This window comes from Rhinolophus sinicus, chromosome 4, assembly GCF_057876585.1.
Source record: "Rhinolophus sinicus isolate RSI-liver-muscle chromosome 4, RSI-T2T, whole genome shotgun sequence".
Taxonomy (NCBI): domain Eukaryota; kingdom Metazoa; phylum Chordata; class Mammalia; order Chiroptera; family Rhinolophidae; genus Rhinolophus; species Rhinolophus sinicus.
Window position 1 is genome coordinate 66,699,387 of NC_142504.1, and position 72,089 is coordinate 66,771,475.

The 72,089-nt window shown below is 42.8% G+C and overlaps 1 long non-coding RNA gene across 2 annotated transcripts; it reads left to right on the forward strand.

Annotated features, from left to right (window-relative positions):
- The first annotated feature begins 10,643 nt into the window (after nucleotides 1-10,643).
- On the forward strand, nucleotides 10,644-43,533 carry LOC141573171 (uncharacterized). 2 transcript variants are annotated; one of them, XR_012498800.2, is made up of 5 exons: nucleotides 10,644-11,011; nucleotides 15,094-15,194; nucleotides 36,467-36,545; nucleotides 39,682-39,738; nucleotides 40,438-43,533. It is a non-coding gene; the product is annotated as an uncharacterized LOC141573171 (long non-coding RNA). The 2 variants fall into 2 exon arrangements; XR_016021133.1 differs by lacking the exons at nucleotides 36,467-36,545; nucleotides 39,682-39,738; nucleotides 40,438-43,533 and adding an exon at nucleotides 30,264-34,347.
- Nucleotides 43,534-72,089: the final 28,556 nt, after the last annotated feature.

Below are 72,089 nucleotides of genomic sequence, written 5' to 3' on the forward strand. Positions count from 1 at the left end.
ATTCTGGCCTAAAGAATTGGTTCTTATTGAATTACAGCTCCTGCAAGGCTGCAGCCCATGTCGTTCCCAGAACCCTTCCCCCAGCCCTAAACATCTCCACTTGATGAGAGCTGAATGGAGAGATTAATCCTCTTATCTAGTCCAAAATATTTGTTTTACAGATGAAGAAACTTTGACCTAAAGAGAATAAGTGACTCTTCTAGGAACATCCAGATGAAACCTTAGATTTTCTGATTTTATCTTTGCCCTGCAAAGAGAGCCAAATTTAGTGGTACTCAATTAATTTTCTAAAAGTTCCAAGTTTAAGGGTCTCTGGAATTTACAGGTTAAGTTGAAGGATTTCTGGCCTTAGACTTCTAGAATCCAATAGCGCATGTGTATAGGGTCCTGGGTTTGTTTGTTTGTTTGTCCAGATAAGAAATATATTCAAATTCACCTTAGAAGTCTGCTTTTACAATCCAGTTCTGTGAACATATATTTAGGGTGTAAGAAGTAGGGAAAAAACAGCTAACCTCATGGCATTTGGAGACATCAGACATATGTTTCAACAGTTTTCCCTGAGGCTCCCAACTCACACATTGCTTATTGTTAAATTTTCAGTTAATATGGGCTGCTTGAGACTTAGACCTCAATAATCTGCCCACTAACATACTCTGGAGGCTGTCTCTCTCCTTTGCACACACAAGATTTTTTGTCAACATTATTAAATAACTCTAAACCATTTTAAATTCCCAAATAAAGACATTAGAAATTATGTTTTCACCTAACATGATGCAACTATCTCTCATACACCCAAAGACATGCTAAGTCTCTCCCCACAGTAACATACAAAGTCCCATATTTTACTTCATCTATCTTTGGGGGAGCACATCACACGAAACCATTTGCAAACTAAGACTGAAGTTTTTCCTTCTCAGTAAACTGGTCATAAGGAATCCGCAATGATGCCATAAGTGGAGGTTGAGAGAGTGAGGAGTCACTAGAGCAGAAGTAGGAGCCGTAAGAATCGGAGCCACGTGCCTGTATAGTTTCCATGAGCCTTCATGTTGTGCTCAGGCCCAACGCTGTATGTTTTACTTCCACCTAATGATGGGATGCTGTGCATGCCGAAATTTATGGCTTGGTTGGTCCGAAAACAGCCAGTTAATAATGGGCAGTATAGATTTTTTTTTTATTAGTTTCAGGTGCACAAGACAAAGCAATACTTAGACGTTTATCATTTATATCCCTCACACTGTGTGAACCCCCCCTCCCCCATCCATTATCTCTCTGACATCGCACAGAGCCATTACATTTCCACTGTCTCTATTCCTAATGCTGTACTCCGCTTCTTGTAAGTATATACATATATACACACATACATATATACATATATATATATATATATATATATATATATATATATATATATAAAATTATAGTTGGCATTCACTATTGTTCAGCTTCAGGTGTACAGTGCAGTGATCAGGCATCTACATCATCCCTGAGGTGGTCTCCCTAATGAGAAAAATGTCCATCGGATACCCTACAAAATCTTTACAACATTATTGATTATGTTCCCCAAATTAATTTTCAAAACCCCATGGCCATCTCGTGGTTACTGACTGTTTTCTAATCCCCTCAGTGTTTTCTAATCACCTTCCCCCTTATCCCCCCCCCCGCCCATCTAGCAACCCTCAGTTTTTCCTCTATGTCGCCAAAGCTGTTTCTGATTAGTTCATTCACTTATTCTTTTCTTTAGATTCCGCATATAAGTGAGATCATATGGTCTTTGTCTTTCTCTGTCTGACTTATCGTAGCCTATGGTCAAGTCTTCAGCCTCTACTCTGTGTAGATATAGAGACTCAGTCGATACGGCCCTGTAAGAAGCCAGAAGCTATTTCTCAAAAGAATGATTACCTACAGAATAGCATAGCAATGCTCCCAAACCCTAAATATCTGCTCTCTGATTCATTTATAAGGGGCCACCAAAGTCTCAATATGGCTCCTGTGTGTCAGAGACACATCGAATGTCATGGAATACACTTGATCACAAGGCCAGTGTGGCAGCACAGCTTGCACCGCCGTCTACTGCACAGCCTTCTTTTGTTATGAGACACTCAAAAACAGCAGTCTTTTGGGTCACTCAACAAATGGGTCAGAGTGACATGACCAAATGAAGTACATGAAGCCTTCAAAATCCGAAAAAAGTCCATTAGACTGTCTTTTCCTTCTTAGTGGAGGAAACACTGCATGCAGAAACTTAGCTTTCAACATATTTTATAGCACTGGACCCCTCATAAATTTTGTGGGATGTATTTCCGCCCTCTGTTACACATATGTCTTATCAAATTGTGTGGGTCAGCTTCTCTCCAACTCATTTCCTGCTCACTAGGTCCAATCAGCATGATATCATCAATGATCATCAATGCAGTAGGACAGTATGATGTTCTGTGGAATGGAGAGACGAGCAAGAGCCCAGCGGATCAGAGTATGACAGACTAGAGAATTGATATAACCCTGAGTTAGTTCAGTAAAGGTATATCGCTAGCCCTGCCAGCTGAAGGCAAACTGTTTTTGGTGATCTTTACTAATAGGTATAGAGGGAAAAAAGCATCTGCAAGCTTGGTAGCTGCATACCAGATGCTAGAGGATGTGAAAAGAATACAGACATGCCTTGGCAATATTGAGGGTTTTGTTCCAGACCACCAAAGTACCGCAATTACACATTAAAGCAAGTCACAGAATATTTTAGTTTCCCGGTGCATATAAAGTTTATAGTTACACCACAACATAGTCTATTAAGTGTACAATAGCATTATATCTAAAAAAACAACGTATATACCTTAATTTAAAAAATCTTTATTGCTGAAAAATGCTAACCATCATCTGAGCCTTCAGCGAACAGTAATTTTTTTGCTGGTGGAGGGTTTTGCCTGGATGTTGATGAACACGCACTATCTGCAAAGTGTAATGAAATGTGCTGTGCCTGCACACATCTAGAATTGCAACTACATTTGGAGTCACTACCTGATTAAATTCACAATAATCCACTGTTGATTCCTAAATTTGTCTGTCTTCTGCACAGGCCAAACAGGCAAGTTACATGGAAATATGGCAGGATTCACTAACCCTGACTTTTGAGTCCTTGATAGTGGAACTAATCTCTGAAGTCCCTCCAAGAATGTCATAATGCTTTTGAAGCAGTTCTAGAATCTTCCACTTGACCTTTCCCATCATAATAGACCTTGGGTCACTTCATGCATCAGGGAAGCAGTGTGGGGAGTCTGCCAGTTGCTGATATATTCCAGTCTATGCCAATTGTATATTCCAGAACTGGGGATAACATAGCATGGTTTCAGAGACACACTTGGTGTACTGTGAAATGAACGTGAATCAAAGCCTGGTTAATCAACTAAACCTAACAATCTCCTCCTCTGACTGATGAACCATAGCAGCATTTCAAGTCCCTAGAAAGTAGTGTCATTCCACAATCAATATGAAATAATCCCCTTAAAGTCTCATTATTTCCCCTTCCCCAACACACAGTCACCTGAAAAACTAGCCACACATCCCTTTGGAGAAAGGCAAGAAGGAGATTTACAGTATATGTTCGTGGCCATGCTGTAGGGTTAGCCTGGCTACAGATGAGCAGTGATAGCTGTGCCTGCATTTGCTCTGAGAGACCAAATGGTAGTCACACTCCTCACACTGCAGGACCCTTCTCGAAACATCTCCACCTACCCACTGAGGGCATCCAGGCAGCCATGCAACCTTACAACCCCTAAAGTCTCTACAGCTAGCCAGAGAGAAAAGGTTGCCTAGACTCTGCTCCCTCTTGTGAGAATATGAGCTCCTGTGGAGATTCTTTAAATATAAATCTGTACGTACCTTAGGGGAAAAGGCCATATAAGTCAGGTATTATAAATGCCCTGTGAATTCATTTCCTGGGGCTGCTAGAACAAATTACCACAAATTGAGTGGCTTAAAACAAGAGTAATTTATTCTCTCACAGTCCTGGAAGCTAGAGCTGAGAAACCAAAGTGTCAGTAGGGCTATGCTCCCTCTGAAGGCTCTAGGGGAGACTCTCCCTTTGCCTCTTCTAGCCTATGGTGTCCCCAGGTATTCCTTGGCTTGTGGCAGCATCACTCCAATGTCTGCCAACATCTGTACATGGCCTTCTCTCCATGTACATCTCTGCATGTCCTCCTCTTCTCATAAGGACACTGGCCCTTGGACATAGAGCCCACCCTACTCCAGTATGAACTCAGTTACATCTGCAAAGACCCTGATTCCACATGAGGTCATATCCTCATGTTCTGGGTGAACATGAGTTCTGAGGGGACACTCTTAAATCTCCTGAGCCCTTTAACAGTATTTCTCAATCCTGATAACCTTGTAAGAATTCGGTAGCTCCCATTAGACCCATGCTGCCTGGGTCCCACTCTCCTCTCCTGATATACTGCCTCAGTCTTTCTGAGATTGAGTCCAGGCCTCAGTGCTTTTTCAAGCTCCCCAGGTGATTTTTTACTGGCTGTGGACCAGTGGTCCCCTTGGCGTATGACATTTCACCCAGCCTAGACCCAGGGAGCATCCCGGTCTCTGCTCTCCTAATCTCCAGCTCCCAGTCATTGCTAACAGTGACCTGTCTAGTCCACAGGGAGTTTGCAAGATCTAAAGTCACTATCCAAACTTTTTGCCTTAAAAAATGCAGGACATAGCATCCACATGGCCAGAATTAGGTCCTACATACAATAAGTACTGCTCAGCCTGGATCCACTCCATTCTGGCACTATTTTTACTTTGGGCATCTATTCTATATTGTCCCTATAATACGCCAGGCAGTGTATTTCTGTACTGCACTTCTCGGTCGGCTGACATCTCTCAGCCTTAGTCATCTCACCTCCCCACAACCCAAGGGACACAGTAATCTCAGAAAGCATAGGCACTCTGTTTCCTAATGCTCCCTCAGCAGAGTATTTCTTATAGGTGTGGGTGTACTCTGGAGGGTGGACACGCCCATCTGCATTCTTTCCCATCCCCAGACCCCAGCCTTCAGACCTTCCTTCCTTCTCCCAACTGCACACATGTACCTGTTTCCTTTGGCGTAGCCCTACCCACTGGCCCCATTGTCCTGCTTTTCCTAGTGTTTACACATCATCCCCTAACACAACTTTATGAATTTAAACATGAATGCACACACAAAAATATGCTGCGAGTCTACTGCTGTGGGTCTAACAGCTTTCATTTAGGATAAACTCACCTACTGGTTTAAGTTTTCATTTAGGATAAAATTAAAGACTGGCTTCCCAAAACTGAAACATTGGTAGTCTTTCTTATTTACTAACATTGAAAAAGGACATCTCCTTCGCTCCACAAGAGTTATAGTCTCCAGTTGTGGGAGAAAATCTGTGCTTTTCACTTTGTAAGTAAGCTTCCAAGATGAATTAAATCTACATTTATTTCAACCCTGAATGCTCACAGAACCCGGGATCTCCCATTGTGGAGTCGCCCCAAAATTGTCTTCCTAAAATAGTGCCTTGTTCTCTGAAGGACCGTTCAGAGCCTGGACTGCTGTGTTATTGAGATGCATTATTTGTCTTCTCTCCATGTCACTGTGCTGAATTACAGAAGGAGGTAGGGCCAACTTGCCCTGTGATTGGCAAATAAGTGCCAATTGTTTCCAACACTTCTCCTAGAATTATCTGCTAATTCTGTTATGTTTAATATCAGGTAATACTATATAAAATTATAATATTATATACTACATATAATATTATAACAATAAGCTATGTTTCATATCACCTGGTAGGCCATACAAAATTTCTGTGAGCATACTATGCTTATAAAACAGATCGTTTGAATTGCACAGCCAAGTGCCCCTAGCTGCTTAGCTCCCTTTGTACTTTACTTCTTGGCAGTGAAATTCTCTCTCTCCATCTCACACACACACACACACACCCCACTCCCTCCTCATTTGGTAGTGGTTGTTTTCCTTCAAGTGCTTTGCTTGGGGTATAAATATCTTTGTGGTGAGAAGCACATCTGCCGGTTCCTGGAAAACTACATATACAGCAAAGGAAGCTAATCAAATGCACTGAAAAGGACACAAAGAAACCTTGCCCAAGCATTTTTCCCCAAGGCTATTGAAAACTTTACTGCTGCTTCCTCCAGTGCCACATGGAAGAGAGGCTGACAGGGTGCCAGGACAGTTTTCTGCCCTCTCATGGAAATAGTGCATACAGATACCACCACTCACTCTTTCAGGTTTGCTTTCAGACGATGGCTACACACAAACCCTCAGCTCACTGAGGCCCTCAGGCCTCGCTGACATCACTGGCAGGAGCTTCTTTGCACCAGTAGAACTAAAGTCCCAGAGGAAGCCTGGAGGGGAAGAGAGGAGTCAGCTGCCCTGGTCACTCAGCCAGCTCTGCTGGCCAGCTATATTTTGAGGATATTATTCCCCTTCCCTGGGCCTCAAATGCTCCATATTTAACAGTAAAGGATTTGGATTTAGTGATCTCTCAGTACCTTTCAAGAGCTAATGATGTGAAATGCTGAGGCAATGTGGACTGCTGACAAAGATTAGCAATACCTAGCTTCTGTTTGAGCCATTTAACTCAAACTGGTAACATGTTTAGTAAAAACAGTCTCCATGATTTGCATACAGGTCCAAAAGATTTGCACAAATAGGGAGTTTGTGCCTATCCACAAATGTTTTACTCAGTGCCCTCTCCGGGGGTTCACCACGGCAAGAGACGATCTAGTTCCACTTCTTCCTCCTTAACCTGTCTCAGCTTTTATTATTTCTGGAGTATATTCCTGGTCAGTATGCACCATATTAGAAATAAGGTTTCCCTCTAAGAGCTAAACTATGACATAAACATTTAACGAACCCACCAGAAAGACACACAGGAATAACAGAAACAATGCTGTGTGCTCCCCACACCTCCTCCTTTTCCAGGAACGAAGGAAGACACCTTTATCAGCCTCCTTTAAAGTTGGCTTTGAACCACTCACATGAGTTCTCTTCACAAGCATGTGAACAGAAGAAATGCCATGCTGAGGCTAAGGCAGGTGGGGCAGGTGTGTGTTCTCCACGCTGCTCCCATCTGTGCAGCGGGAAGCAGAGCAGTCTCAGGTGGCAGAGTTGATGCTGGAATCATTGTGAGTCTCTGAGTCTCATTTGAAGAAGGCCCACTGAGATACCTGATCACCTCAGACTGTGGTATGAGCAAGAAATAAGCTTATCTGTGTTAAGCCACTAAGATGTCAGGGTTTGTTAGCACAGCAGAGCCTACCCTGTCCTGATACTTCAACAGGCCAGTCACAAAGGCACAGAGAATGAGTGTCCTGAAGACTCCAGCAGCCCCTGCTCCTCCAAACCTTTTCCTGGAAGAAGGGGCCTTAGCCCTGGGGCTTTTTCTGGCTCCCACTGGCAAAGTCTTCCTTGAGCTAGAAACTGATACGGTTATTCGGCAAACTTATTTAATTGATGGAAACTACTAAGTTACCAGTTCACCTAATGTCCCTTCTTCTTATTCATAGCTCACCAAAAAAACTCCTAATTATGATTGGGCATCCAATGTAGTTTTGTTGACAGGGAGAGGATGTCAGATCAGAAGAAATTTGAGTTAAAATATTCCTGTGACAGTGTTTAACTAGACACAGTAAATTACGGCTCTGGCACACTTGCAGCCCCATTTAGGGAAAATGTTCCTGCACACAGACCAGGCTGAGGGGCCGACTTAGAAGGCTATTTTGAGCCATTAGATTCCTACCACAGTCTAGTTGATGATTCATTCATTCACTTATTCATTCAACAAATATTTATTGAGCATCTACTACTGTAGTGGGACAAACTGCAGAATCACATGACAAAGGGTGGATACACAGAGGGTGAAAACTTCAGAATCATAATGCAATGTACCACGTGACCCATCAGGAACTGAGTCAGGGCCCTCGGGTAAGGCTTCACAGACGTGAGCATGCATAAGAATCACTTCCAGAGCACATCAAATACAGATTCCTGGGCCCACCCCCAGAGACTCAGATTCAGTAGGTCTGAGGCGGGACCTGAACATTTACATTTCTAACAAGCTCCTGGGTGAGACCGACACTGCTGGTCTCGGGGCACATACACGTAGTGATGACCCACCCACCCCCTCCTAGGGACTGAGCATCAGATCCATGGGAAAGTAGGCAGAAACATTTTAACTCTCCAGATAATAGCTAATATCTCATAATGCAAATGGTAGGACTCTCTTTAGCTCTGAGTGGGGGTTTCTATTTGGACACATCTGTAGTGCGGGAGACCCTGCTCGCTGTGCCATTTGTCGTGCAGGGCGGCATGCGGGGTGTGGGGACAGAACCCCAAAAAGCAGTTTCGAGGCTCTCGGCCTCACATAGACAGGTGCCTGGCTCAGGTAGTAAATGGCCAACTGTGATTGCATGGCCATCAGCTGTGGCTAGTTGGCCGTCAGCTGTAACCAGTGAGCCATTGGCCACTAATATAACTGCTGTGGCTATGCTAGGAGAAGGAGGAGAGAGAGAGAAAGAATGGGGGCTAGCAAGAAGATGGCGGCTGGGCTGGCAAGCATGGATGGCGGTTTGCGGACTGTGTGGATCCAGCCTCCAGTGAGAGTATAGTGCCGCCAGAGAGAATATAGTGGTATGACTCCCCTACCTATGGCTCCGTGGGTGTTCCTTTTTGGCCTCACCATATCCTGCGTTCTTATATGGGGAGCGGGAGCAGAGACCCCGCAGGCCGCCCCGCGCGACACGGGGTCTCTGCTCCCGTTCCTCACATAAGAACGCAGGATGTGGCTAGGCCAAAAAGGAACACCCACGGAACCATAGGTAGGGGAGTCATACCACTATAGTCTCCCTGGCTGCTGGGTTGGAGACAGGAAGCAGGAGCCACACGATCCACAACCCACCATCCTAACTGCAATCCACGCTTACCAGCCACCATCTTCTTGTTAGCCCCCATTTTCTGCTAGCGTAGCCACGGCAGTTACATTAGTGGCCAATGGCTCACTGGTTACAGCTGACGGCCAACTAGCCACAGCTGATGGACATCCAATCACAGTTGATGGCCATTTTCTACCTGCGCCAGCACCTTTCCACGTGAGGTCGAGAGCCTGGAAATTGCACTCCTGGCTCTGTCCCCATACATCTGACAGAGTTAGGGGGAACCAACACCTTGTTGTTCTCTGACCTTGTATAACTGAGCACACAACTTGATCCAAACTCCTCAACTTTTTTCCCTGTCAAATAAGGATTATAACTTCTAAAAAGCATTCTATAATCCCACCCCCAACATATATACGTTGAGTTACCCCTGCCTTCCATTAAGCTGTTATTTAATCTCTATTCAAATATTTAGAGGAGGGTGTTCAAAATATCTGTTTCCAACTCTGCTTTCCTTGAGAGCTGGTAACACCATGAGAGCTGCCTCTGCATCTTCCTCATGGATCCCCCTAATGTCTGACACTTATTATGGTCTAACTTATGTTTGCTGAGTGAATAAATAAGTTGAGGGAGTAAGATTTCCATCTGCTGGGGGAAACAGAACTCAGGTGAAACCATTTGAGAACACTGTGAATCAAAGGATCTGGTCTCCCACTCTTGCATCAGGACTCGGCCCAGCTCTGGCCTCCAGCTTTTCCTAATTTCACATAATTAGAGCAGTGATTTTCTTTATGGCTATATATGAAAACACCAGGAGAGATTTTTAAAATTCTGATGCTCAAGCCACCGTCCAAACCATTTAATCAGAAGCCTTGGAGCGGGACCAGCCATGAGAAATTCTTTAAGCTCCTAGTGATTCCCACATGCAGCCAGGACTGAGAACAGCTGAGTGTCAGAGGATGGCCAGCTCTGCAGGCAGCAGCAACGCCTGCAAGACAGACACAGGGGTACCGATGAGTCATGGCTAGAGCGTAACTATCACCGCCATGAGCACTGCAGCCATTTAGAATCAACAAACAATCTGAAGAAACAAGAAACATATTCTTCCAACCTTGGTATGAAAACAAGGGATTAGCTATGATTGCATAAAAACTGGATGCCTCACTAATCCTTACAGAACCTGTTTCATTATGAGTTACAAAGAAGCAATTGGTATGGGTCCTCGGAAGGACCTTTTGGCTAATGGATGACCTGTCCACAGGCTAGAAGAGGGCAGCTGGCGTGGGGTTGGTCTAACGGCCCCTTGAGAATGGGAGCCATGTAGTACAGGCCCTGCTTGTCCCAGAGGGTGGTATATCACAATTGTGCCGGGAGAAAGGGGTAGAGCACACAGAAATCATGTCCCAGGGAGGCTAGAGAAAGTGCAGAAAAGAAGAGAAAAATCAAGACACAGAAGAGAAGGGAAGAGAGAGGAAAGGCAGGGAGAAGAGAGGTCTAAAGGTGAGGCTGGCCCCTTAGAGATGAATTTGGCCAGGACCTTCCCACATCGCCTTGGCCCCAGGGCCCTCTCAAGCAGCCAGTCAGGCAGAGAACACTGAGCTCTCTCCTTTCTCACTGTCCCCAAATGCCCTGTGTACTCTTGATTCCCCCAGGGACAGAAGGTCATGTTCCCAGATCCGGGAACATGTGGAAACCCAAATGTTGTCCAAAGTCCCATGTGATAAATACCCAGTGGTTTAGGTAGAGGGAAGAACAATGCTGGTGGCTCTGGGCCACCCCTACCAAGATGGTCTGTTGGTTTCTGATTACCCAGAGGAATAAGCTGTGGGGCCAGAGCCCCGGAGAGTAGTTTGCAGGTTCTCGGCCTCACGTGGGGGGGTGCTGGCTCTGGTGGTGGATGGCCGTTGGCTGTGGCCAGTTGGCCGGTTGGCCGCTGATGTAACTGCTGCGGCTAAGGAGGAGAGCCGAGGAGAGCCGAGGATTGCCGAGGAGAGCGGAGGAGAGTCGAGGAGAGTGGAGGAGAGTCGAGGAGAGTGGAGGAGAGTCGTCGGTCGGTTGGCAGAAAAACGGACAGCAGGTCGCACGTCTAGTGAACCTAGCCTCCAGTGAGACCGTGGAGGTATGACTCCCCTACCTGTGGCTCCATGGGTGTTCCTTTTTGGCCTCACCATGTCCTACATTCTTGTGTGGGGAGTGGGAGCAGAGACCCCGCAGGCCGCCCCGCCCGACAAATGGCACAGCGAGCAGGGTCTCCCACAGGACATAAGCATTGACTTTGTAGGGTAATAAAAACCCTGCGCCAAATTAGCATTAGTAGGCAGGAGAGCATCTTGTCTTTATCTGAGGCCTCCCTAGCTGAACACAGTGGAGGTTCCACATGTTCAGTAACCAGAAGCAGGAGACCCATGTAACCACCTGGACATCAGTTTCAGAACCAGGCCTTTGGAGACCCCTAGTCTGGCTAATTAGTTCCATGTTCCGTGTCTCAGAGGTGGTGACGGAGGTGGGTGGACACAGACTTCTGGCCTGTATCATACCATTGAGAAAACACTACATGACCATTCCCAGCTGTTTCTTTTATGGCAGGTCCCACTGGCTGTCCTGGCTAATCACATCATGTAGTGGGACTAAACACAGCACTCACCTTCACTAGCCTGGAGAAAGGGAATAAGGAGATTGAAGAGCTGAGATTTCTGTTTTGTCCAGAGTAAAGTGGACATGCTGATTCAGCTTCTGATAATATTTTATCCTCTCAGGAATCTGATGGCAAACTAAGTTCAAAGTGAATCATGAGCTCTGCGACTACCGCTTAGCCATCGGCTGCATTAGGACGATGGAGGGATTTTTCTTAGGGTTTCCACCATACAGCTTGACGGTGCATGTGGCCCTGTAGTAGCTTCTAACACTGTCTTGTGTTTCATCCCAGATAAATCAAGAGCTACATGCCTCAGGCAGTCGTAAAGCCCTGCCTTCCAAACCAGCACCTGTGCAGTCACATTGTCCATTCAGGGACCAGAAGGGTCCGAATCAGGCAAACACCAGGCTCAGCTCTGTTTGGACTCAAACTGCAGCAACAAGCACAGCCAGAGAAAGGGGGATAATAACTACCTGCTCTCTGGGGTTACAGTGATAATCCAATGAGGTAAAATGTGAGAAGCACTTGTGACCCCACCAGGCACATGGTAGGTACCCAATGATTGTGAGAGAATCCATATCTGCTCAAGACCAGTCTATGGTCTGGTCACGCATTCCTAGCGGCTGTGAGTCCCAGAACCAAATTCTCTTTTAAGAAACAGCCTAAGAAGAAAGCTGACTCTTGGCAGAATGTTCAGCTCTAGGACAGAGGCTAGATCAGGACTTTCCTCCCCTCACCCATCACCCTGTAGGTTCTGGGGGAGCCTTAGGGGCCTGGGAAAGAGGCCAACAGCCTCCACAACTCCAGGCCCCTCTCCTACCCTGCCTTCCCCAGCTGCAGGTAACTTTGTCCATTCTGATTTGGGAGTGGGTGTAGGGAGTGTGGCAAAGGGGTGTCATGCTATTGGCTGCTTGTTTGTTGATTTTGATTGTTTTTGGAGAAAAAGAAAAAAAAATTCATGATGTGTTAATTTTTGTTTTCAGAGCTAAAAACATTCAGAAGCACTTTCCGTAGCCTGTGCCACACTCACCCACATTTGCCCCCTCTCAACCACCTCCCTGTGTTCTCGTTTTTTCTTCTACCCCTCTTCTTCTTTGTTGCCTCTTTCCTTTTCTCTCTTCCCTTTTCCCCTCCTCCACCTCCAACTCCTTCATCCTGCCATACACCCCAGCCTGGGGATGACTATGGGTGGGGAGCAGGGGGTGATGGTCAGCAGTGGGGGTCAGGGTGGGAAAAACAGACGCATTCCAGTTCCTTTTTCTCCACCTCAGATTTGTGTTCAGACACATGTGCAATAGGGCGAACAATTCCATTTCATTATATTGTACATCTTTGGACGAGAAGCCCCCTAAACTGAACTTGTGAATGTATTTTTAAAATTACAAAGTGAAATGTGTCTTGAGTGACTGAAGAAAACATATCAGGCAATCTGCTGATTTTCTGCATATCTGCTCCAAGAAGAAAACTAAAATCCACTAGAATGGCATGGGGTGAAATATGACTGTCCTCCTACTGGATGAAATATATCAGATTGGTTAATATTTACTAAGACCCTATTACCAACAAAGTAGAGGTGGTCTTCAGAGTTTCTGCCTCAGGCTTGCTTGGATTTAGATGTCCCTGAAGAACTCCTCAGGAGAGTAGCTCTAGATAGAAAGGAAAAAATGCTTACTCTGGGGCCACACCCCTCCCCCACCCACTGAGGACATTGGCCCCCCTGCCTGACACTCCACCATCCCAGGCTCACTTCAGTCAGAACGCCTTCCACACCGTGGGAGGAGCAGCCACAGCCCAATCTGGGCCCCAATGTGGGCCCACAGACTCTGGCACCAAGAGAGTGGTGCTGGCTTGAATCCATGGAATAAGTCTGAGCCAGCAGCCTCCCCCACTTCACGACACTCCCCCCGTTCCAGGTAGCATCCCACCAGGGCCCTGGACCCTCACTCTCTCTCCCAGAGAGCCTTTGGAGCCGTTGCCCTCACCCTCTGTTCTCTCCCCTTCTATCCCTCTTCCCTCTCTCAGCATTTTGCAAACCAGCTCATCCTGTGATTATTGCACAAGCTGGGACATCAGTGTGCCTACACTCACAGGCAAAAATTGCTCCTGCCTCAAGCAGATGGGCCTTTGAGAATGTGAGTGATTTTTACTGGACCTTGTCTGCAAATACAGTCACCAAAAAATTCTATGCTCCAGGATGCTGACCTGAAGTCTTCAATTCACAGCTCTCCCTGTGAAATGTCAAACTTTTTCCAGAACACCTCTAAAATGAGACAAGTTCAGTACTACACAGTAGATGTTTATGAATTCAGCTATTTTGAAATGGTAATTCAATGAGAATGAGCCTTTGAGAAATATATCTTGGTAGAAATTTCCATGCAGGATCCTAGTTGAGTTTGGTTTTTAAATCTTTTAAGAGATTTTAAAATAACAAAACCCATTCTTTCTACCATGGGGACAGGCTGTGAAAAAATCATTTCTTTGACTTTGAGGTGGAGAAACTCTTTCCTACCTACACGAGGATTTATTTATGTGCATCTCTACCTACTGATTTCTGCAGACTCCTGTTGGTACACAACCCAGTGTATACCAAAGCCTTGTCTGGCTGGGAAGGAGACAAAGGCATGACTATAATACATGTCACAGTGTCCTCTGTGGCTAGTCAACAAGTGACAAAATCATTGCTTTCATGAGATGTTTTGAGGATGGTTTCAGTTTCAACTCATCGATCTCTTTCCTTCCACAGCATAGTTAGAGATAGATAAGTGCAAATCTAATGTTTAACTATTTTAATGGACACATCAATAAAAATAACATTCACATAACACTTTGTGGATTATATGGCATTTAGACAAAAATCATGTTGCTTAATCATCCAAAAGCCAACAACATAGGAATCTCTATTTCCCCAATATTTTGACCCCTCATGGCACAGTAGAGAGATTAAGCAAATTGTCAAGGTCAAACTGCTTGCAAAGGTACTGGGGTTGGGGCTTAAACTGGGGTCTTCTGCCTTGTTCATCACCGTTCTTTGACCACAACCATCTCCCATCAAGAGCCGCTGAGAAGTTGTTCCATTCTTCTGCCTTACAGCAATGCTACACTTGCAGAAAGGCCTGCCTATTTCCAAAATTTTCCATAGCAGACACCCCCCCACAAAAGTCTCTCAATTACAACAGTTGGAGGTCTAACACCCATCCCAGCTGTTTCTTACTTCACCTCTATCCCAGAGCTACACTCTTGCCTTTGGTGTATTCACCTCCGGAACAGAGTAGTGTGGGCTGCCTTCTTCCCCCCAGTCCTTCTCTTCTCAGAAGCAACTAACTAATATATGTTTCAGCCAGGGTGAAGCGGAGGAGCAGACCACATTACGTGATGTGGAAATGGGTTTCTTACAGGGAACAGCCCTTGTGGGAGGTAGATGATGCGTCTGTGTGGCTCAGCCACCTCTGAGCCTGTTGCTCAGCTGGCAGTCAGCAGGACCAGCTCCCAGGAAGGCAAGAGGGATATGAAGTGGGGGAGACCAGTGACAGATGAGAATGACAGCTGTCTCTGACTGTCTCCTGCAGCCGTGATGATGTGGGTGACCAGCAGACAAAACTGAAACCAAGCAGAAGATGCCTGGGAAGCTGGCGCTGCTGCAGGCCTGACCGCCATCCCACCCAACAAGGTCAGATAGCGAGTGGGGGACTTGGGGCTGGATCTGCAATAGCCTGCCCTACTCCTGCCCAGTGAGCATAAAATGGCCACTGCTTCACTCCATCCTTCCAAGTTGCACATAGATTTCTCCTTTGGTGAACTATATATACATACTTTTTTTTTTTTCACTTCATGCATGATTTGCCTTGACTTTGAAGTCTTGCTAGTTTCTCTACTGTTCACATCGCATAGATAGAGCATAAAAGGAAAACCTGATTGCAGTAGGACTGACACCAAATTTGGGTTAAGGTCCAACTATGTATGCCAAAGCCTACTTTGAAAATACTTCTTTAACATTTTCTGCCACGTCCTATTTCACACCAACCTTTATGCAACATTTTAGAGACATGTGAACATGAAAAAAATATCCTCGTCTCTTGCCCAGTCAGTAAATCTTGCCCCAAAGCACGCTTATAACATTGACAAACTGAGATTCACATCTTGTCACTGATCCAGCAAACTGTAGCAAAGCTTTCAAAGCAAATGACCTTTTACTATTCTAAAGTGTGGCTTTAAATTACTGACCCCTCCATAACTCTCAGTGAGTTCATCCCACTCTGCACTAACAACGCAAGACCATCTCATGTCCAGATCAAAGGCAGTGCACACCAGGGCTTTTCCTAAAAAGAAAACAAGACATTTCACATGCTCCTTAAAGGCTCTGGTTAATGGAACTTGGCAAATCTTTCTTCTGTGCATGCATGTGACACACAAATACTGAAATCTGTCCAGATGGGTAAAAACTGTCTGATCTCTGTTATGAATAACAAAGGAACCCAGAAATCAATAGATTGCCTGAGAGTGTGGTGGTTATTATTTCCATTAGTCGATTGACGTGTCCAAGCAGTCATGATTAATGGAGCTGAAGCTTCACTGTGAGAGGAGGGGAATATGTCACATTACCTCAGGGAATACCTGCAAAATTCCATGTCCAGTTAATTAGGCTTTCTTTTAAGTTTAATATTCATCAGAACAATCTTAGTGTCATCATTGAAAATTTCAATGAAATATCCTCGTCAATTTTCCTGCTTTACTCTATAGCACAGGCCTTATACATGTTAAGTAAAAAATGGTATTGAATTAACTAGTTAATTAAATTTTCATTGTTGATTCAAGATCTTGAAGGGCTTCAAATTCACATTCTGTACACAATAATTTCTTTTCAATACCCTAAAAACAGAAGCTAGGTAAAAATTATTGGCTGGATCTCTAGCAACCTTAGAATATACTTCATAAGATTATTTTCAATAAAGCCCTACTATAAATTTCTCTTTTACCATTTGCTTTTTTGACAAAGGAATTCCTGCTGCAGGACATTCTGTATATTGAATAAATCTATTGACTTATTGATTCAATAAATTTTTAAAACTTTTTTTATTGTAGGTTCTGTGCTAGGCCTTGAGAAAAAAAATTATAAAATCCAGCCTTTACCCTAAAAATAGTATAGTCTAATAGATGATGTAGTGAAGTAAACCAGAAATTACAAGGCAGTGAGATAAGTTGCTACGACAAATGTTCTGAGTAGATAAGGAGCTACAGTGGGAGTAAAGTTCTTAGCACAAGAAAAAAATTGTAACTACTTGTGGTAATGGATGTTAGCTAGGTTTGTTGTGGTGGTCATTTTGCAATCTATACATATATTGAATCATTATGTTGTACAGCTGAAAGTGATATGTTATACCTCAATTATACCTCTATAAAATTAAATTGCCATGGTCCAAAAAAAGCATTTAACAATTTTTTTTAAATAAATCGACACTAATGGGGAGTGTTAAGTGAGCAGTGCTATCTGGTTGTGTGTTAGACACCTCACTCTGGCTAGACCTGGAGATTCGATGAAAAGCGAGGGGAGCAGGACAAGGAGGCCAGGCTCAGTCAGGCCTGGGCAGGTAGGAAGAGGACAGCTGGGAACTCGTCTAGTAAAGAGACACTGTGCGGTTCAGTATCTGATATACCTGGTCATGAAGGAGAGCGAGGACTCTAGTCTGGCCCTGGTTCCTGGCGCAAATGATAACGCATAATTCACAGGGAGAGGAAAGCCAAGAAAAGCATCATGACTGTGGGGACAGAGCCCCAGAAAGTAGTTTACAGGCTCTCGGCCTCACCTGGAAAGGTGCTGGCTCGAGTAGTGGATGGCCGTCAGCTGTGGCTGATTGGCCGTGGGCTGTGGCCAGTTAGCCGATTGGCCGCTGGTATAACTGCTGCGGCTACGGAGGAGAGCCGAGGACTGCCGAGGATTGCCCAGGAGAGCTGAGGAGAGCGGAAGAGAGGAGAGGAACAGAGTCAAGAGAGTGGAGGAGAGTCGTAGGTCGGTCGGTTGGCGGAAAGGCCGGATGGCAGGTCGCGCGTCCGGTGAGCCCAGCCTCCAGTGAGACCATAGTGGTATGACTCCCCTACCTATGGCTCCGTGGGTGTTCCTTTTTGGCCTCACCATATCCTGTGTTCTTGTGTGGGGAGCGGGAGCAGAGACCCCGCAGGCCGCCCCGCCCGAAAAATGGCGCAGCGAGCAGGGTCTCCCGCATGACAGTGACTCAGAGGGAAGAGGATGGGATGAACTGAGAACAGGTTGCATTTGAAATGTCAAAGGATGTTCTTCTGGAATTGTCATGGAGAGGGGCTCAGGCAACTGTTAGAGACTATACACATTTGAACAAACAGGGCATGGAGGAATCAGTCAGCAAGAATATATAGTGTGACAAGAGAACAAGACAAAAGACAGAACTCTGGGAAGTACCAACATTGAGGATCGGCTGCAGAGGCAACCAGCACTCAGGAAAGACGGGAAAACAAAACGTCAGTGAGAACAAGGAGAGGCTTGGGCTCAGAAGCCAAGGAAGGAGATCATTTCCAGGAGCAATGGGCCACAACAGTGCCATCCAATCTAATTAAAATGCAAGCCACAGGTGTTCTGGTGGCTACCTTGAAAAGAAAATCAAAACAGGTAAAATCAATTTTAATAATATATTTTGTTTAATCCCGTATAGCCAAACTATTGATTTTTAAATGTAATCAATATAAAAAATATTGATGGATTTTACATTCTTTTTTCCTAAGGAGATCTCAGAAACCTGATATGTATTTTACACTTAAAGCTCATCTCAATTCAGATGCTAAATTTTCCTTAGAAATGCTTGCTCTATATTTATATTTCATAAAATCTAGTTGAAAACCTAGATTCACAGACCCAAGTTGTTCCAATCATACTAAAGAGTTTTTCAATAACTTGCACATGCTAAGTAAAAAATCGTAATGAATTAACTAATTAACCAAGTATCTATTTTTAAATTTAAAATAATTAAAATTAAATGAACAATTCAGTTGCTTGGTATTCAGTAATCCTCCTCCTAGTTGGCTACAACTCTGGACAATAAATACTGTGGACATCACAGAGTCACAGAATCAAATGACACAGAGCAGCCAGTAGAGATGAAGGGCCAGAGGCCACTGGACATAGCAGTGAAGCGATTATTTCAGTGGCTATTGGCTGCACGTAGCCTGACAGTAGAGGGTCAAATGTTGAAACCAAGGTGAGGAAAAGTCAGCAAAGTTAATTCCTCGGATACTGACTTTGTAAAGGAGGAGAGACTGTGGTAGCCACAGTGGAAGCAGAAACATGGGAGCTTAGAACTCTTCCTTTTTTTAAATTTCTTTCTTTTCTTTTTTTTTTTAGTAAGACAGGAGAGTGGTAAGAAAATTGACAGGTTCAGGGAAAGAAAGTACCGAGAGGGAGAGAGATTGCCCTTTAGGAGAAAAATTGGTGCAACCTTTGAGGCTTTATTCTCTGAAACCCCTGTTTAAAGCAATATGTGATAACAATACTCATAACAATAAAGTTTATTGAGTGCTTGGTTATATTTACTTTGTGTATTATCACATTTAACCAACATGTATTTACAAAATCATAGATTACTTTATAACTGTACACAATTTAAATTAAAAATACTCTTTTGCATATCACTTATTCTTTTTACTTATGTTTTTCCAGTTTTATTGAGAAATAATTGACATATATCACTGTATAAGTTTAAGGCATACAGCAAGATGGTTTGATTTACATATATTGTGAAATGATTCCCACAATAGGTTCAGCTTACATCTATCTTCTCATATAGAAAAAATGAAAAGAAAGAAGAAAAGAATAAAGAGAAAAATGTTTTTCTCCTTATGATGAAAACTCTTAGGATTTACTCTTATCAACGTTCTTATATCATACAGCAATGTTAGCTATAGTCATCGTGTTGTACATTACATCCCTAGTACTTATTTATCTTATAATTGGAAGTTTGTCCTTTTTGACCACCTTCTTCAAATCCTCCACCCCTTAACTCCCATCTCTGGTAACCGCAAGTCTGATCTCTTTTTCTATGAGTTTGGGGTTATTTTTTTTAAAGTTGTTTTCTTTTCTTTTTTTTTAGATTCCACATGTAAGTGAGATTATACACCACTGTCTCTGTCCAACCTATTTCACTTAGCATAATGCCTTCAAGGTCCATCCATGTCACAAATGGTCATTTTTTTTTTTTTGACTGAATAATATTCCACTGTGTGTGTGTGTGTGTGTGTGTGTGTGTGTGTGTGTGTATCACAATTCCTTTATCCATTCATCCATTGATGGACATTTACATTGTTTCCATGTCTTGGCTATTGTAAATAATTCTGCTATGAACATGGGGGTGCAGATATCTTTTTGAGTTAGTGTTTTTGTTACCTTTGGATACATTCCCAGAAGTGGAATTGCTGGATAATATGGAAGTTCTATTTTTCATTTTTTTGAGGAAACTCCATACTGTTTTCCATAGTGACTGCACCAATTTACATCCCCACCAATAGTGCACAGGGCTCCCCTTTCTCCTCATCCTTGCCAGCGTTTATTACCTCTTGTCTTTTTGATGATGCCCATTCTAATAGGAGTGAGGTGATATTTCATTGTGGTTTTAATTTACATTTCCCTAGTGACCAGTGACATGTTGAGCATCTTTTCGCATAATTGTTAGCTATTTGTATGTCTTCTTTGGAGAACTGTCTATTCAGGTTCTTTGACCATTTTTCAATTGGATTTTTTGTTTATTTCGCTAGAGTTCCATCAGTTCTTTATATGGTTTAAATTTTAACCCCTTATCAGATATGTAATTTGCAAATATGTTTTTCCATTCTGTAGGTTGTCTTTTCACTTTATTAATGATTTATTTTGCTATGGAGAGCTTCTTAGTTTGATATAATCCTGCCTATTTATTTTTATTTTGTTGCTTGTGCTTTTTGTGTCATATCCAAAAAATCATTACCAAGACCCATGCCAAGGAGCTTTGTTTCTATGTTTTCTTCTAGGACTTTCATGGTTTCAAGTCTTATATTTAAGTCTTTAATCTATGTTGATTTAATTTTTGTGAGTGTTGTAAGATAAAAGTCCAGTTTCATTCTTTCACATGTGAATAACCAATCATCATAGCACCATTTATTGAAGAGACTGCCTCTTCTCCATTGAGTATTCTTGGGTCCCATGTCAAATATTAGTTGACATATATGCTTAGGTTTGTTTCTGTGCCTCAGTTCTGTTCCATTGGTCTATTTTTCTGTTTTTATGCCAGCACCATGCTGTGTTGATGCCTATAGCTTTATCTTATAGCTTGAGATCAGGAAGTGTGATGATGCTTCCTTCTTTGTTCTATTTTTTAGGGGTGGGGAGCTATTCAGGGTCTTTTGTGGTTTCATATAAATTTTAGGAGCATTTTTTCCTACTTCTGTAAAAATCTTGATAAGGATTGCATTAAATTTATAGATGGCTTTCAGTAGTATTAACATTTTAACAATGTTAGTTCTTCCAATCCATGAATCTGCAATACCTTTTCATTTATTTGTGTCTTCTTTGATTTCTTTCATCAATGTCTTGTAGTTTTCAGGGTAGAGATCTTTCACTTCTTGAGTTAAATTTATTCCTAAGTACTTCACTGTTTTTGATACTAGTGTAAATGGGATCAATTTCTTCCTTTTTCAGAATTTTGTTGTTACAGAGTCACAGATTTTGCTTTGAGAAGAAAAGCAGAGACTGGAGCAATCATTGTTAAATCACAATTGGAACTAATAAGTAATCACGATGAAAACAAAATCTCAGAGGAATATGCTAGAACTTGGAGTTGACAGGAAAGGCTTCCCAGTTATGTTTCCATGATCTTTTGCACCGTGGGCTTGGCATTCTCCTATGTAGAACTGATACGAAGTAATTTCTGACACAAAAGCAATGTAGGAACAAACAGGAAGAGAGCAGATTGTGAGCTTGCCTTCCCAGTGCAACTGCACCCTCCAGGGTTACAAAGTCTTGACAAAAACGCAGCTTCCAAGTAACCACTACTCTCAGTGAGGCTGAGGGTCCGCCTCTGAAATCCCCTTATTTGTACACCATGACCAAATCATATGCAAAGTCCTGGGCGAGACTCCTCTATCGATAACTAGAAATCATAAGGAAAAATGATTTATCTCAACCAGCCCTGCAGAGAGGCAAACAGCTGCTCCCACATGCAGAAAACATGTCTAGCCCACTTCAAAGACACTGTGCATGTCTTAAGCACCAAAGGAAAGAATTCCAAAAAGAAAGCCATAAATAAGTTATCAGCGGGAGAAGACATATTCAGCATTTTTGATTGTTCTGTTGAAAAGCAGAGTTCCCCACCCCCCACCCCTGCTTTTTTTCTTTTGCGACCTTGAGCCAATAAAGCTATTCACATATTTTTTTTTATACTGAGTACTAAAAAGTCTATATCAAAAAAAAAAAAAAGGTTTATCCATCTGGAATAGCAATCCTGGTGCATGAGAAAGAAGGCAGTAACCTCACCTGGTTTTGAGAATTTACTGCTAGCCAGTTCCAAAAGTTCTGTGTGATTGAGCGAGACTCTGCTGCCACCGCAGCAGATACCAGAGGGAGGACTTTAGGTGAGAAGTTTAATCCCAGGGTTTATCTAATCATGGTCTTGCTGGTTTGTTTGAATAAAGATTAGCTCAGGGGATCAGCAGTGTCAGTCAGTACAAGACCCTGTTAAGACTCCACAATCACAGCTAACACTTATATAATATACTTGCCTATATCTCTGAGACTATTTTTGCTTAGTTTACTCATTTATTCTGTTCTTTAGATTCCACATATAAGTGAGATCATATGGTATTTGTCTTTCTCCATCTGACTTATTTTGTTTAGCATAATATTCTCTTGGTCCATCCATATTGTTGCAAATGGTAAGATTTTGCTCTTCTTTATGGCTGAGTAATACTTCATTGTATAAATGTACCAGTTTCTTAACCTAGTCATCTAACAATGGGCATTTCGGTTGTTTCCATGTCTTGGCTATTGTAAATAGTGCTGCAATAATGCTCACTAATCATTAGAGAAATGCAAATAAAATAGTGCTCAACCTCACTAATCATTAGAGAAATGCAAATAAAAACCACAATGAGATACCACCTCACTCTGGTCAGAATGGCTATCATCAATAAATGAACGAACAAGTGCTTGCGAGGATGTGGAGAAAAGGGAACCTTTGTGCAGTGTTGGCAGGATTGCAGATTGGTGCAGCCAGTATGGAAATCGGTATGGAGGTATCTCAAAAAATTGAAAATGGAACTACCTTATGACCCAGAAATTCCACTCTTAGGTATCTATCCAGAGAAATCAAAAAAGCTAGTTCAAAATATATATGCACCCCTATGTTTATTGCAGTTCTATTCACAATAGCCAAGACATGGAAACAATTGAAATGCCCATTGAAGGTTGCTAGATGGGAGGGTGATGGGGATGGTGGAGAAGGTAAAGAGATTAGAAAGTACAAATTAGTAGCCACAGTATTGCCATGGGGATAGGAAAGACAGTTTGGGGAATATAGTCAATAATGTTGTAAAGATTTTGCAGGGAGTCAGATGGGCACTTGTCTTATTAGGGAGACCACTTCATGGACTGTATAGGTGCCTGACCACTGCACTGTACACCTGAAGCTGAAGCTGAAAAATATTGAATGTCAACTGTAATTTAATATATATATATAGTCACAGGATGTGGAGTACAGCATAGGGAATAGAGTCAATGGAATTGTAACAGTTATATATGATTTCAGAGAGGTAGTAGATTGGGAGAGGGGGGTTATCACTTTGTGAGGGGTGTAAATGTCTATTACATTGTTTTTTACACCTGAAACTAATTATATAACTATATATATATATACATACATATATATGTATAATTTGCTTGTGCCAAGCAAAATTCTGAATGCTTCACATATTTACGTATTTACATTCCTTTGCTCTTCATAACAACCCTTATAGATGAGGAAACTGAGGAATGGAAAGGTTAAGTAACTTGCCCAAAGTCATACAGCTAGTCAGGTACAGAGCCAGAATTCAAACCCGGGCTACTTAGCTCCAAGTCTGCAAAATGTCTGCTAATCTTGAGTGTTTCACTTCAACTCAACTATTCTTTCATTTAAATCCCAGTGTCCCCATTGAGGAGGACTGACACAATTAAGGAGAAGTCCGTCAGGTTTTCCAAGCTAAAATTTCAACATCATTATCCTAACGGATATGTGTCATTTCAAGGATCAAGTTTTACTGAATTAGAGCTTAGATATTTCCCCAATTTACATTTAAATAAATTGCTTCTTGCTACCATTTCCAAAAATGGGCCTACCTACTGTCAGAGGGACAGTTGGTGGAGTTTACTACTCATTAGTCACATCTATCCAAGAGTATGATGTGAGTTTCTGTATTAGTAAGCTTCCTGATAAAGGCTTTAGCTGCTTCCAGAAGGATCTAGGGAAGCAAGTACCTGTTAAAGACTTCATAATGTTGGTGAGCTCAGCAGAGAGGTCCAAAAGTTGTGGAAACAGGAGGCCTGTGAGACTCTTGTGTTCTCTTTCCCGTGCTCGGTTCACCGTCATCCTTAAAGAAATGACTGACCTAATGGCTCCTCAGTGCCAGCTCCCAGGATAGAGAGAGGGTCTCATAGATAAATAAATAAAAGAAGCTGAACTGCAGCTTCAGAAAATCAAAGAGCCCACTAAAAATTGTCTCTCCCTGGAGCTGTCAGCTTGCTTAATTCGAGATGGCAAATCCTGGGGAGTACGCACACCAGAGAGCCCAGAGAGGTCTAGAACTACACCAAATGTTAGCAGAAGTGACCACAATCTCCCAATTTAAGCCCACCACGGCCGTGGAACTCAACCAACTAAACTCCTAGTAACCCAAAAGGAAAGACATGGGCTCCTGGCCCCAGCTGGATGGCAGTACCCTGTACTGTGGTCTCCCCTCACTGCTGGGAGTGCTGGCAGGGGCTCCTGGCCAGCTGTTGGACCGAAAAGGGAAAAGCAAACTTCTGGCAACATTGTGGACTGGCCAGATTCCTTGTAACATAACAAGTCGTGCTCATTTTCTTGTCCCTGGAGTTCTAAACCAAGTCTCAGGCACAAAACGGGCAGAAACCTTGAGAGTGGCTGAGATGCCTCCTTGTACTTCTTTGGGCAACACAGCTTGTGATGGCAGGACTGTTAAAATGACAGAGAAAAGGGAAGTGGTGATTGTCAAGCACACACTATGAGCCAGGTTTTGTCCACACATTATCCCATTTAATCCTTAAAACCTTGTAAAAGCCAGTGTTGTTATTCCTATTTACATAAAGGTACAAAACACAGAAAGGTGGCACGGTTTCAAGTTGTAAACCAGCTCTCTAAATCCAGTTGAGTCCAAAGCCTTATTTCAAAATATATTGGTACTTTAATCAACTGATTTTTCAATAGTAAATCCTAGAACTTGAGAACTGGGAGAGGTATCAGAGATCGTCCTAGTCAAACCCCTTCCACCTGCAATGGAGCAAACAGGGTCCCAAGAACTAAAGGCAGTGGCCAAAGTCTCAGTGACACTTGTTTGCTTCTGTATTGTTGTCTAGTGCTGTTGTATCAAATTACCAGAAGCTCAATGCCCTATATTGACACCCATTTATTATTCAGTTTCCGAGTCAGAAGTTGGGGCAAGGTGCAGGTCAGTTGGTTCTCTGTTTAGGAGCTTACAAGCCAAAATCAAGGTGTCCACCAGGCTATGTCCCCTTCCAGAAGCTCGGGGAAGATTCTTTCAAGCTCTCTGAGTTTGTTGGCAGAATTCAGGTCCTTGTGGTTGTGGAGCTAACGTCCCCATTTCCTCGCAAGTCACATCTGGGGGCCACTGACATTCCTGTCTCATTGTCCCTCCCTCTTTATAGCAGCAAAGGCACATGGACTTCCTCTGGTTTGAATCTCTCCACTCTTTCTTCTGCCTCGTCTCTGACTCCAGCTGGAGAAAGTTTTCTGTTTTTTAGGGATCGTGTGATTCCATTGGGCTCACCCAGACAATTCAGGATAATCTCCCCATTGTAACCTTAATTATATTGTAACCTTAATTACAACTGCAAAGTCCTTTTGCCATGACATGGTCACAGGTTCCAGGAACTAGGACGTGAACATCTTTGGGGACCATGTTGCCTACCACACTGTAGTTCTGACCAAAGCCAGAGGAGACAAAAACCCAGAATACCTGTTTAGCCACCCAAATCAAGCACCATGTGTGTCAGGAGCCTCAAGGCTCTATGCTGGACTGATGTTGGGCTGGTGGCCTATATCAGCAGAGGTGACCACCCCCCATTCCCTGCCACTCGTGGAAAGCAGACGAACCACGGCACACTCTGGTTTTCTTGATCTCTGGGGCCTGTTTTGGTAGTATGCCTTCATCATTTTGGGAGGGCTGCTGCAAATCCTCAGAACATTCAGCAGACAGCTGTGCAAATATAAATACCAAAAACCTATTGCAAAATATTCATTTGTATGTTAACGTATGCATCATTCAATAAACATTTATGGAGAGCTTACTGCAAACGGACAATGTGAAAAAGATTTGTGGGTTTGTAGCAACTTTGAATTATTTATAAGGCAGCTCCCTTGATTAATATAAATAACTGAATTGACCACATTTGGGCCTTTCCATGGGTCAGACTTCACATGGCCTGAGTACACTGAAAAGCCCCAAGAGAAATGAGTCTGGTGGCGAAGGGACCAACCCCACTCCACAGGTGATAGATGTTGGAACAGAAGATGAGTGACCTTTAAAAATGGGATGAGGACGTGTGATTGCTGTCACTGCTGTTTGGGCCCCAGTGCCACATCTTTCTGCCTAGGTGCTCAGCATGAAGGAGCAGGCAGGGGGACAGTTGTCCAGCAGGACACATACTAGGCTCTTCAGCGAGGCCAGTGAGGATGTCGTGCGTGGCAGCACATGTGGTGGACCTCCATTCGTGTCCTACCAGAGCCCACTGCTTCTGTGTTTCAAAGCTGTGCACCCTGATTATCAGCTCATCTTCTAAAGGACTGACATGTGAAAATGAAATTATCAAAGCCAGAACTTATGCAGGAACTACTCACTTTTCAAAAATATCCGGCATTCATTATAAAACATCATTAAACAGCAAGCTTTCTTTAAATGTGGTTCGATTTAGTAAGAGGTTCAGATTTGTAAAGCTGGAAGGAGCCTAGTAAACCAACCTTTATTTTAAAAAATGAAAAATGGGGCCCAGAGAGGAATACTGACTTGCCTGAGAGCCCAGCTAGTTGGTGCAAACAGAACTAAAACTCAAACTCTGAGCATGTGCCCTCCCTCTATCACACCACGCTGCCTCCTATAGCAATGGCCAAGTTCATGTTTATAAATGGATAAATTGTGCACATGGATATATTACATGCCAAGTTATATGTAATGCAGGGTCTCAGCTCCCGCTCCCCGCACAAGAACGCAAGATATGATGAGGCCGAAAAGGAACACCCACGGAGCCATGGATGGGGGTTCATACCACTATATTCTCGCTGGAGGCTGGGTTGGAGACACAGGAAGCAGGCTCCACACGATCCACAATCTGTCATCCACTTCTCTGCCAACCAACCAACCCCCTAGCGTAGCCACGGCAGTTATATCAGTGGCTAATGGCTAACCAGTAACAGCTGATGACCACCCAGCCACAGCAGATGGCCATCTAATTACAGTTGATGGCCATCTAATAACTGAGCCAGCGTCTTTCCACGTGAGGCCGAGAGCCTGGAAACTGCTCTCTGGGACTATGTCCCCACATTATATTAAACCTGTACCTCACTTCACACCGAAGAACAGAGAAGTGGGGAGTGCTGGCTATCTGCCAGGAGAGCTGGGTTCTAATTCTACTTCAAAAGTAACAAACTGTGACCGCAGGCAAGTTGTTCAACCTCTCTGGACTTCATTTCCCTTGTATGTAAACTGACTAAGGTTTAAAGCTTTTCCTATCTCCAACACAAAAAGCCTGTGGCGTTAGCTACATGTCATGTGAAAAATAGAAATATGGAAGGGTTTGGGCAGAAAACTGCTGACTTAATTTGTTCTGTGCAAGGAAGGCCGACGAAGCAGGGGTCTTCAGATTTGGTGTAAAGGGACACCGGGTCCATGATGATTGCCCTTCCCAGCCCACTCAGATATGGTGTGAGAGGTGGAGGAGCCCATGGGTGGGAATCATGGAAGTAGGTAGCTCAGATGGAACATTAGAGGAAGCGAGGGCCCACCCACCCCGAGACTACATCCCTACAGCTGCTGCACACTAGACACTGTGAGCCTCTCGAATCACAACCATCTGTTAACAAGCACACTTTCCAGTGCCCTCCCATCCTAGCCAAGGGTGAAGAAGGATGGCACCTGTGTTTGGGGTCGTTGCACTTTTTACCTAAGTCTGAATTCTGAAACATGAGACAAGGATAGCAGAAGGACACCCCAATCTCCAGCAAGCCCAGCTCTGCTTCCTGACAAAAACTGGTTGAGAAAGCTCCCAGTGGCTCTCCACTTGACCTTCACTTCAACCCCAGCAGAGAGACAGATATTCTCCCCATTTTATAAATGAGAAAACGGAGGCTCTGCAAAGTGACTTGGCAGCCCTGCTCATACTCTCAGCCTCTCCATGGAACAATGTCAGGGTCAAGGTCCGTGTACCCATCAGAATGCAGTGTTACATGCAAAGTGGACTTTCACGAACATCGGAACACTCAACAGGAAGGATCAGAGAAGGCCCAGCTTTTATACACTGTGCACAATGACGAGGGCAAAAATGCACAGAAGCTGATAATTAAGATACTCAAAACTGTTGAGGAGGGTAACCAAGTCCTAACTGGCTTTAGTTGGGCTGAATGAGGTTCAACAGAACTTCAGAGAAAGGAGAAGGATAGTAAAAACTCTGCAGCCCTACCTGTTATCTTGCTTACAATCGCAACACCATTTGCTTAACAAAAATAGGTATGTTGAACCCCAAGACAGTAATAATGCTGTTCAATGACAGAAAAAGGAGTTTTTATTACTTGGGCAATCTAATGGCTGTCATGCAAGGACTAGGCTCCCACTCCCCACACAGTAATGCAGGATATGGTGAGGCCAAAAAGGAACACAAATGGAGCCATGGATAGGGGTTCATACCACTATATTCTTGCTGGCGGCTGGGTTGGAGACACGGGAAGCAAACATCTATCAGTATCCCAACGAGGGGTCTTCCTGCACCCCAGTCTCGCTGGCGACCGGCGAGACGTAGGAAGTAGGATCAACATGATCCGCAATCCGCTGTCCACTTCTCTGCCAACAAACAACCCCTTGCTAACTGCAATCTGTGCTTGCTAGCTTAGCCATGGCAGTTGTACCAGTTGCTAATGGCTAACTGGTTACAGCTGATGGCCAACTAGTCACAGCTGATGGCCATCTATACCCGAGGCAGCACTTTTCCATGGGAGGCCGAGAGCCTGGAAACTGCTCTCTGGGATTCTGTCCCCACAGCCAGGTAACCTACAATGTTTCTGCCAATTCTGCAATGATGTGCATCCCATCCTTACCCAGGCCCCACAAGAGAGGGCTTGTCATGCAGGGCAACCTGCGGGGTCTCTGGTCCCGCTCCCCACATAAGAACGCAGGATATGGTGAGGCCAAAAAGGAACACCCACGGAGCCATAGGTAGGGGAGTCATACCACTATGGTCTCACTGGAGGCTGGGCCCACCGGATGCCCGACCTGCTGTCCGCCTTTCCGCCAACCGACCAACGACTCTCCTCCACTCTCCTCGACTCTCCTTGGCTCTCCTCGGCAATCCTCGGCTCTCCTCCGTAGCCGCAGCAGTTATACTAGTGGCCAATTGGCTAACCGGCCACAGCCGACGGCCAATCAGCCACAGCTGACGGCCATCCACTACTCGAGCCAGCACCTTTTCAGGTGAGGCCGAGAGCCTGTAAACTTCTTTCTGGGGCTCTGTCCCCACACTCCACCCCTGCAGGGTCTCACCTCACAATTTATGCGACAAGCGTCTTCCGCGAGGGTCCCTGTGCCGTATTAGCCTACTGACACCTACGGAGGAAAAGAAACGGTAGTCTTAGGAACCAACAATGGCAAATCCCTTCCATCTGGGAGGATACATGCTAGCTTTTTGTCCTGGGAAAGGAGAGTCGCTGCCACTGGCACCTTTCCTGGTTTGTGGTACCAGACCTTTATGGCAGTGCTTGGGGTCCCTTGCATAGTTTCAACATGTAACAGAACAGGGGACCCCATAATAGGCCATAGTGAGAGCACATAGTTTCCTCGCAAAATCAACCCGGTATCAGGACCTCTGTATACTACAGTCACTTGCGTTGGCCACTCAGCCACCACCCCTGGCATCACTTGCAAATCATGAGTCAAACCGGCCCCCCATGGGGCTATCAGACCCAACCACCGACAGTGGGGGCTTTTGACCTGCCAGGGCCAAGTCCGTTACATAGTAGTATGTCCCCAAGCGGACAGTCAGACGATCCATTAAATCATGAATTGAAGGCACTGCAGCGTGCAAGGGGGGCGTCACCTTATTTAACTCCCTATAGTCCACAGTCATTCGCCACGTCCCATCTGGCTTCTTGACAGGCCATACTGGGGAGTTAAAGGGACTGTGCATTGGCCTCACAATATGTGCCTTCTCCAATTCCAATATTGTACAACCAATCTCCTCCTGTCCTCCTGGCAGGTGGTGCTGTCGCACTGTAACCACACACCAGGGCTGTGGCAACACTTGAGGAGGGTGGTGAGCATGCACGCGTGTCACCGCTTTCACCACCCGGATCCGGAGACGGAACTCTCCTACCGACGTCTGTAAGCTGAGGCCATGTAGCACGTCCACCCCTAGAATATACTCTGGAACGGGGGAGACATAAACCTTGTAGGTACGAAGAGGAAGCCTTCCTATACCCACTGGTAAGGAAACAGCCTTTACAGTCACAGTCTTTCCCCCGTAGCCATCAATGCAGACTGCTGGTCCTGGGAACAGTTCTGGGTTCCCATAAACAAGACTGCAGTCAGTGCCAGTGTCAACTAGAGCCAAAACCCTCTGTACATTCGAAGGGGACCAATGTATGGACAGTTCCACGTGGGGCCTCCGGTCCCTGCTCATCCTCTCTGACCGGGTACCTTGGCCCCACCCCTAATCAAGCTGAAAGAAGTCGGCCTCAAGCGGCTGCATGAAGTCCTGGAGGGATATGGGTCGCGCTTTCCCAGACTCCTCCTTTATGCTTCTCCGGAATTGTTCCGGACGCAACTGTTTCCAAAGTTCAAGCAGGAGTGCATTGGGTTGCTGGTCTATTTTCTTCCTATCGACGCCTGCTGCCACGAGATCACGCCACATCTGTGCGCGTGTTACTCTCTGAGGCCCGTGACCTCTCCCCTTTACCTTTGGTTTGGGCTTCCAGGTCTCAACTGTGTGGACCTCCTGTCTTAATTTCCTTCACCTCCGGCTTTCAACATCCCCTAGGGTGGCCATGGCAGTTGTAACTTCATGGATCCGTCGCCCTACATACAGTGTAAGAATAGCAACCAAGGATCCAAAAGCACTCGCAGGTGCAGTATCCAAAACCAGATCTCTCATACTGGCAGTAAAAAGCTCGTCATCTGGGCCCTGCATGTTGAGGTTAAAAATAGCATGTCTCATACCCATTTCCCGGATTATTTGCATAAGTTCTGTATATGACTGCCATTGACTCACAGTGTCTGGCAGCTCGCCAGCCTGTCCCCATACGGTGCATACCGCAGCAGTGAGCCACTGCATTAGAGAATGGTTGCCCTGGTTGTTGGCCAATCTATGGCAGTTTTGTAACCTTTGTCGCAGGGACGGATGTGCTGTCACGAAGGCTAGCTTTTCCATCTTGCCTGGGAGCAGAGAATGCTGTCTGCTCCCTCATCCCATAAACGTAATAGCCAAGCCAAGACTGGCACTCCAGGGCACTGTCTGTACCGTCTCCCCAGCTCCTGCAACTCAGTGGGAGTGTATGGGGTGTAGGTTGTGAACTCAGTCACAGCTGGGTTGCCAGCAGCAACGCCCCCAGGGCCCAAAGGTTGCTCACGTTTTACCCTTTGCTTCAAGATTGGCCGGGTTTGGGGTTGGGAGCTACATTGTCTCCACTTGCTTCCTCCGCGTCTGCCTCAGAGTCTCCACCTTGGGGGCCCTGTTCTAACAGGCAGACCCGGGCCTCCAGCGCTTCCAACCGGGACACCTGGTTTGGCACCCGGGCCCTTTCATTAAGCCCATTTTCCGTGTTGAGACTCAAGGCCTTGAGGAACATCCAGCCCACGCGGCCGGCTGTAGCCTTCTCCTCCTCCAGCAACCTTTCAGCCAGAGTCTGCAGGGCCCTCTCCACGCTGGCCGGAGAGCCGTCCATGTCCTCCCACCCCTCCTTGGGGGTCCGACTCCTGAGAACAGTGGCCACCGAACACCATACACTGTGTGGGGGCCACACGTCCTCCTGCCCAGAGTCAGACGCCATTCCTACCTGGTCGGAATCTTGCTCACCATGCCAGGTGTCTGAGTGGGTGGAGGCCTCCTTGTAAGATGTCCACCACCCTCGGAGCTTAAAGCCGCAGCAGATCATCAAAAGGAGGACAACGCCTTCTATGGCCAAGAAGGTGGTGTGCCAGCTGGAGGCTTGAGTCTCCCAGGCAGACCGCGCCTCCCGTTCCCAGTGTCGCTCCTAATGGGCCTCCCGAAGCTGGGCTCTCACATGCACAAACCGCTCCACCATGCTTCAGTAGGTTTTGGCCGGCACCGTACCCTGCTCGCTGCGCCATTTGTCGTGCGGGAGACCCTGCTCGCTGCGCCATTTGTCATGCGGGAGACCCTGCTCGCTGCGCCATTTGTCATGCGGGGCGGCTTGCGGGGTCTCTGGTCCCGCTCCCCACATAAGAATGCAGGATATGGTGAGGCCAAAAAGGAACACCCACGGAGCCATAGGTAGGGGAGTCATACCACTATGGTCTTACTGGAGGCTGGGCCCACCGGATGCGCAACCTGCCATCCGCCTTTCCGCCACCCAGCTGACAACTCTCCTCCACTCTCCTTGACTCTCCTGGGCTCTCCTCGGCAATCCTCGGCTCTCCTCCGTAGCCGCAGCAGTTATACTAGCGGCCAATCGGCTAACCGGCCACAGCCGACGGCCAATCAGCCACAGCTGACGGCCATCCACTACCCAAGCCAGCACCTTTCCACGTGAGGCCGAGAGCCTGTAAACTTCTTTCTGGGGCTCTGTCCCCACAGGGCTCCTTCCTGTTTCCTCAAAATGTAATTGCAAGGGCAGGCCTGGACTCATGCTTATAGCCATACAGTTATTACTATACAGGGAAACCTCGAATCTGGATGTAGTTAGGATGTGACAAAGGTGCAAAGAGACCATGCCCCCCAATGGCCCCACACAGGTGTTATTTCTGGGAGGGCAAGGGAGTGTGCTTGGAAGTGGCTTCATTCATAAACACATGCTCCCTTTCCATTGCCTGCTAATCTTTAAATTCTGACTCATCTGGGCTGAGAACCTTTGTTCTTTTGATGGGGAATTTCCATCTGTTGAATACACTTAAATCTTTTTTTTAAAGGGTTGGCTTTCTAAATGTTTTGGTTCTTAACTTTTGAAAGTTTTTCTGCTTTTAATAAGGTGGTTTCCTTTTTATTTCGTTAACTCTTTTGCTGGGAAAGATCAGAGTAACCACCTGTGCTGGTAGAAATTCAAGTCCACCACTGGCAATAAAAGCCATAATAGTCACTGGGGAAAAAAATCATCATGAAAAATTCTGTCTGCCCTCTTTCTCTGCCCTGTTTTTATAGATAGAGAGTAAATGTTTAAGTGGAAGCCCATTGTGGGGACAGAGTCCAAGGGAGCAGTTTCCAGGCTCTCAATCTCAGGAAAGGTGCTGGCTCAGGTATAGATGGCCATCAGCTGTGACTAGTTGGCCATCAGCTGTAACCAGTTAGCCATTAGCCACTGGTATAACTGCCATGGCTAAGCTAGCAAGCGCGGATTGCAGTTAGCAAGGGGTTGTTTGTTGGCGGAAAGGTGGACGGCAGATTGCGGATCATGTTGATCCTACTTCCTATGTCTCGCTGGTCGCCAGCGAGACTGGGGTGCAGGAAGACCCCTCGTTGGGGTACTGATAGATGTTTGCTTCCCGTGTCTCCAACCCAGCCGCCAGCAAGAATATAGTGGTGTGACTCCCCTACCTATGGCTCCGTGGTGTTCCTTTTTGGCCTCGCCATATCCTGCATTTTTGTGTAGGGAGCGGGACCAGAGACTGTGAATGACATCCCGCATGACACTGGCCTATCCCACTGTTTTACAGAGAAGGAGCCTGAAGCGTGAGGGGGGAAAGTGATGAACCCACAACTACCCTGGGGTTTGCTGGCAAACCTGGGGCCAGGACTGAGAGCTTTGGACTCCTTTCTGGTGCACAGAAATATGTGGTATCTTCAATCATCAACAGAAAAGCCCAGTGCAGGCACAGGCTTTGCCCAGTCCCGCTCCAGCCCTTGTATGATTTCCTCCATATCCCTATCATTTCCTTGCCGTAGCCCTGGCTGCCTCTCTCTTCTCTCCTTCCCACCCTCTCTCCCTCATGCACATGGCCTCCAAACGACTGCTTCTGTCACCAAACTGCTCTGTATATACACCAAACAGTATCTCCACCTCACTAGAAAGGCTTGCATGAGGGAGGGGGCAAGTGATGGGTGCAGGTGGAGGGGGTGCAGGAAGAAGGGATGCAGGAGGAGGAGTGTAGGAGAAGGAGAGGTGCAGGAGGAAGAGAGGTGGAAAAGGAGGGGTGCAGGAGGAGGGATGCGGGAGGAGGGGTGAGGGAGGGGTGTGCAGGAGAAGAGGTGCAGGAGGAGAGTGCAGGAAGAGGGGTGGACAGAGACAAGTCCCGATCTGGAGCACACAGAGAAGGCATATAGAAAAACTTTAAAGAAGAGTTGTATCACTGGTTGATTTCACAAGGAATGATAAGTGAATGATAAATTGGGGACAGAAGTTTATGCTCCCCTCAATCCCTACAAAAAGCTTTCCACAGGGGGCGATCCCCCCACAAAGCCAGAAACATTCAGTGTCCCTTCAAGGACCTCAGGCTGAAAGAAGGAACCGCAGTGCCTATGCCGTGTCTCTCAGCCGCCACTATGGGCTCCAGCCCAGAGGTTTGCTTTTAGGGCAGACCTCCAGCAGAAGCGCAGGAAGATTTATAGGCTGCTGCCAGAGCACCGGTCACCTTATTCCAATGAGACGGATTTTCTGGCTAGGTAGCTCAAGAAAGCAGGACTTTTTTTTTTTTTTTAAATACTAGATTCTAACAAAAATGGAGGAATGACAGTTTTATCAGCCTGCAGCTGGAATGTCCAGTTGTCAGTTTTAAAAGCCTATGTCTATTTACAAGGCACAGTTTAACCTCTATGGAATTTGTAGACTATATGGATTTGTATTGCTTGATCCTCAGAAAACATGAACGTCTGTGTGATTTCAGTCTAAAGGGATGGATGCTGGTCAGGCTCTTTGATCATCTGGAAGTCCATTTAGACCAACCTGTGTGAGTAAGTCCAGTATTTCCAGTTGTAGTTGTTTTTTTTAATCCACTGTAACTCTAACTTTTTAAGAAATGTTATACAAAATCACCTCAAACAATTTCAAAATGACATTAACTTCCAATCAAATTTTTAGAGTAATTATCAATTATATAACTTTTGTGTTGGTAGCACTGAGTAAAAATCAAACATTGTAACATAATACATATTTTCATATCTAAATACATATACTCATCTTTGAGACTGCTTGATTGAAATCTGTGATCATATCTTTATTTATTATATACAAACTATCAGAGATATGGAAAGTAAAAATGAGTGACTACCATACTGAGTGAACTTTCTGAATCCTCTGCTGTGTAAGTTAGGGTTTCCCAAAGGCTGTTCAGTGACTCTTCCATCAGAAAAGGGCTTCCTGGTGGCCCTTGGGGCCAAAGAAATCTTTCCTTCCTTAGCACCGTAGCTCCGGAGACAGGATTCCATGGACTGTTAATACATTTTATGTTAAAAGAAAAAAAAATTGTATAGACAAATAAATTTAGAGAATAGCGGGTTGCCAAACAAAGAGAACTTGGCTCATCATCCAATAACTGGTCAATTTCCATTCCTTGCCCTGTCAATGACAAGAATCTCAAGGTAAATTGAATTAGATCTCCTTTACCTATAGGACTGGCTGAGAGCAGAGTCCCAGATTATCCAAACCAATCAGTCCCATGCCGAAGCGGAGACGCTCTGGAACACAACCTGAGCTACACAAACGGACTGAAACCTCTGTGGCATCAGCATCCTCTCATTTCTATCTTTTCACCCCAAACACTAATCCCAACAGCCTGCCAACTGGGCCTCTCTCTTAGCAACCAAACATCTAATTAAACAGTGTTTTGTGGCATCTGCAGATAAACCGCAAAACAGATGGTCTGTGTACAGAGGAGAGTCATCTTTTCTTCTTTCCAAAATAGAACAATGAAGCATAGATTCAGAATTGGCTGTAGCAATATTCTTATTGGTATATCTTTACGTAGTATAGTTCCTAAAGTGCTTCATCATTTCTTTGTGGGGTGGACCTGCATTCATTGTTTTCCCCTCTTCTAAAACATTTAGTATTTCTCCAGCCCCCCTGCCTTTCTCTTACCCACCCACCTCTTTCACTGTCTGCTATATGGAAAAAACTGCAGTGTGTTTTGTGTTGACTAAATACGCAAGAGAATGGTAACCTGAGGAAAATGCAAGACATTTCTTATAGCAGCTCAGAATATAAGGCCACCAGTTGAGACAAGTACCCACCCCTGCTGCAAAGCCCTGTGGGCTTCAGCAAGGCCAAATCCAAAGCTGTCATTCATCATGTTTAGGTTTTCACATTCTGTGGCTGTTTTCCAAAGCATGAAGTGATTCTTAAAGTCCTGGATTGAGATGCTAACCAGTTCTCAGGTAAGCCCTGGTTGGTCTTAGTATGGTCCCTGCTACTAAGCAAAGGGGGTGGAGGTGGAGCCAGTGAGGCCAACTATAGAACTAGATAAAACTCTTTAAGGAAAACTCATCCTACCCGGCATTGGGAAGCTTTGAAATGATAACGTATCATTTTGCACACCAAAAGGGGAACAAAATCAACAGTGCACATGGAAAAATTATGTCCATTGTGTCCAGAGGAGTATTTTATGGTTCAGACTTTCAATCTTGTGTGCCAGAGAGAAGCCCAGTGGTAGACTGATTTCAGAACAAAAAGCAAAATATGGTCACACTTCCCTTTACGCAGAATTCTCTGGTGCTCAGTTGTTTGTGGATAGAGCATGAAATGCCAGCTAGAGGCCAAGGGCCTTGAGAGCAGGGGCTTTGTTTCTATACCTGTGGGCACCACTACACATAGTAGGGAATGAAGCAAGTTTGTTGAATGAATATATGAAAATTCCTTTGCACTTCCATGTTATAAGCTCCATATGAGCAGAGGCTAACTGAATCTTGGTGATTCCCGTATTCTCGTGCCTAAAAGAATGCTTATTCTGCACAAGGGAATAACAAGAAATATATTTATCTTCCATCTTAAAAGATTAAAACACTAGACAACATATAGAAAATGATTTCTAAACATTGGACAACAGACAATACAAGATAACAATCTCTGAGAGGAGGGAAACAAACAAAATGAGCCTTATGATTGTCTCACCTTACCACCTTAAGACAGTTTCCAGGCTACAAGGCAAGAGGGGAAACGCAAATTAAGCTCTGTGATCTCAATGAGTTGAGGAGACAAGTTGAGAATTCAGGGAGGTCAAGGTGGCTAGAGTTCACAGGGTAGAGGAGCAGACAGGAGCCTAGGACTACTTCATGTACCCACCAGTAATGCCACAATATAAGGCCATCTGGTATAGTATCTCAGGAGTAGGGAAAATAAGTCCCAGACCAGGGGCTACTCAGGTCCCACCTAACAAAGTTTAAAAGAAATTCTCATAACGACCAAATGGCTTCCAAGTAACTTAATTGCATCCCACAACAAAGCCCAAAACAACTTAAATGAATACCAAAAACCCAATGCCTTACAAGGTAAAATGTACAGGTGAAATATCTAGCACCTAATCAAAAATTGCCATCCATGCAAGTAAGCAGGAAAATACAACCCATAAAGAAAAGAATATCAATCAATATACACAGACTTAGAAATGACCAAAGGGTAAAGTTAGTAGACAAGAATATCAAAACAATTAATATAACTATATTCTGTATGTTCGAGAAGGTAGAGGAAGGTATAAACATGTTAAGCAGAGACATAGAAGATATAATAATGACTCAAATCAAACTTCCATAAAATCTAATATCGGAAATGAAAAATACATTGGATGAAATTAAGAGCAGAACTGCAGAAAAATTTAACCCTAGCAATATAACCTAATATGAAACATTGAATGAGAAAAAGACTAAAAACATTCATTGAGTTGTGAAACTCAGAAGTTTAATATGTATGTAACTGGAACCCCCAACGGCAGGGGACAGAAAAAATACTGAAGCAATAAAGGCCACGTTTTTTCCAAACTTGATGAAAACTCTAAAATCCACAGATTCAAGAAACTCAACAAACTCTGAACACAAGAAATATGAAGAAAACTACACTAAGGCACATCATAATCAAATTGGTTAAAACCAGTGGTAAAAAGAAAAATCTTAAAAGCAGTCAGAGAAAATTGATACATTACATACAGAGGGGAAAAAAAGATAAAAATGATAGCAATTTTCTCTTCAGAAACAAGGCAAGTCAGAAAACAGTGGTTTTCAAAGTACTAAGAAATACCAGAATTCTATATCCAAAAAAAAAACTTTCAAAAATGAAAACAAAATAAACTTTTTCAGACATATAAAAGCTAGATGAATTCATCCCCAGCAGATCTGCACCACAAGAAATGTTAAAGGAAATCCTTCAGGCAGAAGAAAAGTGACACCAGATGGAAATCTAGATCCACACAAAGGAATGAAGAGTTCCCCAAACTGAAAGATAATTATGATACCACTTTGTAAAAAATTCCCCAGCAGAAGCTAATGTTTTGCTCTCCTTTTCTCTTCCTATATCCCAAAATAAGATGGTTACACACAGAGCTTAAGAAATTTCACAAAACTATTAATCAACTAATATTATTGAATATACAAAAAAATGTTTAGTGAGCCATCATTGATGTCTCATTAGAGATACTTATTAAATGTTGAAGGAAGAGAGAGGGTAGGGAGGGTGGGAGGGAAGGGCACCAACATAGTATTATATTAAAGCCAATATTCATTTATCACGTGAGCTGACTGCTGCTATAACATTTTTCCCTTCACTTGCAAGAACTACCTACCATGTCCTTCAAGAGTCAGCAGAAAGTCTGGCCTCCCTTCTGAAGAGTGCTCATGCACCAGCCCCTCATCTTCTGGGCACAGTAGAAAAGATAAAAATGAACCTTTGCACACTAGCTTTCAAAAGTTATGGCCTCTTTTCCAAGGACTTATAGGACATTGGACCAACACCCCCAAAGGGAGCCCTTTACTGAATAACTGCAATAACCAACAGAATGTTTCTAACACCCACAAAAATAGTTAGACACCCTGTGCTGGGCATACAGCTGAAGACAGACTCAGTGCATTTCCTGATGACTACATTTAAATTAAATCATGTATAGTATGTTCATATGCTATGCTCCAAATTTTACTTCAGGCCAAAGAAACCTGATCTGGCTTAAATATAATGAGCCATCATTAATGTCCTATGGCCTTGGTGGTAGCCAGGGTAACCACTACCCTCCAAGTAGTGCCTCTGTGGGGCTGTTCCACACAACATCAAGACAGCTGAGTAATTTCATGACAAATTAGTCCAATAGTTAGATAGGAGTGTCAAAACAACAACAGAAATTCTTCTGGCATTTTTTTTAAACTTGTAACTACTAGTGAACACATGCTCTGTGAATCTTTAGTTTTATCTTCATAATGCAAAGGATACCCAGTCAAAATTCCAGTCAGCTCAGTCAAACACTTGTCAATTTCTGTAAGACTGAAAATAATAATTTCCTGAATTTTTTACATTTGAAATTTCTTTCATGAATAGATACTGCAAGGAAAGTGTTTGAAGCATTCTAAAGAACGGTCTTCAGTCCCAGCTGGAGTAAGTCCTATCCCCATAGTGGGCAGGGTCCCAGTCTCACACTTCCAGGAGAAGGTTATTTGGAGTCAACTTGTTGGGGCTTTGAGGGTGCCTGTGAGCAGGAAAGGGACCCTCAGCAGGACAGAGACGGGGCAGGCAGAGCTGACCCTCCTGGGGCCAAAATAAACAGGCTTTTTGTGGCCATTATTTTAATTAGATAATTTAATCGGTCTTGACATGCTTTCTATACACAGACAAGAGCACACCCGAACTGCCACAGGGTGGGTGATCTTGAAAAGGTCTGATTTTTCCACTCACTCCTGGACATAAAAATAAGGAAAAGCTAGGAAGAGTTTTATTTTTTTTTCCTTCACACAGTACCACTGAATTTTTTCCAGCGGTCTAGAGAAGAAAACAATCCTTAGAACCAATTTTTTTAAAGGAAATTATTCATTTTTCCCTAATCTTCATAAAACATGGTGACTGCAGAAGACCTCCCTGTGACAACCCTTATTCTCACACAGTCCCAGATTAAAGTGTCCGAGCCCCACCCTTTGTGACCTTTCTGGAGGGAGGGGAAGGAGAGAGGGAAGAGGGCAGAGAAGAAGGAAGGGGGAGGGCAGAGGGGAAATATGAAGCAAAGTTAGTTTGTCTTCGTTTTTAGAAAAGCATAATTAATAGAAAAAAATACATATTTTAACAAAAGTTTCTTCTTTTCAGAAGCAACATAATACTCTTGTAGGCAAAGGGATCAAAGAAATACAGTTCCAAGTACAAATTATTTTCCAGGAAGACCTACTGTTTCTGCTCATCCAAAACTTCTTTTTTACCTGAAGGGTGGTCTCCATATTTGGCTTCCCTTAGAGGCTGTTTAGGGACATCTTCATGGGCCCAGTTGCCTCCCTCCCAGGCCACTCCCTACTGCTGTTCAAAAGGAAACATGTATGGTTTACCACTTCAACCCTTGCCATTAGTCTGGGAGGCTTCATTTTTCTTTACCCAAGTGACCAAGACCCTGAATTTTCATTTGATTTCTTGCTACTGTAAACTCTGAAGTGCCTCTTACAAAATAAAGTCACTTCCTCAGATCTGTGTTAGTAACCCCCTGTTAATTCTTTTCCCTTAGCGTAGCGAACCCCAGATAAATGGCATTTCCGTGGAACAGACTGTCCTCTTTAAAAAGATCAGACCCAATAGTTTTTACATATTCTGGATAGTAATCATTTGTGACATCAATATATTATAATATTTTCTTCCAGTTTGTAATTTGATTTTCACTTTGTTTTTAGTGTGTGTGTGTTTTTTGATAAACCAAATTTCTCATTTTAATGGGAGTCAAATTTTATCATTATTTTTTCATTTATTCCTTGTGCTTTTTTGTGCCATGATGATAAAAAAAACAAAAACCCTTCTCACCGAAAAGGACATAATGATATGTTGTGATACTATTTTCCAGTGTTTTAATATTTTTAAACTTCACATTTAAGTTTTAATACAGTGGAATTAGTTTTTATTATGGTATGAGGTAAGCCATTATTTTTGTTTGTTTTCACATGGGTAACTATTTGTTCCAGCTGCTTTTATTGAACTCTATCCCTTTCTCACTCAATAAAATCTATGTCATGTACCAAATTTTTACACATGTGTATCTGTCTATATGAGGTCGGACAATTAAGTTCACAAACTCATCGTAGAAAAAGTGCTACATACCTTATTTCTGAATATCACTATAGTCCCCTTTGAAGTACTCCCCTTGGGAAGCTATGCCCTGATGCTAGTGCCTAGTCCACCCTTCAAAGCAATTTTGGAACTCTCTTTTTGAAATGGCCATCAGAGCTGTTGTCGTGTTATACTTGATGTCCTGAAGGTCATCCAAATATCTTCCTTTCAATATTTCCTTTATCTTCGGGTAAAGAGAGAAGTCATTGGGGGGGCCAGATCAGGTGAGTAGGGAGGGTGTTCCAATACAGTTATTTGTTTACTGGTAAAAACTCCTTCACAGACAGTGCCGTGTGAGCTGGTGCATTGTCGTGATGTAAGAGCCATGAATTGTTGGCAAAAAGTTCAGGTTATCTAACTTTTTCATGCAATATTTTCAGCACTTCCAAATAGTAAATTTGGTTAACTGTTTGTTTAATTGGTACAAATTCATAATGAATAATCCCTCTGATATCAAAAAAGGTTAACAACATCATTGCAGCAAGTTCATGAATTTTATTGTCCAACCTTCATATGTATACATATATTAAAGACATGAGTTCATTCTGAGAGCTCCAATTTCAATCTAACACCACAAGGTTTATTCTAACCTACCCCCTTATCTTATTTGTAACTTCTTTCTCCGATAATGAGAAACATGGCTCTCATTATTTACAATAAAGTTTATTTTTTGCTCTATCTTGGAATAAACACAATGTAGTTTCAATTTTTTTTGTTTTGGTTTTTTTTTTTAAAAAAAAAAAAAGGTCATACCTGAGCCAAGCAGAGGAGATTATGTACAATCCCAAAGAAATAAAGCTGGAAGAAAAAGAAGCAAGTCTGCATATCTCCCTTTCCTAGGATAAGAGTAGAGAGTCAGGGCCACGCCAGCTATGAGCATAGTAGCCAGGCAACCTCAGAGTGACAACACCACCCTTTGGGCAGAATCTGATGCAGGGATTAGAATAAAGAATATAAAGCTTAGCATTGAATCTGATGCAGGCAGTCGTGGGATGGTGGGCCTTACTATTAAAATTGTTGATTCCATATTTACTCACCCTTCTCAACTAAGAAAATTTCAAGAAATCCTCCTCCCTTCTCATTTTCCTGCCAAAAGGGAACCCATACAGAATTATAACAAAGAGGATCTGTGTCTCTGTTAGGTGCTCTCTAGGGTTTGGTTTGCAAATATAAATTCAGTGTATTAACATCTTTGCCATTTTTTAATCTATTCTTAAAAATCACATTGGATTACTTCGAGGTGCTATCAACCCACTTGGAAATGAGAAAACTGGGACAACGTGGCTTCCGCCCTGGCAGGCAGCTTTGACAAAGAAACAGTGAGACTCCTAGATGAAAATCTTAGAACTTTGCTTTCCACTGAGCCCTGATGCTTTCCCAAGAAGTTGAAATATCCAGAGGGAAATGTCTGGGGGCAAGGCTGGAGGAGGTGAAGACAGCATGGAAGGGCAGATCTCTGTCACTTCAAAGCCAGCTTTCGAACCCTGCGATGAAGGAAGTTCCATTCTTTCCCACATGTCTCTGCCTGGCTAAATATAAATCCATCTTGGTTTATATTATGCTGTCTCTAATTGAATCACATTCTTCATTTGTTTAATTCAGAAACAATAAGCCATCCTGAGCGCTCCCCGGGAAGCCTGCCACGGCTGCAGTGGCCGGGTTCCCAGGCACGTCCGGCTGGGGCCTGCCACCAGCATCACACCAGGAGCACATGAGGGGCTCGAATGTAGAGGTAGGAGTGTGGACCTAATAGGTTTTATGAAACCTATTAACATAATTCACTATATCAAGGAGTCCAAGAGAAAAACCTAATACCCACTAGATGCCCAAGAGGCTTTAAGAGCATTGCCCTTCATTCTTGATTTTTACCAAAAAGTCCTAAGTGAAATCAAAACTGACTGTACTTGTTTGACGTGACAAAAGATCTACCTCAAAGCAGAAGCCAAAATTACCTCACCTCCCATGGTGAAGCACTCGGGACACCTTCATGAAAGGGCAGGAGTGAGACAAGTGTGTCACCGGCACCCTGTTATCTAGAATTAGGCTGAAAAAAATGAAAAGGGAAAGAAGGGGGAAGATTTTTTTTAATGGTCATTACTTGTAGATGATATGATTATGTACCAGAAAACCCAAGAGAATTAATTAAAAACTAATATAATTAAAATTTAGTAAAAACCTGGTAATAAATCACTTATCTAAAAATTTATTAACATGAGGTCTTGCCTCTCTCTGTTTCTGTCTCTTTCTCTCTCTCTCTCTCTCTCCCTCCCTTCCTCCCTCCCCCCCATTATTGCTATTGTATAATATTTTTTTAAAAAAATTTACTAACATGATGAGGTCCTGGTTTATGGTTCCGCATATGCTCTGTTCTCTCACTCTTTGGACAACTTTTGAGCACCTAGTGTGCTGGTGGGGGTCTCGGTGGTGGAGGTTCAGCAGAGAACAGAACAGAGTCCCTCCTTTCTTGTGCAGCTCATCTCCTGGGTTGGGGAGGGAGGGCGTGGGGAAATGGATGGAAAACAAGGGAATCAATAGATACCTAATGTTCAGGTTGTGAGACGTCTGTGGTGAAAATAAGGCCAAGTGAGAGACCAAAGACAGAGGGAAGGGCTGTTTTTTTTTGTAGGAAAAACAGAGAAGTCCTCTCTGCAGAATTGACCTTGGTTGAAGTCCCGGAGGCAGGAGGGGCACTAACAGATACTGGAAGGAGAATGTCCCGCAGATCGGACATCAGGGCCCCCCTCAGTGGGTCTGAGAAACAGATCTGTGGGGGTTAAGGGAGATGCCAATAGATGAGGCCAGAGGTCACTGGGGGGAAATCCTGCAGGGCTTGAGAGGCCATGAGAACTGTGGCTTCTATTGTTTAGAGGGTTTTCAACAGAGAAGCAGCGTGACCTGACTTTCTGTCAGAAGAGAGTAGGACACAAAGAGGTACCACCTCACACCCATTAGGGTGGCCATTATCAAAAAAGTATAAAATAAAAACAGAAAACAACAAGTGTTGGCGAGGATGTGGAGAAATTGGAACCCTTGTGCAGTGTTGGTGGGGATGTCAAATGGTGCAGCCACTGTGGGAAACAGTATGGAGTTTCCTCAAAAAGTTAAATATAGAATTACCATATGATTTAGCAATTCCACTCTGGATACATACCCAAAAGAATTAAAAGCAGGGACTGGAAGAGATATTTATACACCTATGTTCATAGCAGCATTATTCACAATCAGCCAAAGGGTAGAAGAAACCCATTAACGAATAAACAAAATGAAGTGTGTGTGTATATGTAATAGAATACTATTCAGCCTTAAAAAGAAAGGAAATTCTAACATAGGTACAACATGGATGAACCTAAAGAACATTGTGCTAAGTTAAATAAGCCAGTTACAGAAGGACAAATATAGTATGATTCCACTTATATGAGATTCCTAGAGTGGTCAAATTTATGGGATAGAAAGAAAAACGGTGGTTGCCAGGGGCTGGAGAGAAGAGGGAATGGGGAGTTAGAGTTTTAGTTTTGCAAGATGAAAACAGTTCTGGAGGTGGAGGGTGGAGATGATTGCGCAATAACGTGGATGTAATTCAGTGGATGTACCACTGAACTGAATACTTAAAAATGGTTAAAATGGTAAATTTTATGTTCTGTATATTTTTTCACAATTAGAGAGATGGGGGGATGAAAAAGAAGCAGGTCTGTGTTAGTCTTTATTAAAATGTTGTTTTACATATTGCTTGGCCCAAGTGACCTCAACTGACAATCGTTCGTTAACGTTCAAGCGTTTATAATGGGCACACTAGGTAAACAGCCCTTTGCAGAATGCAGCGATAAGGGATGATTCCTTGTGGAAATGTCACATGCTGCAACAGTCCAATACTGACGGGTGAACTGTGCACAGCAGCTCTCTCATGAAGCCAGGCACAGCTCACTGTTCTATTTAGTAGAAACACCAGGCTGACAACCAAAAGTATTTTCATGGCAATTTAATTCTTTACGGCAATCTCTGAGAAATAGTAAAGGGAGGTCTCATTCATGACTCACCCCAGAACTTTTTACGTTTCTCTGGCTCATCTCGTTCTCAGTATCCTTCTCTGAACCTCACAGGGTGGCAGCTACCCTCAATCCTTCCCTCCCTTCAGATGCCAAAGAAAACTCCCCCGCCAGCCTGTTCTGGCTGTGCATCCCTCCCTCCTTCCTCTCTCACTGATCTGAATCTCACCCCCACCACAACCCCATCTCTGCCACAGACAGACAGACTTCTTCCCACACAGGAATTGAGGGGGCTGTGAATACTCAGACATCCTCTCCAGTGGAAAGCACTACTGGTTGATTTATTTCCTCAAGGTGATCAGAATTTGGGAGGCTGCAAATAAAACGTTTCAGAGATCACACAGGTTGAACTACGAGCAAGTTTACTGCTCACCATCCCTTAGGATGGTCAAGGAACAGCCTCTGGGGCAACTTCATTTATTATTAAGAAATCATGAACCTTTAAAGCCACCACACAGGTCTCTGTTTCTGAGCATTGCACCAGACAGAGCCCCTCCCTTTTATCAACTGTCTCCAGGGCCCTCATGCAGAGAGCCCACTTCCTTCCCAAAGCCTCCTTGTAGTGAGACAAGCACTTTGGCAAACTGGATTTTACCATCAGACTATACAAATGACCTGTCCTTCCAGAACAATGTATCCTTCTGATAAATTAAGAAACAAAATCAAATAACAGAAAGCTAGCTCTTAAAATCCATCAGGACAAGTGAAACGTGCTATAAATCACACCAGTTTGTAAGTTTTCAGTTCTATGTTTGTACTATTCTGCTTTCCAAAAAGATACATAGGAGAACCTCCTAAGACTGGGGGATTTGTGGTCTCAGGAACCAGGCTGAGACCTTTGCTATGAGGGTTCCACCCTCTGGACTAAAAGTAAAAGCTCAGGTGAGACCGATCCCTCTGGGCACTGCTTGGCAGGTCACTGCTGGTTCATGTCATTGCAACATCTTCCAACTCAAGGCAAAACCCACAGTTTCTGTGGTTCTGGGTTTTCCATTTGATGTGGTTTTTGAAAATACAACTAATCATTGAAGAGCATCTCTTATTTCAAACCACAGCTCAAGGCTATTTTTTAGGAAGGAGGATAAATTCTGCTCTGCACTTCCTCCTGCCACTTTCATCTTAATGACCAGTTAACCTAGTTTACCACCAAACTAAGCACTGGTGATGGAATAGAGGAAGCAGAAGGTGCTCAGGGAAAGAACTATCTCTGTCACCTACTTTCCCTGTGAGGCCAAGTCATACCCTAACACCTGCGGTGGTCCTGGAGCCACAAGCTATGAGCTGTCTTCTGCCGGGCTCAGGCCTCACGGGACAAGCTACAAATGTGCTTTTCCATTCGAGCTCTGGGCTTCTACATTCTACTAAAGGGGGAGTAGCATTCTCTAATAAAAGGAGGAAATAAAAGCAATATTGGCTGATGACCAAGCAACAGCTGAAAGTTATCACTTTGAGTCATCACGTGTCTCTGTCTTTGGATATTTGTTCTAAAAAAAAAAACACTATAAAGTGGTTCCACACTGTTTCTCACAGTAAATGTGATGATTAAACAGACAACAACTCTCAATTTAAAATTTGCTTTTTCACACAGTCATAGGAAGTGATTTTTTCAAATATCATATTTGTGTGCAGTGTAACTTATGAACACTGAGCATTGTCCAAACTTCTTATAGGCTAGCCAAAGCGACATCCAAACCCACTGCCCCAGGGAACTGCGGGTTCTGTATCTTCTTCATCGAGTTGTAGTCACATTAGGGTGAGCTTGCAAGGTGGCAGGAGGAGCAGGGCTTGGATGCCACTCAGAACATAGGAGCCTTTAGCCACATTCCCTGCCAACACCGTCACCCAAAGTGAATGCTGTGCGAGCACACACCTGCTGGGTACCAAGCTTTGCCGGTACATCATATTGTGTTAGGCCCTTGACATTAGCTCATTTTTATCTTCATAACACTTCTGCGATATAGACCTTCTGTTTTTCATATAATCTCTGAATTCAGCTTGTACAATATAACTTATGACACTCTAGGGAGTCAAGCATCCACCTGGATGCCTGGATTGTGTTATTCCTGAGATCCTTGCATCTTTGGTCTCATAGTGAGGATAGGCTGATGGGGTGGGCCCATTGGGACCTAAATTGCAGGTGAAAACAAGGAAAAAACTCATCCTAAGACATGAATGAGCTGAGGTAAATATCTATGGCTAACAAGGAATGAGTCAGACTAACAGGGGCAGGTGACTGAGTGCCTGCCACACACACTGTCCCCTGCTCAGGTTCTGCTGAAACACACCTGGGGGGCCGGGGGAGGAGGACCAACAACTGAAGAGCTATTCCAAGATGTCCACGAGCCACAGACACTAGGAACAATAGGGTTAGTGGGATTGGCTATGGTGATGGCAGGAGCAGCCCTGAGGGGCCTGCACACAGGCGGTTTGCAGACAGCCACTGATTGGCCGTGAAGAGACATCAACATGTCCAAGACCCTTAGCACAGGGCACTGTCAGACACTGATGTTGTGTCCCAGATGTCTCTGCCAGCCCAGAAAGCACTCCAGAATAAAACTGAACAAGAGAGGCTCAGAATTCATGTAAAAACATTAGGGCAAAAGGTTTGTGCCATCTTTACTTTCCCAAATACATTTCTGAACATTTCCTGTCCTCACCAGGTTCCATGGAGGCAAGGCTGCTGGACCTGGAGTGCTACAAATATAGTAGACACAAGTCTCAAGGGAGGTCTCTTGTTTGAGCTTTCTCTCCAGTCACTCCAGCCAGTTCTTCCATAGCCTTTAGGACCAGTTCCTCCAGAAATGTATGCTTTTCTCTATTTTACATTTTATTTTCACTCCCAAACAAACTGAGTTAAGCTGAGTTCTCCAGGCTGTCTGCAAACTTGGCCACTCCCAACACCAGTCTTCTCCAGGCTCAGCATCGCTGTTTTAATTTCTCTTTTAGGCTCAGTCTTCTAGGTATGCTTTCAGTATCACTCAGATCTTTTTGGATGATGCCATCTAAATGTCTCTTCAAAATGCAGCTTTGTTTTTCATCCAATTGTAAAGGTAACACATGCATTCAAACAAGACGGAAAAGGAGAAAAAAAGAAAGCAAAGATCACCTGAAATCCAATTTGCTCAGTTAAGTTAGCAAATTTTGCAATGCCCAACCAATATTTCTAGTCTCTGCCATGTCCACAGGCCAAAGGGAAGTGAGGAAGATTTGGCCCAGGTTCTATTAGCACAGCTCTGTGGACGAGAAGTTCCATGGGACACAGACGGGACAGGTCGACAGCTATGCCTTCTCTGCCTCCAGCAGCTGTACTGCCAGCAATTGCTTTGACATGGAGAATTGAGGCTTGTGCCTGCAGAACTTCTCTGGGTACATTAAATAAACATTCGTAAATGTCAGGCACTGTTGTGTGATTTTCACCTACCTAATTTCTGGCCCCTACTTCCTCCTCAGTGTCACTTACCATTCTCCCCTCAATAACTGTCCTGTGGCATAACTTACCTTTTGACACAGATGATTCAGCTCTTTGACAACTTTCACTAAGACAGATCTCCTTAGTCTCTCCTAAATCAAAGGGATTTTGCAAGAACAACAGAGTGTAAACTCTAAGTAGTGTTAATCCCTTTGGGGGAAGTCAGTGACCTGAAATTGCACAGCAAGAACATCCAGAAAAAATCACCTCCCACAAAGATGAATGGACCTCAGGCCAAGAAACAGTGTCATCACGGTGATAGTGTCACAGCCATAAGCAATTGAATTTAGCCCGGCTTTTGTATGACCTGTGAATTATGGGTCCTTTCCTTGCATGTGTGCTTTACAAGCATGACTTCAGCCAAAATCCCTATATGGCTAGTATCTAGAGGAATGGAAGGCACGGACAGTTGGGCTAGTGGATGAGGGGGAGCATTTTGAGGCTTGGGAAGTGGTAGCATCCCACCCACTGGTGAAATGGGAGCATGAAGCTCTCTGATTAAAATGCATGTATTCCTGTAGGAGAACTGCACAGATGCTGTCAGCCATAATGATTTAGAGTGATCACGTCTCCGGAAAGAGCCTTGCTGCTCCTGGGATTGGTGGGCACAGAGCAGCAGGGGACTGGTGCCAGGGGAGGGCAACTGGCCAGGGAAAAAACAAGTTGAGTGGATAGGCTTGAGAGGAAGGAAACTGAGAAGCCTGAGGAGCAGGGAAGGATACCTGGGAATCTCTGATTCCTTGTCTTACCTTCTACATCCAGTCAATCGCTAAACCCTGTCAACTCCACCTTCTAATAAATTTGAATCCACCACCTCTATGGCCATTCCCTCTGCTCAGGGTCCTGTCGCCCTCATCTGACTTAGAGCTTCTCCCTAACTTCGGACCTCCAGTCTTGCTCTCCAATCCATTCTCCACATTGCAGCCAAAAATTCCTTTGAGATATATATATTTATATATATATATATCCAATGTGATGTACCTGGCTTAAAGTCACCAAAGTGTCTGCCCATCACTCTTACAGTGAGGTGCAAACTCCCTTGGCATTGCTTACTGAACCCTTTGCAGCCCATCTCCACCTATCCCTCAACCTCGAGTTTCACTTTTTCCCAACTTGTACACAATGCTCCTGCCAAACGCACAGTCATTCTGCTCCTCCAGAAAGGCATCTGCATCCTGCCTCTCCACCCTATGGCTCCCGTTTTGTTCCTTGCCTAGACCCTCTTCCACTCTTTTCACCCTGCTCACTCTTAAGTCATTTAAAAGTCACTGACTTGCAGATTCCTTCTTGATCCCACCAGAGTGGGTAATTTTTACCAAGGGGGTAGGATCCTTCCTCTGGGTGCTCATGAAAATCTCTTGGAGAGTTTAAACAGAAACTATACCAATGCCCAGGCCCTCCCTCCCCTAGAACAATTCAACCCACCTCCCTGGGTGAGCACCTGGGCCAGCGGAGTCTACTAGCGAGCCAGGTTTGATTGCTATTGGCTTTGTCTATGCTTCCCAAGTCCCAGGTACTTTTGCTATCATAGCCCTTGTCATAAAATGGCAGTGCTTGGTGTTGCCATCACATCATCATCATCATCATCATCATCATCATCGTAATTCCTATTGCAATAATCATTGACATGTTATTCTAAAATTCATACTTCTCTTTTGATTTTCACGTTTCATATTTGAAGGCAATGCCCATTTTCATTGTTAGGTTACCTCCCAAAAGAGTGCTTGACATATGAAGGGATAACACCTGTTTGCTCCTTGGCCACCTACGACACCAGGTGCTGCATCTCTATTCACATCTGTTGTTCTGACTCAGGAAGCAAAGCCAACAAGTGAGGCCACATATTGGAACAAAGTTTGCTGGAGGCTCTCGGGCTCCCGCTGCAGGTGCCAAAGAATATCTGCACAGAAAGGCTCTCTTTGCAGTGATTTGGACAAAGAACTGTTCTCTCATTGTTTATTATGAAGAGCCTATAAAGATTCTTACAGATTACTCAACAATGCCTGTGACTCTGGGGTCTGTTGATGGCTGGTGTTATTGTTTTGAGAGCACAGCTCATAAGATTGGCTAGAATCACTCAGGGCCAGTTAATCAGAAGGAAGAGGCGATAATGGCATCTTTATGATATACAGTTATGTGATAAGATACAGACGTAATGAGAACTCCTTTCTTCTGGAAAAGATTAAAGACATAAAATCCTGGCTTAGGAAGAAAAGACTCTTTGTTCTGCTGAAACAAAGTGATCGGATGTCTTGATTTAGGCAGAACAGGACCTGATGCTCTAGGACTGAACCCCTATCCGTAGATTTGGGGAGGGGGATTATTTTTCTCTGTTTCCTGGGTTTGTGAGGCACCTCTTGGAACCTGAACTCTTTTGGGGCTGTCCATCCTCTCCTGGGAAGCAGTGACCCCACTCAAAGACAGGACCAGGGGCCTGGGTCTTCCCAAGCACAGAGACGAGGTCGGGGGAATGCACCCGGAGATGCTTTCTAGCACCCATTTTTGGGGGTGTGCAGCATTGGCAGCTTGCCGAGACCAGCATCTGCCATCCAGAACTAGTTCTCTGCTGGTCTCCCTCCATGGAAATTGTTCTGATTTTTCTCCCTTAAGAACCCATCAAGCGACACAATACACCACATTACAGGAATAGGAAGAAAAATCCAGAGCTTTGGAATCACTAGCCAGGAAGAGAGTTTTGCTCTTCTTCCACTATTACATAAAGAGTTGTGTTGGGTGACTTCTCTCTTCTAAGTCGATGGCCATGGTCAGAATGGTGAATTTGAAGTTAGAAGACTGGGAGCCTACCAGTAACTAACAAGCCATCTGGCTTGGAGCAAAGTAATTTCACTTCTCTAAGCCTAATCCTTCACCTGTGAATTTAGAGGATTAGAAGAAAAATTGACCCTACATCCATGAAGACAAGGATTATATCCATTAGGGTTGAAGTTGGATTGCCAGCACCTTGCAGGGTGCCTGGAGCATAACAGGACCTCGATAAAAATTGCTGAATGAAATAACGAATGCCTGCAGGAATGAAACAACTCTAAAGGGCCCCGTTGGCTCTCAATTCTGTGATTCTTGCCAGATATTTTTCCAAATCACTCAGCCTGCAAAATTTGCACTGAGCTCAACCCCCAGTAATTTTGTTCAGTGTGCAGTGAGTCCACAAGATCAGCCTAAATGCTTAGACTTCTATGGAGATTCCCAGAGAAAACCAACAAAACTAAGCCAAAGGGAGAAATTGATCGCATTTAACAACCTCTCATTTCTAGGCCCCATGTGACTGTGGCATGCTCTAGATTTGGAGACAGAAAATATGATCTGAAACTCACTTTTGTCAATTACCAGTTTTTTTGCCTTTGAATAAGTTGCTTGATCCCTCTGAGACTCAGTTTACTGATCTATAAAGCTGGATAATGATGTAATAATCACACACACTCACACAGGGTTGTTTTGATGATTAAATGAGAAAATATTTGAACTCATATTTTATAGCAAAAAAAAATGCAATCGTGTGTCAGTCTTTGCTATTATAAAGGCCAGTGGTTATTTTCAACACTGGTCTAAGTGGACAGGACATAAAAAGCAATTACTAATGCCGCTTTGAAATCTGACTGGATGGGACATCTTAGGAGCATGCCAGACACTCACCCGGTGCTGCCACTTTAGAATTTTAAACATCAAAAAAATCTTCTGGAATAACATTGTGATGTTTTTCACATACACAAATGAAGAACATGTGGATTCAATTTCATTATATATATACACTAAGACTTCAGAGGAACATCCTGGGGAAGGGATGTGAGCTTTGGGAAAATCCTAGGTTTGAAAAAAAATACAACAATTCAAAAGAAAGGAAAACTAATATTTAATGAGTACTTGGTATTGGCCAGATACTTTATATACGCCATCTCCCCTAATCTTCACAACACCCCCATGGAATGGGGACTGCTGTCCCTCATTTACAGATAAGGCAACAGGATTTCAAACAGGGTGGGTTATTTACAGGAAGTCACAAAGTGTGTCAAAGCTGAGACTCAAACCCGAGTCTGACTTAAGCTAACGCCTCTGCAGCTTCTTCTACCCACTATGCTTTGCAGAAGATGCTCAGTACAAGATGGGGTCACGACTGCCTCTCTGCACATAAAATGTCACCTTCCATCAAAAAATGTAGACTGTCCTCCATGGGCTTTGTGGATTTTAAAAGACCTCGACATGGTTATGTTTCCTTAGTCTCTGCTGAGAATAATTTGTAAAATGGCCTCAGCCTGAGAATTAACGCCAGTGATCACTTCACTAATGCTGACGCAGAAACACATTTCCAAGTGTGTTTGCTTATTTAGTAAATATTTATATATGCCTCAGGCACTTGGCCACATCCCAGACAGGCTCGTGAAAATATCATATTTGGGAGCTTTATATTGAAGCAGAAAATCTTTGCTAAATGGTGTGGAAATGACCATAAAGTTAACGAGGACTTATTAGCCTTATTGGAAGAATCTGGCTACTTCTCCCACTCGTTTTCCAGAAGGGTACCACCTTACTGCCTTCCCATGGGAATGACAGAGACTCGTCCCTTCTCCAGCCTTGTCAGTCTTCCCAGCAATACAGGGTAACATATTTGCCGAGATGGTGGCCTGGCCGAAACTTCCGTCAGACTCAATGAAGTGCTGGCCAGTACACAAAGGAATGGCCTCCTTCTGTGTATTCCCAGACCATGACTCCTTAGATCCATAACCAGAGCAGGACATACAATTTGTACAGGTGTGGGGAAGAAAGAAAGTGTGATATGTCCATTCCATACAGTGGGCTTTTACGTTACCCTCTACAGACAAAGAGGAAAAGGGCTTGTTAAAGGTTAAAGCTAGTGGACACAGCTTCAGTTAACATTGTGTGCCAGGCCTGAGGTACACACTGTGCTTGGCCAACTTTAAAGCTATTCTCTCCTCTCTGTTAGAAAATGTTGTCTCACACACAGAAGCTTCAGAGATGCTTGATTACAAGAACTCACTATTAAACAGGCCCAAGAAGAGTTTCCAAACCCATAGGTGATTTTAAAAATCTTCCAGGAGAAAGGTTTCTCAATGTTGACATTATAATATTTCACTTTGCGTTACAGCTTTAAAAACAATTTCTATTTGCATATCTATTTGCATATCATTTTATAGTCTATAAAGTACTTTCATTTTATTGGCCTCATATAACCGTCATCACAACACTTGAGGTAGAAGTTGTTATTGTTACTGTTATAATTCTCATTTTTAAAATGTGAAATCTGGCGCTAAGAGAGGTTAAAATATTTGCCGATGCTCCTGACTTTGGTGCTAAGGTTGGAACACAAACACAAATCTGGCCAAAAATCCTGCAATTATTTTCTAGATCCCTCTTGGCATTTCTTTCATCCCTTAGCCAACAGTTTCTTACAGATAAGAGTTTCATCTTCTGTGTATTTATTATAGAGCCCAATATCGATACAAAATGCAAAATATATGAAGATTTTAATACTGAGCTTGCAGTGAACACTTTTACAAAATAACTGAATAGATGAAGTTAAACAATATTAAATACAATCATGTGTATTTCTGCTATTACCTTCCCGTTTCCCACATACAACATTGTAATCATCATGAATACATATTTTCCTTGCGCTCATATTACATATGTATTTGTCATTTTTATTGGCTACACAATGTTCCATTATATTCATGCACCATAATTTACCACTCCATTTCTCCATTTGGGGCTTTTGAGTTACTTTTCCATTTTTTCCCTTAATAGAGAATTATAAGGTACTAGTTCAGAAAGTCCTTCCCCTGCATGTCACTGGCTGTGCCTCTTCTGACAAGCTCAGTTAGTCAGACAGGCAGAATTCTTATCGGTATCTGAGCAACTTATTAGGAATTAAAAGGTTTTGGAGCTCAAGCTAACCGAAGCAGAACCCCTCTGGGAGTAGGATGGAAGAATCTCCGTTTAACAAGCTCCCTAGTGATTTCACATATCCTAAGATTTGAAAACCATGAGTTATTTACATGAACCTAAATAAAGCTGGATTCTGTAGCCAATTCATTGCTTTTCAGTTGACTACCTGCTTCTAGTTTAGGTTTTCAAATTCTGTACACGTTTATAAAGTATCTCTTGTCCTCATGTATTTAATGGACAAGGATAGGGCTGGGTGACTTGTTGAGGAGTCAAGGGTAAGGCTTTAACTCAGCCTAAAAAGGAGGCTACTTTTGGTTCCACACAGGATTGATTAGGAGTCTAGTGAGGTAAAGGCTTCTGTCTGAGAATGTCCCTGGCACTTTCTCCAATAAGCAATGACCCAACTACTGCATAATCTCTATTATAAACACTCAGACCACCCAACAGAAAGGCAACATTAAGCTCTCCTTTTGCAATCAGTTTGCCATTGTGTGTGTCTGTGTGTGTGTGTGTGTGTGTGTGTGTATTACTATTAATAAATATAAAAGGGCCACAAAAAAGGTAGATGAGATTTTCCCAAGATGGCCCCCAGAAAAACCCTCAAGAATGTCTGCCTGTTACTTTTTTCTTACCAAAACGTCCATTCAATTGGAATCTGGGAAATACTCTTTTTTACAAAAGTCATGCAGCAAAAGGCTTTTGGCATTCAGAGCCCAGTATTTGCAAAGATGCAACTCTGCTGTGAAATCTGTTAGGAAGCTCTTGGGTTTGTCAGTACAGATGTAAGAGTTTACTCATTCAAATGGCTATGCTCAGCAATTGCAGTCTGGGAAACTACTGTAATTAGAGTTCCCAAAGTCAAAACTACCCTTGCTTGATGCATGGAGAGACAAAATAGGAGAGCTGGGCTCTTGCACAGTGATTTCTCCCATAGACTAGCTTGATGTGTGTCAGCAGTATTAGAATCTTATAAAGTATTAGAGTGTTCTGGTTTAGGAATCAAGCAGACCTGGATATGAATCACAGCTTGACATGATCTTGTGTGGATCAGCTATCTGCTCAGCTACTCTGGGATCTGCTTCTTTTTCTCCTATTTTATCAAAACATATTAGTCCTCTGACTCATTTTTTCAGCACCTTATTTCAGCAAAAGCTATCCTGATAAACTATTTACAGAAGGTACTAATGGATTAATGCATTACCCTTCCAGTATCATTTAGTTCTAGAAGTAGCCTTAATGCCTTAAAACTATAGCTTTCAAAATGGTGATCCCACGTTTGGGGGCATGCCTTGAGCAGAGGCCCGAGTGGTGGAGCTCTAAGCTTCCCTCTCTCCCTCTCCAACCACAACAGTTCGCCCTTTAGTTGTTCTATTTTAACAGAGCTCCACCCAAGCCTACATTTGAAAAAAGGAAAGACCCATTGCTATGGTAGTCAGAATTCTAAAAAGTGGGCCTCCATCCCAGGATTCCATGACTCATCCTCAGAACCTGTGAGTATGATGAGCTACCACTCCTATGATTAGGTTATGTTATACGGCACAGTGCACCTTTAGGGAGATGATGCAGGTAGCCTTTAAAAGCAAAACACTTTCTCTGGCTGATGGCAGAAGAAGAAGGTGGAGAGATTTGAAGCAGGAGGAGAATTTGGCTGGGTGACTTGACACGTAGCTTTGCTGCTTTCAATATGGAAGGAGACTTATGAGTATTGAGCACCAAAGATGTGTGAGGCATTTCCCCACACACCCCCATGAAGCATGACATTTCACTCCACAGATGAAGAAAGAGAATTCAATGGAGATTAAGAAATTTCCCCAAAATCAAATAAGTGCAACTCTGATTCAAAAACCTGGCTCTTTTTTTACAACTAAATAAAGGATAACCAAGTCATTAAAATACTCTTAAAATAGAAACAGTAAAAAAAAAAAAAAAAAAGACAACCTCATTCAAAATTAAATGCATGCAAATTAAGTGCAATATTGTCTATTTATCTATTAACATAAATTTGAAAGCTTGATAATATCAAATACTTATGAGGGTAAAAACCAGACACTCCTTTACTGTAGATGGAAATGTAATTTAGAATATCCTTTGAGAGATAAATATGGTAAAACTTATAAAAATTTGAAATAGATAAGCCTTTGACTCAGGAATTTCACAGCCAGAAATTTTTCTTACAGATCCACTCACAAAAGTATGCTCATGTATCTATGTAATTATGGTCACTGCAACATTATTTGAAATAACAAGAGAACAACAATCTAAATGTACAATAATGCACATAATAAATTACGATTCATCCATACAATAGAAGATCTATACAGGTGTTAAAAAGAATGAAAATAAGGTCAATCTATAAGGTAAATATAAAAAAGAACCAAGAAATGTTATTTCATGAAAGAAACAACATGCAAATTAGTTTATCATATAATCTCATTTGTACAAATAGTTTTTACATTAGATGATGTACATTCGTGTACATTAGTGATGATATGTGAATTACAATTCTCTGGAAGGATCCACAAGAAATTGTTGTGAATCATTTTCCTTTAGAAAGAAACATCAGAAAATAAGGATGAAAGTAAAGGGGAATTTTGACCTTTTTGCAAATGAAATATTAAAATATGCATATTTGTGTTTAAAATATGTATATATTTTATTTTAAAGCATATTTATATGAGTGAATGTATGGATGTGTTTGTTTATTTGTTTAGTTAGATAATTAATGAATATTGCTTGGAAAAGAATAAACCATCCATATTCAGGGTCTCTTCTGCCGCAGCTTCTTGTTCCATAGAATAAGGAAGACATGAAAGAAAGGTGGTTATTTGGGAAAATTCTGATGGAGCTGCTCTGTGCTGGGCAATAGGCAGAAAGGATGGTGCCATTTTAATTTCCTTATCCTTTCTTTTATTATATTTTTTAAAGTTATGTTCTTAGTGGTTGCCCCAGAAATTGCAACTAACATTTGAATTTATAATAGCCTAGCTCAGATTACTACCAACTTAATTTCAATATTACACCAAAACTTTACATCTACAGCTCTGTTCCTTCCTCCCTCTTTTGTGTTGTTATTGTCATACAAATTAGATCTTTATACATTGTATGCCCATCCACACAAATTTGTATTTATTGCTTTATGCAGCTGTCTTAAATCAGATAGGAGAAAAAAAGTTACCAGAAAACAACATTTATATTATTCTTTTATAGTTACCTATGTAGTTGTCTTTATCTGTAATTTTTATGTTTTTTTGTGTGGATTTGAATTACTATCCAGTGTCCTTTCATTTCAGCATGAGTGTCCTTTTGTATGATGTAGGGCACATCTGCCAGTGACAAATTCTCTCTGCTTGTCTTTATCTCGGAGTGTCTCAATTTCCCCTTCAGTTTTGAAGGATAGTTTTAATGGATATAGAATTCTTGATTAATAATGTCTTTCTTTCAGCACTGCAAATATGTCATCCCTTAATTATACCCACTGCAAAAAAACCAAATGATAATTATGTGACATGTTAGAGGTGTTAGCTAACACTATGGTAGTAATCATAGTGCAATGTAGAAGTCTACCGAATCAACACATTGTACACCTTAAAATTACATTATATATCAATTATATCTCAATAAAAATACATACAGTCCCATTCATTTATTTTAGCTTTTACTTCCATTGCCTTTGGAGTCAAGTTCATAAAATGCTCTTTGAACCCAAGGTCCATAAGTTTAGTACCTATGTTTTCTTCTATGCAGTTTATTGTGTCAGGTCTTATGCTTAAGTCTTTGATCCATTTTGAATTAACTTTGGTACATGGTGACAAATAGCAGTCCAGTTTCATTCTTTTGCACGTGGCTATCCAATTCTCCCAGCACCATTTATTGAAGAGGCTGTCTTTGCTCCATTGTATGTTTTTAGCTTCTTTGTCAAAAATTATCTGTCCACATAAAACCACATAACTATTTATGTGGTTTTATTTCTGGGCTTCTGCACAGCAAAAGAAACCATTGACAAAATAAAGAGGCCACCAACTGAATGGGAGAAGATTTTTGCAAACAGTGCCTCCGATAAGGGGCTAGTATCCAGAATATACAAGGAACTCATGCAACTCAACAACAAAAAAACAAACAACCCAATTGAAAAATGGGCAGAGGACTTGAAGAGACATTTCTCCAAAGAGGACATACAAATGGCAAATAGACATATGAAAAAATGCTCAACATCACTAATCATCAGAGAAATGCAAATCAAAACCACAATAAGATATCACCTCACCCCAGTCAGAATGGCTATCATCAACAAGACAAATAGTAACAAATGTTGGAGAGGCTGTGGAGAAAAAGGAACCCTCATACACTGTTGGTGGGAATGCAGACTGGTGCAGCCGTTATGGAAGGCAGTGTGGAGGTTCCTCAAAAAATTACGAATAGAATTGCCGTATGACCCAGCAATCCCTCTCCTGGGTATCTACCCAAAAAATCTGAAAACATTTAGAGATAAAGACACGTGTGTTCCAATGTTCATTGCAGCTTTGTTTACGGTGGCCAAGACATGGAAACAACCAAAATGTCCTTCGATAGATGAATGGATAAAGAAATTGTGGTATATATACACAATGGAATACTATTCGGCAGTAAGAAAAGATGATATAGGAACATTTGTGACAACATGGATGGATCTTGAGAGAGTAATGCTGAGCGAAACAAGTCAGACAGAAAAAGCAGAGAACCATGTGATTTCACTGATATGTGGTATATAAACCAAAAACAACAAAAGAACAAGACAAACAAATGAGAAACAGAAACTCATAGACACAGACAATAGTTTAGTGGTTGCCAGGGGGTAAGGGGGCGGGGGGTGGGGGTGGGAGATGAGGGTAAGGGGGATCGAATATATGGTGATGGAAGGAGAACTGACTCTGGGTGATGAACACACAATGGGATTTATAGATGATGTAATACAGAATTGTACACCTGAAATCTATGTAATTTTACTAACAATTGTCATCCCAATAAATTTAATTTAAAAAATATATATATTTAAAAAAAAATACATACAAATAAGTAAATAAACAATCCAACTCTCCTCTGGCCTCCCTGTTTTTTAATGAGAAATCAGCTCTTTCTCTTATTAAGTATATCTTGTATTGATGAGTTGCTCCTCTCTTGCTGCTTTCAAGATTTTCGCTTTTAACAGTTTCATTACGCTGTATCTAGGTGTTTCTCTTTGAGTTTATCTTAATTGGAGGAGTTCATTGAGCTTCTTGGATGTTAATGTTTTTCATCAAAATTGGCAAGTTTGGGGTCATTATTTCCTCAAATGTTCTTCTGCCCCTTTCTCTCTCTAATCCTCCTGGGACTCTTATTGTGTTTTTGTTGGTCCACCTGATGATGTTCAACAAGTTTCTTAGGCCCTATTTATTTCTCTTCATTCTTTTTTCTTTCTGGCCTTTTGATTGGATAATATCAATTGACCTATCTTCAAGTTCACTAATTCTTCCTTCTGTTTACTCAAATCTCCTGTTGAAACCTTCTAATAAATATTTCATTTCAGTTATTGAACTTTTCAACTCCATAATTTCTATTTAGTTCTTTTTTATAACTTCTGTCTCTTTGTTGATATTGTCTATTTGGTAAGACATTATTCTCCTGGTTTTCTTTACCTCTTTGTGCAAATCTTTGTCTAGTAAGTTCAATGTCTGGGCTTCCTTTTGGGTAGTTTTTATTGATTGCTTTTGCCCCTTCTTATAGGTCATTTTTTTTTTTTTGCATGTCTCATAATTTTTTGTTGAAATTATATCTCATACACTATAATACTTATATTTTAAATAATATAATGTGGAAACTTAGAATATCAGATTCCCCCTACTCCCCAGAATTTTTGCTCTTGCTATTCATTACTATTGTTGTTATCTGTTTGTTTAGTGACTTTTCTGAATTTATTCTATATTTTCTGTTGTGTCTGACCACTAAAGTCTCTGCTTGGTTAGCTTTGTAGTCAGCTAATGATTAGAAAGAGATTTGTGTATGTGCCTGGAACTGATAAGTCTTCCAAGTCTTTGCCAAGGATTCTGTGTGCCTCAATCAGGCAGTTTACAACTCTGTCTTATTCTTCATTTCCCACTTTTATAGAGCCTTTAAGTTAACCAAAGATGAGAGCTTATAGTCTTCTCAAGTCTTTCCTGAGAATGTCCATAGCCCTGGGCATGCACACAACCCTATGCAGGCACATGGCCTTCTAGAGTCCCAGGAATATGTTCGGGTTCTTCAAATCCCCATATGGACATCTTATTCTTTGGATTTATCTTTTAAGCTTTTTGGTTAGCCTTTCGTTTTCCCCAATTGCTATCCAATGTCTCAGGTAGCTGAGTTATGCAATAATTGCCTCTCATTGTTTTTGACAAACACCACGGGGGAAAATGCTATTCATACTTGACAAACTCCAAGTCAGGTCAAAGACAGCCTTAAAAATGGAGTCTTTCAGGGAACCAGTAAATGGGTCAAATAATGACAATTCTCTGGAAATGGGGCTTTAAAGGAGCTCCGACTCTGTTCAGCCCCCTACAGTGGCTGCCAGGCTGCTGGTTTTCACCATAATCACAGGCTATTTGTTTTCAATACTACAGTGGAGCTGGAGGAAGCCTTTGGTTCATTCTTAGAGTTTTCAAGAAGTTAATATTGACCACTTTTTAAAAATTTTTTTACTTTTTTATTTTTAAGGAGGGCACAGCTCACAGTGGCCCATGCGGGGATGAAACTGGCAACCTTGGTGTTATTAGCACCATGCTCTAACCATCTGAACTAACCAGCCACCCATTGACTACTTCTGTCCATATTTCCATTGCTTTTAAGGAGGAGAGAATTTTCAGAGGTCTTTACTCCACCATTTTCATTGCTATCACTCTATTTTATTTCATTTTAATTAACTTAAATTTAAATAGACATATGGGACTGGTGGCTATTGTATTGGATAGCACAAATCTATAAAATACATTGTGAAGTCAATTGACAATCAAGTCAAATCTTATATAGTTGTATACTAAGGAAAGAGTGAAGAAACAAAATGAAATCACCACAGCCAAGCTAACAAAACCACTTAAATCAGAATGGTCTGAAACATGAGGAATAGATTTATTTTACTTTAACTTGCCTGAGGACTTAAACTTTTGGAACTCTCAGTTCATCATCAATGCCTGGAGATAAACAAATGCTATAGATAACCCTCTGAAGAACCTAGGAAAGAATGTTCATGTGTCCAGACCACCTAACATTCATTTTCCAGACCATACGACATCTGGAAAATCACCACCTTGGACCAGCCCAGAAGCTAAGGTGTAAGACTGATTCTTCTCAAGACCATAAAAACTCTCAACCTTTTATTTTCCTTTGCTACACTCTGAGTAATGCCTGGTAGTGTTTCCAGATTTGCAAATCACTTAAGATCCTTGAATAAAACCCTCTCATTAATTCTAGCAAAGCTTCCTGATTCATTAATGCTCAGTCAATAATACAAATATAGTCAACTTAAAAATGAATAAGTTGTTTAAATGAAACTCAACATTTTATAGCTTATAGAAAACCTTTCCAAATTGCTCAGAAACGCAATGAGAAAAATAGATATCTTCCCATATATATATTTAGAATGTGAAATGGGGCCTCCAAAGGAAGGCAGTCCTAAGGGTTCCCATGTTCTAAAATAGCACAGATGCCCATTGATCTATAGAGATTATTTTTTAAATAGAGGCTAAATCATTTTACAGTTATTTAGCTACTTGCAGCTTTCTAAGCTAAATGAAGCATAAATACAACAACAATGATAAAAATAATTGCAGATACTGAAGAACTACTTGTGCTGTGTTTTGCAAGTTTTGTCCTTTGATACTCCCAAGGGTCCAGTGAGATTGAAGGTCATTATCTCCGTTTTACATGAGGAGACTTGAAGGAGAGAGGCAGATAGCCTAAGATCACAAAACAGTGTACATAGTATTGGGGCTGGCACCCAAGGAATGCCTAGGCCCGTCCTCTTAACTTGTAAAGAGATAACCATACTTTGTGTCATTTTTGCTTCTCCAGGGGTGTTTCATTTTGGTTCGCTTTGAAGTCATTTTGCTTATTTGGGGCATATTTCCATTTTGCCCTCTAAGATCACATTTAAGTGGCAGGGAGCTGGTGGTCCAAAGAGCAACAAATGTATCTCTAAATGCACTGACATTTGTTTCATAGAAACTTGGACGGATAAGGGAACAGCAGGACTACTCACACATCTTGTGTTTTCCTAGCCTGGAAAGACTGATTCTCCTGATCCCATAACTTTGTGGGTAGGTTTGAGGGACTTTCCCAGTTTGGGCACTGAAAGTGCCACATAACAAGAAAACTCTTAGTCCCAGGCAAACATGACAGTTGGTCATCCTAGATGTAGGTGTTATGAGGAAATAGCAGACAACACCCTGAAGTCAGTTGGAGGTAAAAAGAGTATCAGTCTCCGCTAGATTGTCAATTATAGATAGCCACATTTTGACTTCCTTTTCTGCTGAGGAAAAATCCTCTTTTGTCAAGAAAACCGCATCCCTTCATCTGACAGGTCTTGGAACAAGAACTTCAGGGTCTTGTCCCAGGAGCCAGAACAATGATCGTGAATATCCCCTGAAAAGGAGGGTCTTTCCATTTCTCCACAAGAGAACAGCACATGCCTGGAGCCTTCAATGTGAACAACATCAGCATTCCTCCTGCATGACCCAGGTGTAGACAAACATATGCTTCACTCTGGGAGTGTCACCACTAGATGGTAATCTGACCAGCTAAAATCTGCCTCACACTTGAATGTCTATATGTTAATAATTGGGGCGACATCCTGGGTGTGTGTACAGAAAGCTATATGTCAACACTGAAAAAAAATTAGACAAAAATTCAGAGCCAGCAATTACCATGTTTCCCCCAAAATAAGATGGGGTCTTATATTAATTTTTGCTCCAAAAGACGCATTAGGGCTTACTTCAGGGGATGTCATTCTGAAAAATCATGCTAGGGCTTATTTTCCTATTAGGTCTTATTTTTAGGGAAACATGGTATCTATATGGTTGGCGTGTGTTTGAGAAAGCCTGCAGGTGTTTTTACTGGGATCCCCAATGATGTCCTCTCGCTCTTCCTTCATCTGGTTAGCTCCTATATCTCCTTTAGATCTCAGCAAAAGCTTCACTTCTTCTGAGAAGGCTTCCCAGATCTGTCATCACTTACTCCACACATTCACATGGCACCAGGCACTCTCCTTTTACAACATCTTCACATAGTCTTACAATCATTTGTTCACAGTTCTACCCCCAGCACCTAGCACACACAGTCCTGGCACATCATGGGTGCACATTAAATAGCTCTGGAATGAATGGTCTCTATTCAATTATTAAGTGTTCTTAACCAAAAACTTACAAGTTCCTGTCATGTTAAATTTTTCAAGAAATGAGATATCATTTTTATTCTTACTGGGATGCTTGTCTCTGTGCTTCTGGGGGAAAAAGTGGGGAGAAAGTGAATGAATAAATATGATTATCCAACTATCACAAAAGCTCTGTGAAGTATGCAGGCCACATATTATTTCCATTTTATAGATGAGGAAAATCAACTGAGAGCCAAAATATGAGGAAAGAGGAGATGAGGACATCCTCTAGTCGCCATTGGGAGGCCGGGCACAGCTGCTCAGGGAGCGCAGTGCTCTCCAGTGCTGGCACTGCTAGAAATCCAGGGGCAGACAACACATGTGACCGCCAGCAAATTCAGTGGGAAAGGTCCAGCTGTGTCTTATCACTACCATTTGTAGGGATGTTCCTCTCACCCTCTTGTTACTTACCCTCTGGGCTGCCAGGAAGCCAAACAAAATGGAGAGCAGCTGAATTTAAAATATTTTGATGGTTATTTTTTCTAGTTCAATAAATTAAAAACAAGTAGGTTTGGTTTCAAACTGATACACTGGGGTTTAGTTTTGTTCTCCTGCTTTGTTGTACTTTTTTGTTTAAATAACACTGGTTCAATTCATGGGTGAATAAACAATGAATATTTAATTTTAGCTAAGTGGTCAGTAAATTAGAGTGACTCACTCTCATATCAGTTCATAGCTCAGTTTATTCCTAGTCCCTGAGAGAAACAGCAATTCCCTGCCCACCATGCCACATCACATCGGCTCCAGGATGGAGCACTCTGGGTATTAACACACACAGGGCAGCACCTGCCCACTGGCTGGTAGGGCAACATGGAGATTGCATAAATCCAGCTCAAGCTGCCAAGGGGCTCCTAGACTCACCAGATATTGGCTGAGAGCAAATCACACTGAGTAGCACTTGTTTCTGGCAGATAAATAGAAGCAGGGTGAGTACGATGTAGGAAGCCTGTCCCAAGGTATACATTACATTAGACAATTCAGAAAAATGGTGGCTTACTATTCCAGGTTTCAACCAGCCAAACCAACTCTGGCACAAGACCACCAAAACTCCCTTTTCACCATCTTTTAAGAGGCTGAACACAAGGGAAATAAGTGACAATATGCTGATACAGAGAAACACCATCCTAGGAACCCCTTAGGACACCTTCTTCCCCAGGGATTCCCCAGGAAGCCTTTCCTGATGACCGAAGCGGAGCTCGGGGTCCCTCCTCCTTGATTCCTTTCCCTGAGTATAAAGAGCGGCACTTAGCTCTCAGTTTTATAAATTCCATGTTGCCACGTTTGCCTCCCTAACTGGACTGTGAGTTTTGGGGCAGATAATTTGTCTTACTTACCTTTCTGCCCAAGCACCCGCTCCTGGCAAGGACCTTAGGCATACCCTAGGTTCAATGACCTGTATCTATGACCTACATACAAATGTCCTGCACTCAATAAACATTTGTTGAACTCAGCCCAGAATGGCTATGCCCAGGATGCAGAATGTGGTTTCTCGGGAACCTTAACAACCAAACAATCTGAAAACAAATAAAGACCCTTGGCTTAATCACGGGGTTTCTATTCACATGGTTTAGTTTGTTCAAGTCTTTGTTCTACCTTTTCTCTCTGATAACGCCATTGTCCTGAACCATCCAGAGTGCAGGCCGTGGGTGTTTGATGGACACGTGTTGATAAGACATCTGCACTCAGAGCTGACTGGCACTTTCTGACATCACTGGTAAGGAGAAGCCACAGGTAGGGCCTCAAATATAAAGACCGTTCATGGGACCTCCTTATCTTATTTCCTTCTCCCAAGGAAAGAGTTGTAATCATAATGAAGTGTCTGAATTCAACAGGCCACTTGCACACTTCCTCAGACCTGAGTGTGCGGATATAGGGAGTAGCCATCAGCCTGGGGTCGGGCCAGGGCTGTCTCCATCCTCCATCTGGCATATCTTTCCCTACTCACAACACTTTTAGGCAAAACCACTAGCCAAGATAAAGTTCACAGTATTGGTACACTTCATTTTTATGTCATCTTCACCCATCATTTATTTATATACTTAACAAATGTTTACTGAGCACCAACTAGGTCCCATGCACTACGCTACGTGCCATTAGGGTACAAAGGTGAACTAAAACATGGTTCCTCCCCAAGGTGCCTGCAGGACAAGCTTACATAAAGAAAATTGTTAAAATCGTGGGATTTACATAAAAAATATTTTAAAAACATAATAAGGGCACGGAGAGGACACTGAGAAAGACCTGTGTGCAAAGGGTGAGAGGAAGAAAAAGAATCTGAGAAGGAGCCATGGGAGAAATGGAAGGAAAAGGAGAACACCCACCTTGAGCAGCCCACTGGGGCGTGGCTTCACTCATTCATCTCGTGATATGACAGGCTTTGTGCTAGGCTGAAGACCCCAGGGACACATAGCAGGGCTGGAACTCCAAGAGCCAGTCCCCCACGGAGTCTGACAGTCAGTGTGAGAAATTGTTGTAGGCCACCTGAGCAGCAGCTGCCAAGGACCAGCTCCACACTGGACTAACCAAAGGCCGATGTCTTGCAGAGCTTAGCAAAATCTGCCCAACATTCGGTGGCTTGTGCTTGCTTGCATGGAGATTGCTTATAAAAATTTTGACTAGGTTAGTTACTCAGTAACATGGTTTACCCTATGGTAGCTGAAGCCCAGGCTGTGTTCAACAGGTGTCAATTTGCTACCATAACTCTAAGGTATGGATCAAAACTGACAAAATTCTCAGAACCACCCTAACATACTTCCCACACTTTCCCTCTGTTAGTTTCCAACACCACACCTCCAAGAAATACATCAGCCTTTCCACCCAAATAAAAAGTATATATCTAACTTGACCAGCACATGTTACTGACAGAGGTGTTTTATCTCATTATTCTGACCAGGGTTGGTGATACGGTTCAGTTCGTTAAGGCCAGTTCACATCCTAAAGGCTTGCAGCACTCCGTCCTGCCCTGAGGAGCTACTCATATCCCACACTTGAAATGCTGCTGCGATCCTTTCTACAACAGTTTTCTTCCTGGGTGTTGCAATCCAATTAAAAGTAAAAGAATGAATGAGACCAATGAGATAAAAGAGAACCAGGATAAGCAAAAGCATTCTAGGGTCAGAAGGTAGTACAGGAAACCTCCGTAAAACTTCTTTCATTGAGCAATCACAGATGCTTCATGCCATGTTTTTCTCATTTTTAAACAATGGTCAGGTGTTTTTAAATAAAATCATCTATCCAATTTAACCCCCCTTTGATGGAAATCATTGAAAGTACTGCCTTGTTTCTTCGTCCTGGGTTTCAAGTGTTTAAAACGCATCACATGTGTTCATTCTCATAGAGGAATTCATAGCAGAATTTTCTTCACTTTACATCATGTCAAAATTTAAACATTAAAAGAAAAAGAAAAACTCCTTTAAGATTAAATAATTCTAGCAATGCTGAGAAATCAGAAGACTGGTAGGGGGGTTAGACTTAAGATCTGCCCTTGTGATCTAAGGGTAGAATCATGTCACACGTGCATTAATCGAACCTCAGCAGGTCGCTTGGCCCTGGAAGTCTCCAGCCAAGACAACTGTGAATCATTATAAAGGCCTTCAGTTTCTGGGGCACTAACTGAGCAGGATTCCTGAAGGCAAGAGAACAAAGAGCTGTTCTTTCTCGTGTTTTTGTTGGATGCCCAAGTGTCTTTGAAAAAGGACGAGTATCTACTAGTAGATTAACACTAAGAAAAAGTCAGGATTAGAAAGAGGAGAAAAATCGGAGAGGCTGTGCAACTGCAGTTCTGTAGTAGTTCAAAAGCTCCGTCTAACAAAGTCGTGGCCACCAAGCGACTCCTGCTCCCTCCTGACAACGCTAACAGTTGCCAAGAGGATGGGAGACACATGGCGCTTTGGGACCCGGACAGCCACCAAGGCTGCAGAGGCAGCACGGAAGCCCTGCGTTGCCCCAGTGCTGACCCACCCTCCAACCCTGCCCCTTCCAGCATCACTCAGCCTAGTCAAGCCTGTTCAACAATTTCTTTTCTGAAATAGTCTCTTTGATGCAGCCTCATTTTGTGTTCAGTGACATGAAAGAGATACTGATGCTGATTATCAAAGGCTTGTGCTCCAAACTCCAAGCGGCTAACGCCTGAGGGATGTAACCTTATCTCTTCCTCTGACTTCAACCTCCCCCTGCTGTGCAGGGCTCCATCAGTGGTTAGTAGCACATCTTTTTTCCCCTACTAATTTCACAGCAGATATTAATCTGAGTTGGGGGAACATGAATTAATACCTTAAGCTTGTAGGTCACACTCAGGCAACATGCTCCACGGAGTTAAACACCATGGACACTGAGAGAAAGCTGACACCCAGGGCTCCCAAGGGAGCAGGTTTGGCTGCAGAATTCTCTCAGCATCAAGGCCTTTCTCCACAGGCCTTACTCCTATGGAAAGTGTCTATTACACCATCCGCCAGAAATCTTCGTTGATAATTTCCTCAGAATAAAAGATCTGGCACCTTCCTGCATTGGGCTAATTATTTTCTGTTCTAGACACTCAATATACGAAATGTCTGAAAACAGGGGTATTAGGTATATCTGCATGGTTACAGCGGAATAGCACACAACCATTAAAAATTACATTTAGCTGAATATCCCATGATGGACAAAAATGCTCATCATATATCACTAAAGGAAAAAATGGAGTACAAAACAGTATGTGCAGAATGAATTTTGTTCTTATAAAAATAAAATATAGTAAACTGAGTTGAACATGTGTGTTTGCGTCTGCACAAAAGAATGTGTGAATGGAGTCCTACCAACCCAGCAACAGTGGTAGCAGCAGTGTAATGGGACAGTGCATGGCTTGCCTTCAGTCTTTCTTTGCTTATATGTATTTCCTGATTTGTCCACAAGGTGCATTATTTCCTTAACTTACAAAAGTTTAGGATTTGACTATCTGATGCATAATAAGGAAAAGAACATTGTCATTTTAAAGAAACCACCCATGTGTGTAGATAGAACATAGCCATACACAAAGGGATAAATTTTAATTACCTTTTATGCATTTCTTTTGAAAAGAAGCCAATAACATAGCAAACTTCTTTATACCTGCTAATTAGACCTGCTGAGTCAGCCACCTTTGACACCAGCATCCATCTGAATAAAATCTCAAATCAGTTATGAAAATTAGGCGGCCAAAATTGTTCCCACTATCTACTTCAGAGTCAGTTTTTAGTGTTAGGCTCTTCATGGAGGAATGTGTTAGAAACACATACCTTTGCTGCTCTGGTTCTGGGATTAAATGAGGTAATGAAGGGAAACTATCAATTGTACCTCACCATACAAGAGTGATTCTTGGTTCTGTCATTAGATATACGGTATCTGGGAGCGGTCATCACACCTGCCTCGCAGCCTAACCCTTTGTCTACCATGAGCCTTTTCTGGTCGATGGGGGTGTGAGTTTCAAACCTGAGTAAAAGGAATGAAGGGTCAGATGCCCCCTCTCCATGGTCTCACTGAAGACAGTTGGGCATGGAAGAGTCTGAAATTCTAAGAAACCATCTAATAGCAGAAGGACACAGGACAAGGAAACCAAGGGAAAACTAAGAGCCAAGAAAATTAATAAACAGATGAGGGTCTTCAGTGTCTGACCCATTGGAGTTATCATTACAGAGGACAGGATGAAAAAGAAAATATATGTTGGCTAGTATAAAAGTCAAAATTCTACTGGAATTTCTTGCTACCTAAAAATGTACACACACACACACACATATATATGACATATGTATATATACACACACACATATATATATATATATATATATACACACATATATATATCACATATATATTATATATATATACACATGTATAAATATTTATTATATACTGTGTTTCCCCAAAAATAAGACCGGGTCTTATATTAATTTTTGCTCCAAAAGACGCATTAGGGCTTATGTTCAGGGGATGTCCTCCTGAAAAATCATGCTAGGGCTTATTTTACAGTTAGGTCTTATTTTCAGAGAAACATGGTATATATATATATATATATCCCAAAAAAATGTATATAGGAAAAAACTGTATTAACATTGTAACACTAAATATATACCAATAACAAAAGATGAATACAAGTCACGTTTGACTTCTGCAATTACAAGAGGTGCTCAAAGTGGTTCCCATCAGCATCCAGACACTTCTGATGACAGCAAACTACTGCTTGAGCAACACTGACCAAAGTGTCCACTTATATACATTATTTAGCACCCTCTGTATATGTACTATATATCTTATGTCTATGTCCTCACATATACACATTCCTGGGTGCCTCCACTGTTTTCCTCATTCAATAACTGGTTAGTAAGTCTGTTTCACTATCAGTTATGAGACACCCCCCCTTGGGCTTTCCAGCATTATATGTATCAGAAGGTCCATAAACAGGCCTAAAATCTAAAGGCTGGCTCCGGGAGTCTGATGTTCCATATGTGTGCACTCATAGATTTACTGCAGTGAGAAGGAATATTGCAAAGAGCGCCTTCCTCACCCTCACTAAACTAATATTTGGTCTCAGGCCCTTGGAACAAAACACACACACACGCATCTGTTGAGCATCCTGTGCATAAAATAATATTCAAGTGTAGAATTGGATCCTGACAAAAAAGGGAGGAAACTAAGTGCATTTCTCTTTTGTTGAGCTTTAAAAACAATTCTTTGTCTTCTTGACTCCTATCAACATGACCCAAGCCCACAGCCTCTCCTCACCTCACAAACAGTGGCCCAGCTACCCACATCCTTTGCACAGACCAGGGCTGAGGGCCATTCAGGTTTCCCCAGATAGGCCCACCAGGCTACCCCACCTCTACTCTGAGCATTAATTTGACATTCAGTGCCCTGATGCAGCAGGAGAGCTTTGCCCACGGCTCTTTAGTTCTGAGGGGTCTGGCCAGAGGAGAGACCTGTGCTTACCTTCCCTAAAAACCCCAGTGACTTACTGAGCCATTGGAGGCCAAGCTTTACAGTGCTCAGGCCAGGCCTCCCTGCAGCAACCCCCCAACCCTGCCTCCCCTCTGCCCAGAGGGCCTTAGAGGGCATCTGCTACCTTCTGCTGCCCCCAAGTGGCTGACAGCAGAGACCCTGGGAGCACCAGGAAGAGCTTCCAAGTGGGTGTTGTCCTGCTTCCCCCCCCCCCCGCCCCCCCAACCTGTCCCCTCAGCAGGTGGGGGTAATATGATTCCAACCATTTGCATTCCCTTTGGGAGGTCAATAATCTCGGTGGATGTCAGACTACTGTCACACACCTGCATGAAAGCAGTCAAGGGCTCAGCTCCTGTGCTTGTTTCCTTCATGAAGTTCCAGGTAATGAAGAGAAGAAAACACAAAACTGCAAAGCAAGGGTACTAAGTTCTCATCCTGGCCTCTCGAGTCTTGCTAACTGCCCAAGCTAGGTAACCTAGCTCCCCAGAATGTTTTCTTGAGAGTAGAACAGAAAAAATGGCAACACGCTTTCTACCTATTCAGAGGGGTGATGTGAGAAATGTGCTCTCTCCAGGTAGGGTTACCAGATAAAATACAAGATGCCGACTTAAGCTGGAATTCAGATAAACAATAAATAATTTTTTAGTGTAAGTACATTTCAAATATTTCATGGGACATATTTATAGCAAAAACCTTTTCTTCATTTGTCTGAAATTCAAATGTAAGTGAGCATTTGGTTCTGTGAGGTTTTCTTTGTTGTCTGTTTTGTTTTTCAGGGTCTTTTTCCCCCTAAATCTGACAACTTTATCCCAAATGTCAGACGTCCCTACTTTTGCAAGAGTAAAATTCGTTA